At 47.5% G+C, this 70,442-nt stretch overlaps 1 protein-coding gene across 3 annotated transcripts; it reads left to right on the top strand.

Annotated features, from left to right (window-relative positions):
* The first annotated feature begins 11,276 nt into the window (after positions 1 to 11,276).
* PMEPA1 (prostate transmembrane protein, androgen induced 1) lies at positions 11,277 to 58,850 on the top strand. 3 transcript variants are annotated; one of them, XM_054173481.1, is made up of 5 exons: positions 11,277 to 11,389; positions 27,431 to 27,469; positions 51,126 to 51,280; positions 57,841 to 57,894; positions 57,997 to 58,850. In XM_054173481.1, exons 1-5 carry the CDS (start codon positions 11,287 to 11,289, stop codon positions 58,540 to 58,542), a joined length of 897 nt encoding a protein of 298 aa, XP_054029456.1. In that variant the 5' UTR covers positions 11,277 to 11,286; the 3' UTR covers positions 58,543 to 58,850. The 3 variants fall into 3 exon arrangements, with proteins under 3 accessions (XP_054029456.1, XP_054029455.1, XP_054029457.1); XM_054173480.1 differs by having other exon boundaries at positions 57,994 to 58,850; XM_054173482.1 differs by lacking the exon at positions 27,431 to 27,469 and having other exon boundaries at positions 57,994 to 58,850.
* The last annotated feature ends 11,592 nt before the right edge of the window (positions 58,851 to 70,442 follow it).

Here is a 70,442-nt window from a genome sequence, read left to right as displayed (position 1 = left end):
TGGGATGGGTTGCAGCTCTGTGAACGTGTTATTCCTTGTACTTCTCCTGTGCTAAGGTCAGCTGTGGTGTGTCACACTGAGTTTTGCACAGCCTCTGAGCCTTGAACTGAGGTTTCCACTTGATAAGCCTAAGTTTCTGACACCAAAAGCCTTGGCTGGAAACTTGCTTATGTCTACATAGCTTGCAGCAGGCAAATGTCATAAAATAATCATAATGGCACAGTACTTGAGAGAAGCCCTTGATTTCTACTGTGGTGGATCTGGAAATTCACCCCTAGCCATCCTCAGCAACATCTGTCCCCTGTGTCAGAAGACCATGGATCAAGAGCAGAATTTTGGCCCTTTTGCTCTGAGAAGCAACTATTAATTTCTTCAGTTTGTGCACATTATTAGTTTTTGAACAAAAGAGCATGATACAGCTCTATACACCAGTTGGAAGCAACATGGTTTGTGTCATGAATACCAATATGCATTTGACAGTATCCTATAAATTCAACATGTTTTGAAGAGCATTAACAAGAGTTGTAGGAACCATACTTAAATTCTTCCCATACTTTCCCCCCCCTGTTTTTTCCCCCAATTAAAAGAAAAGGAAGCTAGAAAGAGTCTGTATTTGTATCCAAAACAAATATGGCTTGGGTCACGGCAAGACTTCTGCACGCCGTGCTAGACCTGCGTCTACAGCACATTCATTGATTTTTGTCTCCATGAATCACCCTAAAGCTATAGGCAACAAAAGCTGAAGCTATGTAGATGTGATTTCTAGTTCATTTGTTGTTCATTAGAAAGATTTTCTCTCTCTTATTTGCGGCACCCCTGCTGCTGCGTGTTCATTAGGAGAATGGAATGTATTCCAAATATTTCGTAGCTCTGGCAGGGCAGATGGTGGAAAGTAATTTTCCAAACACTTCTGGAAAAGGGGGGATAAAACACACCCAAATAACCCCAAGTCACCCTCTGCAGAGCAGAAGAATTTGATATTTCTGAGTGCAGACGTGCCGTACACTTTCTGTCTCTCTGGTTGTACAGTGCTGTGTGCTGGAGTGGTGGGAAGTGTGTATGAATGGGAATGTATCACATTACATGTGGGATGTTAGCAAGGCTGGGATTTTTTTTCACAGGAAACTGCATTTGCAAAGAGCATACAGCAACATGCAGTACCCTAAAAGATGTGTGTGAAGGAGTGAGCAAGATTCATTTCCCTAAATCTTTTGGGTAACCCAATGCCTAAGGGAATCCCAAGGAGGGAGGACAGAGCCTGGGCCACACTCCAGTTTATCAGTCTAGCCCTGCACAGAGACCTGAGTCAAACTGGAAGATATTCAGACACCCTCTCCCCATCCCCTGCCCTTCACCAGTGAGGGCAGAAGGATGTCCATGTGCTCAGACAATGGTGGAGGAAGCAGCTCTGGCTGCGTTTCCCTTCTGCTCCCTGGGGAGTCGGGGGAGCACACAAGCCAGGGCCAGATTTAGCTCTTGGATCCACATGAAACACCTCTGTGCCGACTGCTCCCTTCCTTCGTGCTCAGCCTCTTGTCACGGGAGTGGAAGTCGCACACACAGGCACAAGGGGAACAGAAAAGCCGAGTCAATATGCAGCAGGCAGAGCGGGGAACACAATGTGGGCGAAACAAAGAGCAGGGCTGTATTTTCTGCCTTTCCGGTGGCATTCATTTCTCACGCTTGGTCCTGGTTTCCTCTTTTCATGAGCCTCTTGACCTGCAGATCCCTCTCCTCTACAGCCAGACCCCAAAGCCCCATGACTGGATCCTTATGCCTCTTCAGATCAAAACAGCAAAACACTCTGAATACAGAGCCTGAACTGTGTGTTTGCATCGAGGCTTTAAGCTCCTTGGTGCTGGCACCCAGGGTTCCTATTTGTTTTCCAGCTTCTGAGGACAGCAATGGTTCTCTCTAAATCAATACAAACAAACCAAGAGAGGCTTGAGACAGCACAGCAGAGCTTATCCAAGCACTGCTGCCCCATGATTGTGTGCTCTGGCCTGTGGAAGGTGCTTCCAGCACTGCTTTGGGCTATCAGCTCAGCCCAGCACCCCCAAAATCTCACACACAGAATCCTGGCAGGACAAAAAACTTTCTCAAAGAAGGGCATCAATTGCCTGTGCTGTGCCACTGGGACAGCCATCTTTGGAGAGAGGTATAAAACCCCATCAGAATTTCAAAGGCCACTATCAGTGATAGATGCCCAAGCTCCCCCTTTCTCCAGGCACTCCAGCATGGCAGAGTGCATAGATGCAGGTAAAGGTGTTGAGGCCTCTTGTGTGATTAATTTCCTTAGCCGTGGTTTCAGATGGAGATGTATGAACACACAGTTCCCAAGCAGATATTTGAAAAGGCACCAAGAACAGGGGCATCTGCTGAGCAGGAGGCAGGAGACCCCTCTGAGCTTTCACTCAGCTTTCAGGCAATTCTATCCTGTGGCATCCGACCTTTCCACAGGCTCAGCAAAGCGTTAGCACAGTAGTGCCATGCACATTGTGCAGCAGCTTTGCAGAAGCAGAGTTGTGAAACATGTGCCTTCTGTAGCTGCCATGACCTTAAAACCCATTGCTCAGTCACCCAGCAGAAAAAAATCAAGAGAATTCCTTCCGGACAGCCAAGTGCTGGCGTCCTTTGGGAGCTGGCTTTTCCTCTTCAGCTAGCCAGAACTTCCGCCAGCCAGAACTGTTTCACCACTCTGTGTCAGCAGAGATTCTGATTTGTCTGTGCTACATCTCACACTTAAATCTGCATTTTTTTCCACACCCTGACCAAGTTGGAAACTCTTCTCCATCACCAATGACCAGTAGCCTTCAGAGATGAGCAGTACCTGTAACTGATTCATCAAGACTCCTGTTAATCTGGTTTTGCTTAGCTGTCACAGTATCTTTGATTCCCAGTTAATATGGTCTGGAGTCAGGCTTCCTTTCGGTAACTTAGAGCGTAGCCTTACATATGAGTAAAAAATGTATCACAATCATATTTTTAATTAAATGTGTATGATAATACTAAAAGGAGAGAGGAGGAGGAAGGGAGGGAACCCAGATTAAGTTTTTAATTGTTTTAATAGTGATATTTGTTTCAGTGAGAATAGGCATATTGGTTTCCTTGGAAACATTGGCGATGTATTAGCTGTATAAAATCTAGCATAAAAGATTTGCAAAAGTGAAGCCTTTAGGTTCTGACTGGTATTATAACTATTTTCATTTGCATTTTCCAAATCAGAATCACATGTGGCCCCCCCAGTCCCCAATAGGTGTTGTGTTTTCTTTTACGATTTAGAATTAATAATGTCACAGATTATCAGAATCATTAGAGTCTAAAACTGTGATAACAACGAAAAACCTTCAACAATTCACTATCCCTGATTCATACGATTTAATTAGATGTGCCTGTAAGTTCTCTTTGTGCCAAACAGTGCAGGCTCAGGCACTCTATGTGATCTGAGAAAGTACCAAAAAAAAATTTGCTTTTTAAACGTTCCAATAAAACTAGAGATTATTGGTAACGGAGCAGCAGGTTATGTTTTACATGCATCCCATGTTCGGGTATTTTGCTGTAGTACACAGCACTGATACCTGGATATACAATACGCAACATACAGTGCACTTGAGCCAGCTTCAAGTTCAGAGAATCACTGAAGCTGCTGCTAACAGTTTGGCCTCACACAAAGTCTTAGATGCCTTTGTTTTTCCAGGAGTGTGTCTAGGAAAACACAGTACCCCAGAGAGCCTCGTCCCCACAGACAGCTCCTCAGTTTGGGGTTTCAACACCCCAAGGCATCATGGAAGTCAAATGCACATTTTAAGGTTGTTCGCATCTGAAGTGAAAATGTTTTCTTTTCATTCTTTTTGAATCAGACTCTCTAATTATCGATTTTGTCTTTCGTGTTAGAAAATAAAACCTTGTGAGGGAGGATTCAGCTCTCTGCAGTTGAGTGGGATTGAAGCAACCAATATTAATATCTGTGATTCACCTCTGAGCCCCAACTGTGATGATATAGTGCATCTGGGGATCAAATACTGCAGAAACTCTCTCTTTTAAACAAAAAAAAAAAGGGGGGGGGGGAGGTGGGGGGGGGGGGTAGGGGGAGGGACTGCAGATAAAGTACCAGATGTAGGATCTTGGACTATCAGAGGAGAGAATGGATGGCTTGGTTTTAGCATGTAAGACTAATCAGTTGAAATCATTTCAGCAGCTGAGTAAATAGACTTGCAGAAAAGGCATTTATGGGAGCATTTGTGTTCCAGGATCCTCCCTCTTTCCTTGTCCTCCTGTTTGTTTTTCTGTCTCTTTGGTGTTGAAGCTTCCTAGTTAACAGGTTTATTAGGTAGTGATGACGATGTCAAATGCGCAGCTAGGCAATCCACATGGCCCCTCCACTGCACCGCAGCAGTACAGACTGAGCAAATGGAGTGCAAGTTCAACAGCCTGTTCATGAACAATGGGCCTCTCTGCAGCAGCGGGACCGTTTCAGCTGCGTGCTTGGCTCACCGCCACCCACAGCCATGGCCACTCCAGCACAGGCTCAGCCTCTACCACACACACACACGCATCTTGTCGCCTTTTGCTCCTGCCCTGGTTAATTCCTGTAAGAAGGGCCCAGCTCCCTGGCCACGTGTCTCCCGGCAAGCAGCGTGGGCCCATGCCAGACGACGCTGCTGATGGCTGGGTTTTGAGCTGTCGTGGAGGGGCACTCTGAGGGTATAAGATCACTGAAGGACAAGAATTCAAGGGCATAGTCATGGCAGCGCAGCAGCCTCTGCAGGGCCAACTGCTGGAGTCCGTCCCCAAAACAGCCACCGACAGGAGTCCCTAGCAACGGACACGTGTGAGTTCATGGTCGGGCCGGGTCAGCCCTTCCCGCGGCAGGGCACGATCACAGCTGGACGGTCGCGGCGAGACGCTACTAGTGCCCGCTGCGTGCCACGGCCGGCGCCGGCTGCCTCCGTTAAACCGTGCGGAAAGTGCAAGATAGTACCGTGGGTGCTGCGACACGGGCTCCAGGCACACGAAGGCGTGACCCGCACCCCCTCCCCAGCACGCACGCCGCCGGGGTGACTGCCCCAGTGCTCCGGCCCGACCCCGCGGGTCCCTCCAGGGGCGCTCAGCGGGCGCGCGCCTCCCTGGCCTGGGCTCTTTAAGGCGCCGGCGCGGGACGGCGCAAGCTGCCCCTTTGTCACGGCCGCGGGTCACCGCGCGGTCACGGCCCCGCCCCGCCTGGATTGGAGCCCGCGTGGCCGGGCGCGCCCCCTCCTCCTTCCGCTGATTGGCTGTCTTGCGCACGGTGGCCTGCTCTCCCACTTCCGATTGGCTAAACGTGCCCATCATTTACATGCGAAAGGCGGGGCAATGTCTGTCCGTGACACCGGGTGCCGTCTGGGGCCGCCCCCACCGCCTCCGGAAGGAGTTAAAGAGGCAGATCCCCTACCGGCTGGGTGGGTTTGTTTTTGGGTGCTCGTGTGTTGGGCTCTGTGCCTTGGCTGGTTTCTCATGCAAGTCTCGAGGGGCATTACTGGGCAGTATCGGAGCGGCCGGTGGGGATGGGGCTGAACTCCTGCGTGTACCCCTGGGGTGTGTGTGTATCCTCTGGAGCGACCGCTTGAGCCCAGGAGGGAGCTTCAAGTGTTGTCCCGCGGCGTGCTGTGCCCCGTGAGACCCCTGGCACCAGCCGTGCACTCCTTGCTCTGCGGGCTGGGAGTCCGCTCATCCCCTGCAGCACGCCCTGGAAGGTGGTGGGAAGGCATGGGCCAGGGTGGGAGGTGCAGGACCGTGGTGGGGGGAATACACCAGTGGTACCTCAAACCTGAAGCAGTGAAAGCCCTGTGGGTACCCCCACCTTGCGTGAAGCTTGGGAGTAAGCTGAAGCTGTATCCTGTGCTGAACACTGAGTGGTGTTGCCAGACAGGTGCTCCTTCAGAGCCTCTAGTTCCCTCAAGGCTCTTGCCTAGAGCAGGTACATGGGCTCTGTGGTGCTATTCCCAAGCTGGGAATGGTGCTGGGCAGCAGTGGCTGCAGAACGATTACACTTGTGCCTAATGGGATAGGGAAAGCTTGGCTCCTGAGAGCTCCAACACATCTTTTGTGTCAAGGCAGAATAATCCAGATCATAGCCTGACTTCCTCTGAGCTTGCCTTTCATGCCAGAACCAAAAGAACCCAAATGCAGACCAACTGGGGTTTGGCAAATAGAAGTATGTTCCTGTGTACATGTGTGTGCAACCATGTAGGTGAGGGTGTGTGGGCATCATAAGGGCAATTCAATCCATGAACTGTTTGCAGTTGTCCCACTTCTAAACTGACCTACAGAAGGAGCCTGGCAGCACATCCACTGCAAGTGGCCCAGAGCTGGCTTTCAGAACTACTCAAGTGCCTCCTCAGATGAACCTGAAGTCTTTACATGTCAGCTCTCAGTCAGGCAGTTAAGGGTCATCTTTCTTTGCTTTCCAGAGCACCATTCCTCTCTCCAAAATGCCTCATTTCATCAAGAAAAGTAATGGATTATTTTATCTTCATGAATTTAGAACTCTTTCCTTAGCACTATTTTACATATGCCATCCTGTTTTTCCTAGCATAAGAAATGGAAATATTTTCAGCTGGGGAGCTGTGAAATCAGAAGGTGATTACTTTTTGTTAGTGAAGTATTTCCTACCAGTGCCTCTGATAAAATGTAAAGGCAGGGTGGAGTTTTTCTTTTGGTGACGACAGCTGGTGTTACATCAGGCCCCAAATGAGACAGAATGGGTTAAAATAACATTTTGGTGGCTTCACTAAAAATTGTATTACAGTGAGTCTTTAGCCTTCTTAGGTGGGAACGAAGCCTCCTAAATAGGATGCAACCCAGTGTTGTGCAGAGATGGAAGGAAACACTTGGGTGGCAGCTGCAAACTGCCTGAGCTGCTGACAGCAGCTCTTGCCCCAGTCATCATGCAGTGCCACAGCAGGAAGGAAGGAGGGTCCTGGCCTCACCTGGGGAGAAGGCAGGGAGCAGGTGGGCTGAGGAGGGGCTCCCAATGAGGGGGATGGTGGGCAGGGCAGGGTGTTTCTGCCTCTTTTGGGTGGAATGTTGTTTAAGGTAGATTATTGATGCTTAGCAAACAGGATGGAGCCTTGGAAGGAAAATACTTCTGCTGTTCCAAAGAAGGGCTTGTCCCCCAAAGATATTATTCATGGTATCTTGTACACTTTAAATTGTACTTGAGATGTAGCTGTACTGACTTTCAAAAGCAAACAAGCCCATAGCTAAAACTGGTAAGCGTCCGTGTTCCTGCCTGCCACTGTTGTCATGACAGAGATCCTGTTCTACATGTCAGGGAGAAAAATCGAGTTTCTGATACCAAATAGTTAAAAAAAATAAACTTAAATTAAGAGGTTAGCCACCAGAAAGTGGAAACCATGTCTGGAATTGTTAGAAATAAGGCTCACTTGAAAATAAATATAGAATTACTCACCATGGTAACTATTGCCCTATTGCGTTAGTGCATATCGATTTAACATTAATCCAAAGACTAATGCTGTGAAATATTTGGTCTCTTTCATGGACAACTGTTTAGTTAACAAAGCTTTGGGGAGCTGGGGAGCTTTTTGGATTGTTTTTCCTTAGATCTCCTCAACCTCTTTTGGAAGCAAATGATATGACACTTCAGGTTCCTCATGTCTCACACAGTTCTTTCTTTCCAATTACATTCTATGAATCCACCCCCCCCAGTGCTGCACTACAGCAATGTGGGGTCGCTCGGAGCTGTAGCTAATGCTGAAGTGTTGCAGTGGAGAGCAAAGCGAAAGATTTAAATGTGACTGCACAGGCAAACGCCCAACTTCTGGCCTGGCACTGAGTGACACTATAGTCCCAAACTAGCCAGAGCAGACTGATGTCTCCATGTCATTCAGTTTATCCAAGGACCACAGGTATTAATGAAGCTCCTGCATGTCCCTTTCCATGGCAGAAGAGCGTGAGGGCCAGTGAGCAGCCCCAGATTACTCTGAAATGTTGTGGCCAAACCAGGAAGTAAAGGGAGATCTTGTAGTGCCAGACACATCCTGCAGCCATCACAGCTGTCTCCAGGGAGAACATAAAAAGAAACTGAAAAAAACCTTATCAGTGACAGGAGCCAAAATCAACAAAAGTGTATTCTGGAAGTGCTCCACCAGCCAAGCCATAGTCAGTGCTGGTACCGAAGCAGCTCTGACAAATGGGCTGGAGGGTGGACAGTGTTATTACAAAGAACAGGATGAAGCATTTATGTTAGCTGATGTACTTTTAATTTTTACAAGCCCATCTGGGATGACTTTAATTATTTGTTCTTAATCATGGTGGAAAAATGCTGATTGTTCTTAAAGCCACGTGAGTCGTTCGGATGAAACTGGGACGGTGGTAAACAGTGCATTTTTAAACCGGCATCAACTTGCAAACAGTTATTTTTCTTTCTTTCTTTTTTTTAAAGGAAGGTCAGAAAGATGTGTGAACTTGCAGCAGCCTGCATCTGAAACTGGAGCCTTTATCCACCAAAGCTTTGCCAACTTGTAAAAACTCCCCCTGGAAGAAGCTGGCTGATTCATGGGATGAGGACAGAAGATCTTCCCCCCCCAACAGAGCCAGCTCTTCCACAGCTCAGCTGTGACCCAGGCACTGGGTCCTCTCAGCTGGGGCTTGCCCAGACATCAGGGCTGGTTAGTGCTCTTGCAAGACTCATCAGTGTTCATGCCCAGCATATCTTGCCTGTGCTGCCCTATCTGCTGTTGCTTGGCCTGGAGGTGATGCTGTGCTTGGTTGTGATAGGCAAAGCTGTGCTTATGGCAGCTGAGGACTCTAGAACCTGCCAGGCAAGGAACTGACCTCCCACAGAAGAATATTACTTAGAGCTACGCTTACTTGCTTATGACCATGTAAGGATGTACCGTGTCTGCATCTTAAAATACAAGAACTGTGAATCAAACACAAACTATGGCCACATCCACACAGCCCAGGAACTTGGAGGGCTTGGCAGCAGTGGCAGGGCTGTTGCTGGTGGGTATCTCAAACAACATGACGCATGTATTTATGGCCGTGCTATGTACTTTAAGCGCAAAATACTGTTAGTTGCAGGCTAGTAGGCTCCACTTAGCTTACAGCCACCTCTCTGGACAGTCAAAGCCAAGGCCCAATGGAAAACGATCTCTAATATTTATCTACCAAGTGTTTTAACAAGGAAAAAAAGTCTATTTCCAACTAAATAATAATAAAGGTTGGTTGACTGATAAAGCTATTTAAACTGCCATTTATCTTCAGAATTCTGACCATGTGTGTGCCTTGCTTTAACTTTTGAGCTGTCCTTTCTTGGGCTCCTGTGTTCCTGTCATGGGTTAACACTGTTTCACATTTTCATGAGCATTTCTAGACATTTGCCTGGCACAAAAAACACTGAGACTCCAGAACCAACCTGAAGGAACTCGCCCAAAGGCTGGTAAAGGTTACTTTTCCTGCCTTACTGATGAGGCTTGGAAGAAAACTTAAAACTAGCATTGGGAATGCTTCATTTTGGCTTCTAGTGTAGCCTTTCTTCAGGCCATTGTCCCTCCTGTCCCAGGCCTGCACACTAACCCCCCCACCCCAATGCTACCTCCGTCACTCACATGATAATTCATGTCTGCTTAGCACAGGGAAACACAAACTTCTCAAAGCTCATTTCTATCCAAGCTGCAAGATCCTCTTCCGTGTTTCCTTTGGATTAGTAATTGTTGGGAGTTACCATCTGTCAAGTGGCACAGAGTAAAAGATTAAACAACCTGGTGATTCCTTCTTCCTTCTCGTCAGGCATTTTCACAGGACTGGATGGGGCTGCAGGAGTAAAGCCCAGGCATGTATTTAAGGTTAGGTTGTAAGCAGTCATGTAGAAATAAATGCCATTTTGTGGGGGAAATAAAGGTTAAACCCTATCGGTGTGTGCCGTCATGCCTGACCTGACGCTCAACGCTATCTGTCTGGTGTGATTTCTACAGCTTGCTGCAAGATGTGGGTCGGTTGCCTGTGCCCTTCCCATGTGATCTTCCTGGCCACATCTTGTGGGGAGCACAGCTGGAGACTCTTCACTTTCGAATCCTAAATAAGAGCTATAAGAATTATGGGAAAAGCCTCTTTCTGGCACACTGAGCACCCGGGGAAGAAGATGATTTTTACCTTTTTACCTGTCTGGAAGTGAAGGGCTTTCTGTGTCTCTGAACTCTGTGGACGCAAGCAGCATTGGTAGCATCACCTCTGGAGCTAATGGCAGATTTGCATCCAGTTCAGCCACGGCCAAATCGGCACTTACAGGTTTCCCCTCGCTACGTTTCTTTCTCAGTCTTTCCCATGTGGATTCGGGGGACTGTCTGTGCGAGGCAAGCCCAGAAGCGCTGCGGTAGCAGGGGCCGAGGAGGGTCTCAGCAGTAAGACGATTGTGGCTTGGAATGGCCTCTGCGGGCCCGGCTGCAGCGGAGTTTCCCGCAGTGTGCCCAAATCTTGGTGCTTTCGGCACCGACGTGCAGAATGACCGCGGGGTCCCGCGGCCGCTGCTGGGGGCTGGGTGCGGTGTCTGACACCCTTCCAGGCGACCCTCCGTTACCTGCCGTCTCTCCCCGCCGGTACCCGCGGCAAAGGCCGCTCCGTACGGCGACGGTCCCCGGGAGAAAGGGGGGCGGGGGGCGGGAGGGGGCAGCGGCCTGCGCGAGCCGGCGCGCAGCCCGCGCGGGGCAGCCCGGGGCGCGCGCTCCCGACGAGCCCCCGCCTTCGCCCCCCCTCGCTCCCGCTCCCGTTCCCGTTGGCGGCGGCGGCGCGGGGGAAAGGGCAGTCCCCGTCTGGCGCTGACGTCACGGAGCCCGCCCGCGGCTGGCGGCGGCGCGCGGCCGCGTCCCCGTGGCCGTGAATGAGCGCGGGGGGCGGGAGCGGGAGCGGGCGGGCCGCGCTCCCACCGCGCTCCCACCGCGCCGCGCCCCACAAAAGTGCGGGGCTGCCGCGGCCTGAACCAGCCCAGCCGCGTCCCGGGACGGACGGGGGGGTGGGGGCACGAAGCAGCCGCCGAGCCGAGCCGCTGCGGGGGGCGCTGCGCCGTGCCGGGCCGTGCCGGGCCGTGGTTTTATTTCCAATTTTTGATCGCAGCTGCATTTCCCTCCGCCCGCCCCCCCTCGCCCCCCCACCCCCCTCCCTGCGCCGAGGAGGAGCCCCGGCTTTATGTGGTGCTGCCCGGAGAGCTCTCGGCGGCGGCCGTGAAGTTCTTTGTGTCGCCGTCGCCTTTTTTTTTTTTTTTTAATTGTTTTTTTTTTTTTTTTTTAAATGTATAACTTAATGGGTCTGAACAGCACGGCCGCAGCTATTCAGCCCAATGTGTCCTGCACATGCAACTGCAAAAGGTCTTTGTTCCAGAGCATGGAGATCAGTAAGTACTTGTCCTGGTGCTGCCGCGGGGCCGGCCCCGACTTCCCCGGGTGCGGGTGCGAGGGTGCGGGGGGGCGCACGGTGTCCTCGCCGCGGGCACGGAACTTTCCGAGGGGGCTCCCCGGCAGCGCCGGGACCCTTCGCCGCGATGCGTTTTCTCTCAGTGATTATTTAATTTTTGTTGCCTTCCGTGCGAGCTCTGAGCTCTTATCTGTTGCTGTTGGGGTGTCTAGTGCGGGTGTGACACGGCGTGACAGTGTGCGGGCCGGGGGCGGGCGAGACCCGGCGGGACGGGCCGGCAGAGCGACCCCGCACTCAGCCTCCCCGGGCTGCCTGCGGAGCCGGCTGCTCCCGCGTCTCCTCTCCGCGCCTCGCCCTCTCAGCAGCAGCGTGTGAAATCCCAGCCCTTCCTCATCTTGGCTCCATCACCACCCGCATCTCGCCCCTTCCCCCGCGGCTGAGCCCCGGCGATGCTCCCGCTGCTGCAGCCGCCTCTGCCCCCGCGTCTTTCCCTCTGGCGCGGGGGGTGATGCTGGGGATCCCGGCCCTCAGTTTCCTCCGAGGATCTCCGCTAGCCCCGGTGTGAATCACCTTCCTCTCGGTACTGCAAGGGGGTGAGCACTGCGTTCCGGAGCCCCGGGTAGGGCTTATATTTTGGAACCTGTTCCCCCCGCCTCCAGCCCCTGGGGGCTCTTCGTTAGGAAGGGGTATTTGCCTCTTAATATTTTTTCAACCCTGGCAGAGTAGCAGTGAGTACAGTGCCTGACCTAAATACCCACTACTTTTCTGTTTGCTCTTGCCTTCTTGGAAGTGAAGCCTATGGAGGGGAAGAAAGAATATTGCTGCTGAGGAAAGAGAAATGAGTTGGTTTCTCTGGCAATTTAAAGCAAATGGTATTTTCTGTAAAGAGAACGTTTTGGGTTGGCTGTCGGATTGTACCCCGCTTAACACCTGGTTCTGTGCCGTGAAGTCTAAACCCTGCACAGACTAATGCAAAATGGCCCAAAACGAAAACTTGGGAAAGAGTCTTGATTTTGCATACATTGCTGGCACTGTGACGGGGCAGAGTCGTGCTCGGTGCGTGCAGGGGAAAGTCAGCTGAGCTGTGTCTGTTCCTGCCTAGTGCAGGATTTGCCCCGTTACCTCCAGTGGGGCTGCAGAGCCGCATGTTAGAGCCAGCATCTGTCCCTTGGTATTTTGGGTGGCTTTTGTCCAGTGTCATCTGCCTTTGCCTTCTCCAGTTTCATCGTTGTTTAATTCAGGTGTCTTGAGTCCTGGGGAAGGTCTGTAGGCATTTGTATGCTGGGTACTAAAATGTGTTCATTCTGAATTTTAGCATAAACCATACCCTTTGTACTGTATGCACATTTAATCTTGATTTAATCTCATTCGTGTTCAGACAAAACTAAGCTGGATTTGCCTGATTTTATTAACACTACCGGTACTGAATAGGCCATTATTCTTTCCTGACTTTAACAGGCCAGGCTAGATGTGCATACCAATGGCAATGTATAAATAATGGAGATACAGTTCTTTTTTGTGTCAGCCAGTTGGGGAACATGAACTGTGTCCCACAGAACTGCAAGGATGAGAGACTTGACTTTGTCTGATCAAGGCTCATGGTTATGATAAAAGTTGTGAATTAAAACGTGTAATGTCTTTTGAAGAAAAAGCTTCTCTTCCAGTCTAACTCTTGGCGTGAGCTTTTGTTGGAACAGCTTGGGCTTTTAATTTAATTCTTTGACTTTTTAGAAATAGCACATTTTGTAATTTGTTTCTCCATTTTTTCCAGTGTACAAAAGGCTTGGTAGGAGGCAGGTGCCGGTTGTGGATGGGGGATGTGAGAGGCTGGGGACAGTGCAGTATGCTGGAAGACACCTTGCCTGGATGTGGATGGGTGTTGCAGGAGCCTCGTGCCTCATGTTTTACAGCTCCAGAAGTCCTTCCCCTGGCTTCTCCTACCCTGCGTCAGCCACTCAGCTCTGAGGGTCCTGACACTCAGACGCTGAATTCCATTTAGCTCCTGGCAGGCTTGGATTGAGCTCCCAGGATGCTTCTTGCCCATATTTCAGTTTCAAATAGGTTTCTTTATCACCAGTGTTACTTATTTATTTCCTGCCGATGGCAGGTGGCATTAACTCACCTCTGTGCTTCACCTCTGCGCTGCACAGGAGGGCTTTGGTTGCACTGCAGGGGCTGTTACCCGATCGCTTCCTCCACCTGGGTTCACTGGAAAGGACAGAGCTGAGCCTCCCTGAGACAAATTCATTATACAGCTTTTTCCCCCCCACTCCAATCTCTTGATTTTATTTGTCTAATACGACTTTGAGGGAACCTCAGAGCAGCTTCCACCAGATGCTATTTAATTTTCTAGCCAAAGGTTACCATGCAGGAATGCTCCAGGAAAGTGGCATAACTGTAAACTCTTTTAATTTAACCCTCTAATTAGGTTAACTGTACAACCGATCCCCAAAAATAGTTCTTTGCAGGCTTTATTCCGTGTAGCAGGCTGCAGCGCTGCGGTGGAGGGAGCAGCTGGTTTCTGTGTGTGGCGCTCCCAGATTAGGATTATAAAAGGGCTTTTTGGGGGCGGGGGAGCGGAGTCTCGTCCGCTGCCGGGGCTGTAGTGCCAATATGCCGGGTGGCTTTAAGCAGCCAGACGTCTGCGGCAGTGGTCTCTAATCGCTTCGGCTGGGTGAAGGAGGTCAGGGGTGATTGTCGTGGTGGAAGAGTCTGTAAATAACTAATTATTTGGCGCAGGGAACGAGGCGGTGTGCCTGCCTCCCTGCTGCCTTCCCCGCTCGCTCACTCGTCACGGGCAGCTCGGCTCCTGCTGACCGGGTCCGTGTGACCTGCCAGCTCCTGCCTGCTCTGGACAATGGCACAGAGGCCTCACACCTGTGCCAGGGCTGCTTCTCACCCTACGGGGACGTCTCCCAGAGGGTCTGAGTGCCAGGCTGTGAATCCTGCCTCCACAGGCACCCGGGCATCCCTGTGAGAGCATGTCCTCAGGCACGAGGTGTGAGGGCAGGTCTCTCTCTGGGCTGGGTGGCTCTTGTCAGAGGCTTCTCTCATGCAGTAATGTTAGCCAAAGCATTTGGGAGTTGAAGAGGTATTGTTACATCTCCCTGAGGAGGTGAAGCTGTTCCCCTGGCTTGGCAGCATTGCTGTGACACTGGTGCCAGAGCAGTGTGCCCAGGCAGCAGTGGACTGGAGCGAGCAAGCCATGAGAGCAGGTTTCTGTCCAGGCAAGGACTTCTAGGTTTTCACATTCTTTGGTTTAACACCAAACCAAATGCCGGTGGCTCAACCAGGGCTCATGTCTCCTTTCCACTTGAAACAGCTTTTTTAGCAAATGCATTTCTTTCCTGACACTGTGTCAACTTCTTTCCTGATACGGTGTCAGTGGCAAGAGTGGCTTCATAACCATGTACTTCTTTTTTCCACCTGCAGTTTTCCTATAGCAGGTAGGGACGCAGAGGGAAGCCAGAGCTGCTACCTGTGTTTCATCAAGCTAGAGAGTGTTTGCACAGAGTGTGTTCAGTTTGTGGTATCTCTGTTTGACTGCAGCCAGCTCAGGGGGTTCCCCATGTCTGGCTCTGGTCGTGTGTCTGCAAGAAGTGCTGCTTTTTGCTGAGATCAGCATCCCAAGGTACAGTCCAGGAGGATGAAGCATGGATGGCTTTTACTTAGGATGGCCTAAGAAATGTCTGTGTGTATCTGTGGATGTGTCCAGGGACCCTGACTGTCTGCTGTTCCAGGTCTGTGGTGGTCCCAGCTGTTTCCCACCTTTCATATGCAGCACAGAAGGGAGAATCTTAATTCCCTGAGCCTGGAGAGCACAGGGGTCTTAAAATTACAGTTTTATTTTGTGCCCTCAGGTGGTGATTATAATCTTAGTGTTTTATAATCATTGTTGAATGGGACAATGAAAAGACATAGAGAAGGAAATAGAGGGAAAATAGTCAAACTTTGTGCTTTTTTTCCTCTAGGTGAACACCTGGATTGTGTTGTGCTGTGCTGCACAGTGGGACTGGCACACACGGCACCAGAGGTGATCCTATGTAATTGGAGGTGTTCATATGTAATGCAGAATGGAAACAACATGGCTAATTCTTCCTTTTTACTCAGTGTCAGGGTATATTCAGAGAAGAGTGTTTGACATAGTTTGTCCTGTTACCTTCTGCCATGAAGGCATCCTCAACCCCCTGAATGAGACCTTGGTTTGCCTTTGTTTTATGTATGTTTTCAAATTCTAGGTGTGACAGTATTGGTGCTGAAGGAGAGTGTGGTAAACAGCAACCATATTCCTTTCCTTAAGGCCAGGAGTTCTCAAAGTAGGGTCTGGGATCACCTCTAAATTTTCACAATACTGAGTTAGCTGCTTCCTTTGCAGATGGAGAGAAGAGCACCTACAAATGTATGTTCTTACTTTCATTTGCTGTTGCTCACCAAATATACTAACGTTTTTCTATTTCCCAGGCTGAGAGTTGGTGGCTAGCTAAATCCAGTTTTAGAATGAATTTGTGAACCCAAATTATAAATGGATAGACATGAGGAAACCCTTCCAAGGGAAGTCCCAAAGTAGTGGTGTCGCTAATAAGACATTAATTACAATCTAGCTGCTTTCCTGAGTAACTCATTGCGCAGTCATGTCTGTTGGTCTTGTGTCAGAATTAGCTGAAAAAGGTCATTTATTTGAAATGGTAAAAACTCACTACCAGTTAGCTTCCTGGAAGGAGATCCTACATGTGGTGTATGGTTTGTCTTACCAGATCCCTCAGGTTAGTTCCCTGATATATGGTGCATCTGTTGTTGGCATGTCTCATCAAAGTAATAAAGCCTGGCTGGAATGCTCATGAGGAGAGAGGTACAAGGGCCACTTTGCTGCAATTAAGTGGAAACTTGGTTCACACCATGAGCACACTCCCAGACATCCATAAAGCACAGGAATCATTAACATTGATGGGGATGTTTTATGCAGTGTTCTTCCTGTCTGTGTGGCTGAATTGCTGGATGATTATTTTACAGTTATTTTGGGTGGCAGAAGGTAGGTCACTTGGGCAGATCCCAGGTGAGGAAACACCTCAGAGACCTGTCGTGGCTGTGAGCAGCATGGCTGAGTCTGGCCCCGGAGAGAACAGGGAGGATTTCGGTACAAGGCCTCTTTCTGTGAGAGCAACATCCGACCCATCCATCTTTTGGACCTGATTATGTGGGCAGCTTCCTTGGTGCTCTGGATGTAGTCATGGTCTTGGAGCTCTTTAAAGAGCAGTGCACAAGCAGAGGATGTAGTGGAATGGTGTGAAAGCAGCACTGGCATTTGCACAGGAACAGCTACCTGAGCTGTTGGCAATTTGATGCCTGCAAGATGGGAACACATCTGCACCTCAGTGAGCTGATGAGTTTTCAATACCTGAACAAGTAGCAGGGCACTGTCGATGTGTGCATACAGGCAACACGTTTGTGACAGTTAACAGAATCAGTAAAACAAGAAAGTAGCGGAAAATGAAGTGGTTAATGAAGTTGTTAGTAACCGGAGGAGTTGTGAAGTTTGGGCTTTTTGTTTGTGGTTTGGGGTTTTTATTGTTATTATTATTTATTTTTAATTTTTTTTTTAAAGCAGATACATTTCAGCTGCAGGAGTTTATCATCCAAATCAGAGGATTTGGGGAGCTATTGGGAGTAAAGAGAGCTTTGATGATTTGGCAAGGAATACAGCTTCTAAGGCAGCACTTTGATCTGCATTTTAAATGCTTCTTTGTAATGACAGTTTCACAATTTCTTTCCTCATTTTAAGTCAGTTTTGCTGAGGTATGTTTTGAGAGAAAATAGTAACAGCACACATTATTCTTGCTGGCTTCAGTGCCAGCTAGAACTTGTAGTTCATCCCAGATCTTTTGGCTACTATGGTAAATTTATGATTACACCAAAAAGGAAATTAGTAGAGATGTTAAATATTATCAAAGCTTTGCAAATCTTTTGAAATATCTCCAGTGTGAAACCTAAACTTGCATCAGCATTTCTGCTGTGGTATGTTGCACAGTATTTATCTAAGCATCCACCTCATATTACGAGTTCCAGCTTTAGGGTTTTTTTTCTGTTGGTGGGTTTTTTTGGTCTTCTAAAGAACACATGCATCCTTTTAGTCTAAAGATCTTGATTCTAATGACTCAAGCTTTCTAAAAGCAACCTGGTGTTGTTTCAGTGGTGCTATTGGGAGTATTTTCTTCCCCTTCTATCTACAGAACATCCTCAGATAAACTCTCATTGGCTGGAGGAGGTGATTGTCACCTATGTGAAACAAGAGAGCTTGTTGCATGAATGTATGTAGTATGGCTAGAGTAGGAAAGAGGGTAGGAACTCGGAATGTTTATTAAGGTTTTCATTTAAATCTTGTGTAGCATCTTTCCTCCTTATAGCCTGTTTGGGGTAGCATTTATACCTTCCTCAGAAAACGTGCAGCCTGAAGGGTGAGGACTAGTAAGCAAGTTTTCCCAAACGGATTGAGAGCTATGTACTAGCTCTTCTGCTGCTGTTTTTGGCCTTGCCTGAGCCATGACTCTAAGCTCTACCAAGCTGTCAGCTCTCTGCTTGTGGACCAAGTTCTGGTGGCATGTAGAAGAGGGCACACATTTAATTTACAAGCCAAATTAGCTTATGAAGTTGTATCTTCAGTTACATGTAAAAGGTAGCATCCCTGGAAGGCCATAAACAAATAGCATCGTGTATACATTTATTAAACTTACATCCTTTTCCAAACTGTCAGTGACTTTGTTCAGTTGGACGTTCTCCCTGGCATTCTCTGGTGCAGGATGCTGATCTGGAGCATGTAAGGCTGTGTGGCTGTCGCACTCGGAGATGCTACAAGCAGTGAGTGCGCTGGTGTGTATTCCAGGGTCGCACTGGCACCAATTTCACCACCACCTTCAGATACAATTTTTCACTACATATAGCAAGGTAGCATCACTAAGGTTGTAATCAGTATCTCATTTGTCTCCAAGTAGTCACACTTCCAGTTTCTCATTGATGGAAGACCAGGTTTATGCTCCATCTGGAAGAGGGTGTGTTTTGTCTGTGTGCTGTATGTTAGTGTTATCACAGGCTGTGGTGTTGCGTAGAGATACCTTGCACATCATTTGAAACTTGCCTCATGAGTTGTCAGTGTTGGTGGATGTCCACAGTGCTTTCAAGGGGTTCACACATTTGTCTTTGGTGTATTCAGTTTTGCACAGATCTTTAATAAAATGCCTGAGACTGGCTAATTTTTTTGCTTGCAGTATCCATTCAGAAGTGTACATTTCGAAAGGCGAGTGCTTTCCCACGTGGCAGTTCTCTGATTGTTCATGAGACCCTGCTTGTGCCCGCAGTGCTGAGGAGTTGTGCCTGTGATGGTTTGCTGGCCTGAGGTTTGTGCACTTTAGCACAGGTGCAGAAGGATTGCCCACATCTGCGAGCTTGGCCCAAGCAACCCAGCAAAGCAGAATTGAGCCTTGGAGAATGAAAGCTGGTTAACCCCCAGGCTTGGAATGTACCAAGATTGAAGAGATACTTGTGCAAAAATCAATGCTACTTTTCAAGAATATAGGCAGCACACAGTTTGGGGATTTTTTTTTTTCCCATCTCTTCATTCTGGCCAATATTCAAAGTAGCTGGTTTGTTACTCTAAACCCTTACAAATGATTGTCAGTAATAATTCTGTAAAACTATGAATCAACTCTGCATGACTTTGTGCAAATAGACTGAGTAATTTCTTTGTTCTTTTCTTCTTACTTTGTAATTGGAGTCTGTGAGAGCCCAAAGGTTTGGTCTTGTGGAAAGCATGATTCATTTATTGGTGTCTGTGCTGACTAGTTATCTTTCAGTAATTCCAGAGTGCTGCTACAAGCCAAGAGTGATTCATACATGGCTAAGTGCACAAACAAATGGGGTCATGGCCATCTGCAGAAACTTTTCTAATCTATTTATGGTATCGGAGAAAGAAGTGGGTGTATTAAGGATGATGGAATAGGTGTCAGTTACATTAGTGAATATAACTGGTTAAATAACACTAACCATTACTCAAACCCACATCTGCTCATTGCCAAAGATCACGACGGTGTGTCCCATTTAAGTGTTAACTTAGGGCTGATAGGAGAGATGTATTGAGTGTCTATCTTGCCTCCTAAGGAGCTCACCATTGTAACCACTATGGTAGACTCTTTTACCTTCCATGGGATTTAGCTGTTCACTTGCACTATGATTATTTGTAGCAGCAAAGTTTGGCTCTTTGCTGTTGCTGACCTCAGTCATTTTATGTTTCATATGCAGAATTTGGCCTAATGCTTAATTAACTTGCCATTGATGATCAGAGGTAGGGTTTCTCATTTGCACACCAGACAGAATGGTTGGGTAACATCTTAGTAGAAGCAGTGGTGACCAGGTGAGTCAGTTTTCCTTCCAAGTGCATCTTGAACGCTTTAAAATCTCAGACAGGAGATGACTTGCATCTTACGAGGTAGTCTTCCTCTACTTCTATCCCATTTCACTACTTGTAGGAATAAATTTTCCCCTATGTTACTCTGATAACACACCAGCCCTGGCTGTAGCCATGTCAGTTAACTTTGTCCAGATTTTAGTCTTTAGCTTTGGGGGAGGCAGTTTGCTCCTGCCGTGCTGGCAAGTGGTGGAGGCAGGCCCCAGGTCTGGTGCTTAGGTGCCCGAGTAGATTGTGGGAAGGAGGAAGTTTGAGACTAGCAACAGAAAATAACAGGGGCAAGAAGTGCCCCTGAGGTGTATGGATGAGGACTCCCTCCAGGCCACTTACTGCCAGTGCCTGTCTGCATGTCAGTCTTGCATGCTGCAGCTGGTTTTGCACCTGAGATAATGTATATAGAATACATAGAATAAACCAGGTTGGAAGAGACCTTCAAGATCACCGCGTCCAACCCATCAACCAATCAAACACCACCCAAACAACTAACCCACGGCACCAAGCACCCCATCAAGTCTCCTCCTGAAATCCAGTAGGATTTTGTACTTGCAGAGCAGACAGTGGTCTCACAGTGCTTCGGAAACATCCCATGTCCACAGTATAGATGAGTGATACTGTGGAGGTGAGCTGGAGGCACAACGGGACCAGTGCCATGAGGTTTGGAAGTGGCTGTGACCCTGTCTCCCTGAGCCCTGGGCACTCCTGTGGTCACTGCTTGGGTGTGTTTGATTTCAAAGGACTTGACTGGAGCACAGGGCTCATGGACTCAGATTTCTGTAAATTGAATGTAAGCATCAGTGCTGGGCAAAAGTGTGGAAGAATTTGGTAACGTTGTCCTTTTACTGATGTTTGGAACACTGTGACCATTTGTGCTGCACCCTTGCTGCATGTGCTCTTGTGAAGGGAGATGAGGCCCTGGCTGACACACCACGTATGCTGTGGAGGGGGAAGTGACCCAGACTTTTGCCCAAAGGACTGATGAACCTCTCCTGATGTCTGAACAGCTTTCTTCTTCTGCCCTTGCTTTATTTAAGTCAACAGATTGTGTAAGCCACATGCTAGATTTACCTGCAGGGCAAGTGGGAAGGAAGCAGTGCCATTTGGATGCATTCCCAAAAGACGTCTAACCACTGAGTGTTAAGATTAACATTTCCAAGCCCGAGTCTCTAAACTGTCCTCCTGAATCTGCTCTCTGCCTCCTCTATCCATGTGCCATGCACCCATGGCTTCAGCTGCTGAGGAATCCCAGGGAAGCTTGAAAAAACTAAAGGTCCCCCCTAAAGTGAAGTTGTGCTGCACCCTCCCATGCTGTTTCCTTCAGTGCTGAAGGCACAGGCTGGCTGTTGGAGTCACAGGCATGAAACTCAGAGCATGGCAGCTTAAATGACCTAGAGCTGGGCTTGTTCTTGGTGCATGCTCTAACCTCAGAACCAGGCTGGATTTCCATGTGCTCTTTAGAAGAATCAGTCCACCAAGGTCTGGTTCCTCAAGAGTCAGAGAACATCAGTGTCCTCTGGCCTGACGTGGGCTGCAAAGGCATCACCAAAGGCAGATGTCTTGGCTACTTTACTGCTCCTGGAGGAGCAGGGTTTGCTCTTTCCATGCTTTTTTTCATTCTTTCCACCATTATTCCATCTTATCAAGGGTGGTTTCTCATCTTCAGTAACTTAGAGGACCATATGCAGGTTAGTCTCATTAGCACTGAGCTCTGGAAGTACCTTTGCCTGTCAGGTGCTGCCTTTAGGACAGTTAAGGAGCACCATGATTTATGGACACTTGCTTCACACCATTCAGAGTGAAAATTATCTTAAATTGCAATAACTTCCCATATAATGAACACAAATATCACTTTTACTTGTTACACTTAAATTACTGCAAAGGGACCTTGCTTGAACTGTCTCCCTGTCCAGCATGTGCAGATGCACACACGAGGTGTGTAGCACTTAATGCTGCTGATCACTGGTGTGTAACACAAAGGAATGTTTTCTGTTTCTCTGGTGTGACTTTTTTGTGGCACTGTATACAAATGGCCCTTTTTCAGCTGTTGCTGTGGTGCAGGTGATGGTTGTCTGTCTGACTGTGTGCCAGAGGTGGGCTCAAGAACAGGGAGAAGGAGCAGAGGTCTGAGCAAGGCACGGAGCAAACTATCGGGTTACAAACATATTCTGTCTTGCTGATAGCTTTTAATCCTCATCAGCCTCATGGGTTTTCTTGATAAATACTTCTCAACATCCACTGACTTGCCATCCAGGCCTGAATTGTAAGGAACAATAAATGTAATGGACAGCCTCAACTTAATAGATTCACTATGAGCTTTTTATTAGTGCAGCTCTTTTTTTTTTCTTCTTCTTTTTGAGAGGGGAAAAATGAAGAAAACAGCAAAAAGATGACTGCATTTAATTAAGTTCAGAAAGTAGCTGTTTCAAATGCGAGGGAAGCATGCCTGAGTGGGCTCAGTTCAGCTAATGTGGTTATGCAGGGAGGGAGGGGTCCATCCTGCTGTGCCACCAGCAGAGTTCTGGCTGGTCTTGAGGGGGTTAACAGCTGCATGCTGATGCTCAGTTATTTCTCTTTTGACCTGACCGTGGGGTTTTGCTGCTCTTCAGACCACAAGTGCACTCCAGTCACAGCAGGCTCATGGGCCTGGAGATGCTTTTCATCCTCTCCCTTCCGTGTGCTCGGGAAGGGATCATGCTGTATCTTGCAGCCATGTGTCTTCCTTGGTTACGCATCTAGGGATTTGCAGACCCACGTTAAGCATCTATTAAATTAAGCAAAATAGCCTTTAGAAAGCTACATTTCAAGTGGAAGAATTGCTTTATGTAACATAGGGATATGTGAAGGGACCTAAATACAAGCTTAAATTGGCTGTTACGAAAATAGGTATAATTGGGTTTTTGCACAGTGATTTTACAGCTTCTGAGTTTAATGTCCTGATGAAATCCTGCATCCAGTCCATGTGCAGCTAAGGAGATGGGGAGGTTGAGGAGCCAGAGCAATAAGACTTGTTCTAGGAACAGCCTTGCCCTAATTTGCAATGTTGGACATAGCTGTCATTTGCTGAGGCTCTGCTTTTGAAAGGCAGGTGGGCTGCAGGTTCCTCTCCCCCATGTTCTCCCTTTGGTCTCTCCCTGCAGCACACGTTGTCAGGGATGGGCAGAGGAAGGGGCAGCTCTTACTACAGTTGTAACTACTTGCGGATGAAAAATGCAGAACTCTTACAGCTGTGCTCTCCTAACTGTGCACATGCCAAGAGCTGCAGCTTTGTTTTCCAGCCTGATCGATGCAGTTAGTTTAAGTCGTTGGGTAATTTAGTAGCTGGAGGCACTTCTGTGGGTTTGGCATGAGAGTGACTGCTTTGCTTCCCAGCCTGGGAAGGCTGGAGGGGCTTCCAAGGCTTCCCCGGTCGAGGCTGGGGCCAGGTGATGCTGTAGGCTGTCACCCAGCCCTTCTGGGACTGGGACCCTGAGGAAGTGGAGTGTATCACATTTGACCTTGCATCCTCATATTAATCCAGATAGTCTTTCCTGATTCTATATTTAGAGCCTTTCCATTCTTCAGTCTGGAGAGACAGACTCTCTTGGGTAAAGATTGACCCATCCTCCTTTGCAAAGCTGCTTCCCCAAGTAGAAAGCGAGGCTCCTCTACATCTTGTTGGCAGGAATTGAAACATTTTTTATTTGGTGTGTCTTCAGCCAGTTAGGACTTGGAGCTGGTTTTCTTACTAAATGTTTTGCAAGAATGTAAAAACTCTGTTGGTTTCCTAAGAGTGTCTTAACCAACACATGGGATGAAAGCCTGGCACTGTGAAGCAGGGCAGAAAAAGCTGAGATAGGATTTGCTGTTTCTTTGAAACTATCCTTTTTTATTGTCCAAACAGCATTTCAAAGAAAATCTCTGCTCTCTTCTCCATCTTCTTCCACATTCTAATTCTATATAATCACTTTTCTTTCTCAAAAAGAATAGGGCGTGATTTTATTTTATTTTTTTCTCAGAAGCAAGGGATAAATTCCAGATGTTGCTGGGATACACTTTTTTGCCTCTGTTTAATGTTTAGTGGCTTTCAGAAAATAGGCTGTGAGAGTTGGGGCTGATGGTTTTTATTCCAGGAAGAACCATCTACAACAGACCCCATCTGCCCATGGGGGAGAGTATCTTGGGTGTGACTGGTGCAGTTAGGAGGTTTCCTGTCTGTCCTTCCTTGCAGAAAGGCAGTGAGGGCTGAGGCTGGCCTGAGTGCTTCTTTGGGGTCTTTGTCCTTGGTCCTTTGAGATATTCACCTTCCCCTTCTTACCTCACTGCTGAGTGAGAAACACTGTACGGGGGTCCAGTCCCCTGCCCGTGTGGAATGGGAACAGGCACTTCTGCTCTAAACTGACCATGTGGGGTTTGGGGGGGGGAGTAGCTCTGATCTGCAGGCGTTGCTGGCTGAGGGCTGCCACATCCCATGTAGGGCATCCAGTTTAGCTGGACTCTGCTGGCCATGATGCTGGCAAGACAAGCCTTCTCGGTGCTGGTGTTGCAGCCTGGCAAAGAGCATCTATGTGCCCTGCACCACAGTGTGAGGCCAGATCCAGGAGCTGGGCTCTGGGGATGGGCAGTCCTCATCTCTCCTTCCACAGCAAAGACTTGGCTTTGCAGTGCATGCTGTGCTTCCACCTGCTTTTGGAGCCTTCTTGCAAACTAAACCAAAAATCATTTTCCAGCATGTGTTGCGTACAGGCGTCATGAGACAAATGTGACAGCTCCATTCCCTGTTTCATGTTTTCACCTGTTTAGACTAAGTACATCTTTGTTTTCTTGGCAGCCTATTTGGTTGCACAAACAGTGTAAGACAAAACCACTAGCAGGTGTTGGTCCAGCCAGTATAATTACTGGTTCCTTGCTGCCACTGCTGGTAGGCAGACAGCGTGAGCCACCCTTCACATGGAGTCGTCTGGCAGGACTGAGGCTGCAGAAGGGCTCCGGGCACTGATCCACAGGGAATATGCACCGGCTGTTCAGCCACTCCTGTATCCTACTGCCGATTGCATGTAAAAAAAGTTATGTATATGTGGAGGAAGGGAGGAGAGCTGAGTGTGGCTCTGGTCAAGCTTAAAGCAAATTCTCAGTTTGCATTTGTAAAGTTGGCAAAATGAACGGCTAAGCGGAAAGGCCAAGTGTGAGCACGTGAGAGCCAGCGGAGAAGCTGCGTCCTACAATCCCACCTGACTCCAGAGGGTTCAGGCTCACTTCTCCCACATATTGCAGGCCACTGCCAAAACATCTTGGGTGACACATCCTGTGCTGGAGCAATGTGCCCGTGTATGCACAGGGTGTCACATCTGGGCTGTGTGCAGTGCCCAACACTGGCAGGGCACTGCCTGTGCTGTGGAGCAGGGCTTGGGGGAAAGCTGCTGCTTTCTACCCTTCTGGAAATTTAAACTGAGAACAACTGATCCTGAGATGAACAGCTGCAGGCATGAGGGCTCTCTGTCTCAACCTCTGACTTTCCTTTGGACTCCCACATTTTTAAGGCCTCCTGAGCCTTTTTTGCCTCCAGATTTCCTCAGGTTCTACTTTCCCTCTGGCCTCCCATGGCTTTTCGGCTTCCACTTTTTGCCAGGCTGTGTCTTTCTCTGTGTCAGCCTCATACCCCTGTTGCGGCCTCCACTCTTTTTTTCAGCCTTCTACCCTTTTCGGGGCTCTGTGCAGTATGCTGGATGCAGAGAAGCAAGGAGGAGGTCACAGTCTGCTGCCACACTGATGCTGGCTCAGCAGAATTCCTTTCTTCCCATCACAGTCCCTGCTGGTGTCACTTCCAGCAGGACACTTGGTGGGACATGCGTAGGGAGGCACTCAGCTACCCATGTGAATGAGGGTGACACCACATGCTTGCATGCTCACTTTTGAATGCCTCCTGCACATGAAGCATTGATTTTTCCATACACCTGAACTCACTCCTCTAAATCATCCTGACTTAAAATCAGCAAGCTGACTCTCAGCCTGTTGGAAAAGACCTTTAAAATTTAGTCCAACAAGTAGCCCAGAACAGCCAAGTCTACCACTAAAGTATGTCCCTGAACACCACATCTACACAACTTCTAAATAGCTCTGGGGATGGGGACTCCACCATTTCCCTGGGCAGCCTGTTCCAGAGCTTGACAACCCTTTCAGGAAGAAGTTTCTTCTAATGTCCAATCTAAACCTCCCCTGGCACCACTTGAGGCTGTTTCTTCTTGTTCTGTTGCTTTTTAGTGAGAGAAGAGACCAACCCCAACTTCTCTGTAGAGAGTAAGAAGGTCTTCTCTCAGCCTTCTTTTCTTCAGCCTAAACAACCCTAGTTCCCTCAGCTGCTTCACATAGGACTCATCATACAGTCCCTTCACCAGCTTCATTGCCCTTCTTTGGACACACTCCAGCAAGTCTCTGGCCCTTAATCTTTTCCTAGGGTGAAATAACTGCTTATCTCTGTCATATCAGGTGCAAGGAAAGTAACTTTTTAAGCTTTATTTGGGAGGAATGATGTGTTAATATAAGCTCTTGAGCCTCCCTGCTCTACCTGCAGCTGTGGCATTGGGAGTGGAGGGAAGAGCAAGTGGTGTGAGTGCCTGATGTGCAGGAGCCTTGGCTTGGTGTGTCTGGTGGCCAGGAGCCTTCCTGCTCTTGGGTTAAAGGCCACTTTTATAGGCCAGTAGGACTCATTTGGCAACAGATTGTTACAGGTGCTAATTAGCACCAATTAACCATTATCAGTGTCAGACAGTTCTTATTTCCTCCGGGAAATCCCCTGTGGTTCTGCAGGGTGCCTGCCCATTTGGCCATGTCTGCAGTCTATCAAGCACTGAGGTTGTGCTGGTGTGGTCAGAGGGATCCAGGTCCCATCAGTTTTGCAGATAGTGATGCACTGCTCACTGATGGATCAAAGAAAGGTCACCAGTTGTCTTTATTCCAAACTTGTTTGTTGCATTGTTCCTGGGCATTGCGTCTGGGATTTTGGACAAGATTTCTGTCCCTTTCCCTGGGAGTGGGGTATAGGGAAACCCTGACCTTTTACTAAGGCTTAGCAGCATATGGGGCTCAGCTACATGTGCTTCCAGAGAAGACAGTAGATGACAACTAGGCCAACAGCACCTTGAAGTGCACTGTGCTGCCCAGGGCCACAGACAGCAGTCTGGCACTATTGGGTGTGATGGGAAGGTCTCTGGGGTGGGTTCAGTGATTCCAAAAACTTTATGAACCTTGTAAGGCTTTGGCATGTGATTGGGTAAGCTGGCTATGAGTGCTGGAGGAGACCAGTCCTGGGGAAGCCAGTGCAGTGACATGGCTGGAGAGGAATGGGATCTCACGTAGCAACTTCTGGTGTGGGAAAAGCATGTGGGGTCATTACTGGGAGTGGTGAGACCCATCTTGTAGTGCTTTTGGTACTCCTGGCTACTGTGGAGGTGGTAGGCTTGGGTGCAGATACCAATCATGGTTGGCTATGGGGGAGCTCGTAAAGAGTGAGTCCCCAAGAGGGGAGCTGGGGTGCGTCGGAGGTGGCTCCCATCACTGACGGATGCTTTCTGTTTTTCTTTCAAATGTCTCCAGGCACTGAATGTTTAGGTCGCACCTTTCCAGGTAAACTGGGTAAGTGAAGTATTTCAAGAGTTGCCAAGATCTAATTATGAAGGCTGATTGCATGATTGCAGCTGCTGTACTGTAAACACCCCAGTTACTCGCTTGACAAAATGGGTGGTACATTACACTGCCCTGAAAGAGGCAGGCACCTGCTCTTTGGGGTACAGGGAGGGGGATGCAGCCGTGTCTTCAGAGGCTGATTATGCAAACCTGGAGTTTTTTGTCTGTCAATAGCTTGCTGCACTTTGGTAATCCTGGATGGGCATTTTTTCTTTCGCTGTTCAGTATAGAAACTTCTTCAAAAGCTGAGTGTCTTTTTAAGCACAAGTACTCTTCCGTTTGCTCCTGTTCTGGCAAACTAAGGAGCAGCATTACACTGAGGGGAAAAAAACAGTCACTGTGTTTTGTGAGAGTAGTTTGACAACTTGAGTCTTTTGAAGTCATGATGTTGGACTTCTATTAAGTGTGGTGGGAGGTGCCTGTGTTCAGGGCAGACAAAACCAGGCATTGGGAGCCCTGTTGAACCAGGCTTGCTGGCTTTGAGCTGAATCTGTTTGCAAAAGAGCATTTTCTCATTTAAAAAAAGTTGTAGCATTTATGGCTCACTGTCTGTTTAGAACTGAGATTATTAGAGTCCCTTAAAAGGAAACTATCTTTGCTGAAATGGCATGTCCCAGGCCTGCTGGGGAAGAACCAGTGTTAAGTGGTCAATAAATTATTTTAATAAATGGTTCATTAATTATTATAGAGCCTAGGAAATCACTGGGGCTTATGACCTTGGCTATAACCATGCTTAGATCTTTAATGTGCTTATAATACCTATAAATTACTCCTTAAGCTTTTATCAAGCATGTATTAGTAAAAGTCATAATCTAAAACAAACCAAAAAAGAAGTATTTCAGTTACTTTGTTTTGAGTCTGATGGCACAGTTTAGTGGCACAGGGACATAGTCCTTGCTTATAAAGAAAAAAGTTTTGAGATCCCACCAGTCCCTGCCCCTGCAGTGTTGATTGCGGTGTACACCGCAGGAAGGGGAAGCACAGGAGCACAAGGCCAGGAGCAGCCAGTACACACAGGGCAGACACAGCCCTGGTGCTGAGACACTGCCCAGTCCGTAGGGAAATTGTCCTGCAGCAGTCAGTGATTTCTTTATATTTGTTTTCTGTTAATGCTTTATATGACAGATCTCAGCAGCCAAGCTGGGCAGGCAGAAGGAGCCCCAGTGTCTCGCTGCTCTGAGCAGCGTAGCTCAGGGAGTTTGCATTCTAGTAAAAGGTGTTTGCTGTTTTCTTGGCCTGTGAGTGAGGAAAGTGTGAGCAGCAGTGTCTTCTTGCTGTGCTGCTCTTCCTGCTTTCCCTAGTCTTCCTTGTCCCGTTTTGCATGTATGTTTGTGTCTTGTGAGGGAGGCAAAGATGCAAGTGAAGAGATGTTGTTTTCTTAGAAAATCAAGTAAGTTGGTTTGGGTTTGGGTTTTTTTTCTGCTGTTCCCTGCAACCTCCAGCTGCTTGCTCCTTTGCCACACTCCTGTACTCTTTAGGATTTTTTGGTCTTACTAGATAGATAGTATTTGGAGTGTGGTGTAGGACACTCCGGTGATCTTGCTGGTAGTTTAATTTGTGTGCTCAGCAAGGAGCTGTGTTTGCAGACATCAGTGCGTGCCCAGAAAGTCTCCCTGGGCCTCCGAAAGCTGCGATCTGCCAGACATGGCTGCCTCTGTTGGATGCGTTTTTGCTTTGCCTTTGTTGTCTGGGTCCTTGTCTGCAGCTCCAGCCTGGGCCAGTATTGCCAGACATGGCCATTTGCACCACCCGCTTTCTCCTGGAGTGCCCTGGTGCTGTCTGTAGAGCTGGCCCCCCAGAGAGATGCCCATGTCCATCACCATGCTGCCTGGGCTAAAGTCCTGCACACAATGGGTCAAAACACAAACCCTGGGCAAAAAGCACCACCCAAGACTTACTCAAGGGAGGTATAGCTTTTGCTGTGGTTTTGAGGGGTTTTAAGCTGTTCCGGCATCATCCTGATAATTCCTTGATGTCTGGTGTCAATGCCAGACTCTGGAAGTTTTGTGTATGACTTGTGGGTCTCTTGCCTGCTGAGTGGGGATCAGTTGAGCTGAGCAGCAGCCTCTGCCCAGAGCTGTGCATTGGGACACGGTCAGGTGCTGCTGTTTGTCCCGTGGGGAGCAAAAAGAGGTGCTGCAATTTCTGCTGGCTTTTCTATCAGCTCTCCTGCTTCTCAGAGGGGGTGGCTGGGAATGGATATGGAGGGTGAAGAGGAGATGCCCTCATCAAGGAGGGTTTCTAATTTAGGAGGAGGTGTGGTCTATGAGCTCTTTAAAAATCAAAGGGCAGGGTGGAGGGTCCACACAAAACAACATTCACAAGGCAAAATATGTAACTAGAATAAAAAGTGTGGTCTGTGGATAAGAGGTTTGGGTGAATTCTGTCTGAGTGGACAGACAGACCTCCCCTGTTCCCAGAAGCTCTGCATTCACTGCAACCATGTCCTGTGAAAATGCCCATGTACACTGTTCTTTATTGCTGTGGGTTTGGGAATTTTGTTACATTAGTCTAAATGGGTTTGTTTCCATAGCTGCATTCTGCTGATACAATCCCAGTGCAGGATCTCTGTCTCCCTGTGCATGCATGCCAAAAATAAATCGCATGCACTTGTTAGAAGACGAGCTGCTGCCATGACAGGTGCCTAGCTGTGAGGAAGTCTGGGCTGGACCTTGCTTAGACTGCAGGTACATAGCATATGGCATCTAAACCCAGTGCCACCACGCAGCGTCCTGCTGAACTCGCTGCTCTGCAGGCAGCAGTGGTGCCTTGGTAGCCCTAGGGACCTGGAGAAGGAATTGATGCAGGAGGGATGATGTTTTGGAAATGTGGTAGGAAGTGATGGAGGCAGGGGGAGAAGAAACATCCTGTCCCTCACCTTTTCAGGTAGAAAGATGTGGATGTGGTAGAGTGTGTTGGTGAAGGATTGGCATCAGGTGGTTACCAGGGTAATAAAACTCCTTTTGCTCTGAATTCAGTTTATTCACCATCAGCATTTCACCTCTCATCAGAAGGGAGTGGGGTTTTAATGGTTATATAAACTGTTTCAGCTGCTGGGGCTGGTTTTCATTGGTTCAAGTGTAACTCTGAATGTCCAGCTGTAGGGTGGTAGGAGGCTGGAGGGTTTTCTGCCAGCTAGTGGAGGTGGCTACTATTTGCAGGTCTTGTGTGAGTTCTGCTAATGCCCAGGGAGGTGGTGCACCAGTGCCACCACCTCTGTGCATGAAACCCTGTTTTCACAATCTCTCCAGCTGGGTTGGAGCATGTCTTCTGGCATAAAACTCAGTTTCTAAGAGGTAGTTAACTTTCCTTCAGGAAGACTGAAACTAATGATTTTTGTTTTGCCAAAAGTTCTGATCTGCAGGTCAGTGTGTTTCAGTGTGGGACCAGCCGTCCTCTGCAGGGATTGCCTGGGGCAGGTTCTGCTGCCGCTGTCTGTGGTAGCATGGCCAAGGCATAGCCGAGGGCAGGGCAAGGGCCAGGGCCAGGATGTGGGAGTACCCTGGGAAAAACCTCGTTCCAAGGGTCAGCTGGCCTGGAACACTTCCCCTTGATGCTCTGCCAGGGATGTCCTTAAACCCCTTCTGCTCGCTCTCCTTTAATGCATCTTTTTAAAGTACTGGGTAACAGTGTTTGCTTTCTGGCAGAGATGAAGGAGGGCTTTTAATAGGTCTTTCATTTTCTCTTTGCACAGCTCCCTGGCAGTAACCTGCTGTTAGCTCCAGCACTTATTTAGGGTATTTGTATTTTTATATACGGGGACCTACAGCAGTGAGAAGGCAAGGGACTTGTCCAGGGTCACACAAGAAATTTATGGTAGCATTGGGTCTTGACTTCAGGTTTTTTGAATGTTGAGCTGATCTTTGGGTTTGGTGGAGAGAGACCCCTTGGTGGTGGTCTGTCCCCTTTTAACTGCAACAGACAGGGAGAACAGAAAATAAAGGCTTTGTGGAAGGATCATAGTTTTTTGCACTCTACTGTTGGGGGTCTGCACAGAGCTGGAATTGCAGGATGGTTGGATTTGGGAGTGTGAGGATGGTATATGTGACATACACGAAGGTAATGGGAAGCTCAAGGCCAGTCAAACTGGAATCTGATGATCGCTTTCATCTCCACTGGGTCTAGCAGCACTGGGATCTGGGAGCTACCCTGAAAGCTGCTGCCAGACCCTGTGCTGGCGAGAAGGGTGGGCTTGTGCACGGCCCCCTTCCCTCCCTCAGCACTCTGGTTTGTTTTGGGGGCGATGCTGTTGGTCACTGCAGCTGGGGTTTGCATCACTGCTCCCGTCCCGCAGCGCCTGTGTGCCTGCCTTGTCTGAGACAGCCCCGGTGTGCTGGCAGCACAATACTTGCCTTCACTCCCCGTCAGACTGGAGGTCTAGACACTCTCCCTGCCTTTTGTTGTCAGGGTCACAGGTTAGGGAGCGTTCCCAGCTCCTTTTCCCTCCGCTGGTCAGGAATCCTCCCCAGAATTGGACGCGGCGCTGGGGACTGCAGCGGGGACCCCTCCGGAGGGAGTCACCCTGCTACCCAAACATACTGAGATTTAAAATTATTTGGCAGCTCCCAAAAAGAAATGTGCTTTTGAAATGCAGCCGGGATCACCCCCACTCCAGTTCTTGGAGGCACAGATGCTCAGCTGACACCAGCTAAATAGAAACCTTTTAGCCCTTGCCAGTAAGTCTGGAGCAGACTGCCAAAAAGCATCGAGGACCAAGATACAAAATGAAGTTGGGCCTGAGCAAAGTACTTAAAAATGAAGGATGGAACTGATGTGCTCTGTCTTCTGATTTTTAGCACGAGGTGCTTCAGCCTTGAGGTTTTGCTAAAATACAATGGAAGAATTGTAAAGGTTTTCAGCAGATACAAAGCAAGTGAGTCCCCTAGCTAAAAAGGAAAGTTTTTTTCTCCTTAATGCAGACCTTTTTGAGATGAAGCATTTGGGATTACCCCTGACTTTAAATCAGAGATGAGTTTTGCTGAAGAAGACTTTTTAAATGGCTCTCAGACATATTCAGAGATGGGACCTGAACCCTGGGTGTGCATCTTTGTGTCCCTCCCTTTCCAGGTCACCTTAGCTGCCTGAGTGCTCTAGCAGCCTTGTCCTTCACCCAGCCTGATGGCGCTTTGTGCTGCTGTTCAGGAGAGCAGCCCCGTGCCAGGAGGGTGAGGAGAAGGTGGGAATGGTTTAATAAATTGGTAGCAAATTCCTTCCATTTTTCATTTTTTTCCTTTTTTTTTTTTTATTCTCCCCTCTCTTACTGGCAAGAAGACATAACAAAAAATTGGCAAGTTCATACTTTTTATTATTGAATTAAAATCCATTAAATAATAACAGTGAGCCAAAACCTGAAATTGCTCTTAGGCAGTACTCTTGGTGAAGTGAAATGCTTCTGGATCTGGCTTGCTTCTTCATTTTGTGCCTATGTGCATGTGTATTATGTGTGAAGAATGAGTCTATGAAGCTCAAATAGAGGTTTTAAATAGAAATAACTCTGGCAGCTCTTTCTTCGTGAATCCAGGGCTATTATGTGTCTGGCTCTCACCAACATGAATTGCAGAGGAAGTTCATGTAAACTCCATGGCTGATTTGACAGCTGCCCAGCCGTGGTGGGTAGGAAGCCTGGACACTGTTGAGCAGCAGTGATGACATTTTTTCTTTTGGTTTCTGTGTCTGGTGATTTACCTCTTTGCAGAGAGTGAGGAGCTACCAAGGGAGCCTGCTGCCCAACTGCAGCTGGTGCTGGTGTGGGGATGAGCATGAGCTGTTGGGCATTGCCCTGCTGGAGTTTGGTGCTTCTTTGGCCTTACTCAGGGGTAGTGATTTCAGAGTCACCAAAAGCTGTGACAGGACATGCAGGATGTCTGCAGCTGAGTGTTCACCAGGGACCTTGTTTTACCCTCATGGCAAAACCTACAATTTAGGGTTACATCAAGCCTTGAACTTCTTCCCTAAAGCTTTATTGATAGTCTTGGATATTTCCACTCTCAGGTGATTGTCATTGACTTGTGCTGCCTGGGGAACGTGGGCCATCTTGCTGGTGATGGTGGGGGTCATGTTGGCTGGGCAGTGTGTCAGCCCACATGCTTCTCTCCAGGGACAGCAGAACTTCTGTGGAGCTCTGTTCTGTGCACCTGTGGAGGGGCTGTGCTGCAGACCCTGGTGGGTTGGGTAGTGCCAGGCCCCTCCAGCACCACGTCTGCAGCCCACGGGGACAAACGTGCACTTTTTACCTCTGCAGAAATCCTAGAGCAGTGTGGGGAGCAAAGTGTACCTGTACACACTGTGGCACTGTGACTGGTTTGGAGTTAATTGCCCTATGAACCCACAATGTATGGAATGATACTGCTTGTAGGGGGCATGGGGGGAGGCAATGTTAAGTTAAAGTCTCTGTAAGGGAAGAAAAGCATCCAGCCCCATTCTTTACTGCTTACTTTAGTAATTTCTTCCAGATAACCTACACATCTGTGTCAGTGCAAATTAAAGCAGAAACTCTGTCTAATGAACAGTTGTAGCCCTTGGGCTATTGTGGAATGAGCAGTGAAGTTGGAAACAGTCTTATTAAAATAATAATTAAGAAACAAGGGTGGGGAGACGGAGGGAGGTGTGAATGAGGGGGTGGTGGGATGCTGTACAGTGAGGAGCAGCCTGGGTTTGAACTCTGTGGGGTAACTTCTCAGCATGTCTCCCCCTATAGAAGTGCCTGTGTGGTGTGGTTGGACCCAGGATCGGGCACACCCCAGTCCCCCTCCCTTGCCAGGCGCATCTGGTTGTGCCATGTCACAACACAAGTCTTTAAAAGCCTGTCTGATGTTGGGCGGCTGCAGGTAGGGTAACTGTAGAGGCATTTGCTCCGCTGTGGGCAGCATTAGCCATCCTGTTAAGCCAGATCAGCTGTTTTGCATGCCTCTTTTTTTGTTGTTTTTTTTTGAGATTTTGGTTCTCCAAAGCTCAGGCAGGGAGGAGAATGTTTCTTGTCTTACAATGGACTATATATGTGGTTCTGTGTTTTTAGAAAGCTTTTCTTTCTCTGAGGAAAAACGACAGCAACCAACCAACAAAAAGACCACAACCCAAAACACAAGAAGCCACCCCATGCTGTGCACACCCACATAGTTTGCTTTAACTTTTCTTTCTCTCTTGCTCTCCTGAGGACAGTGACTGCCCAGGCTGAACTGTGTCAGTGGTGGAGACTGGCCGGTTTGCCTCATGTGACAGCACTTATCCTTTTGCTTTTAAGTAAATTAAAATTGTAAAGAATAATCCCTTTCAGCGTTAACCCTTGGAGTTAGAATGGTGTCTCTCCACAGGTCGTCATTTTGTATCAATAAATCAATCGGTACTTGCAGCTGGCATTTTCCAACTTAATACTGCTCCTGTTTAGAAATGCATGTGCTGCAGAAAGCCAGTGACATCTCAGATTAACAAAACACATTTTAAAACAAGCAAAAGCCATAAAACCCCCAAGAAAACAACCCTGCCAAACAAATCTCACCAGAATGATACATTGGAATGATTCTTAGTGGGATTTATATCTATGAGCTGGGGGGGGTTTGTGGTTGTTAGTTTGGTTTGTTTTTTTTGCTTTTGAAATGGTTGTGAACCAGAGTGATTACTTAACATTTTCATTTTAACTCCATCTGACAAATCGTTTTAGATGGAGAAAGCAATACTGCATCTTTAAATGGCTACTCTGTCAGCGCATCTTGCAGGGCTTTAAATGCCCTTTGTTATCGCAGTCTAGACAGGACGCAGGCGGAATATTTGATATGTTATAAGGCAAAGATTTGACAAGGTTGAATTAATTTACTGGCTTATTTAAAACCGATTTTCAGAACATTTTTCCTTACAAACTTGTCTTTCTTTATCCTTTTCTTCCCCCCCCCTCCCCCCCAACCCGAAGTTAGTACAGTATGTTTCAACTGTTTAGACTGGGAGAGGAGACATTAGCTTACTGCAGCCTGCAGTACTTTAATTGCCCTTTTTATGACTGTCTAGACATCATGCAGATGCATGTTTGTGGTGAGAAGACATTTCCCCCTCTGGTTATACGATAGTCTGAAACCTTTACATTGCCTATCTCCTTACCCCCTCTGTCTTGGAATGCGCTTACTCCTCCAGCTCTGAAAATCACTTTTTCCTCTGTTTCATTTGTTGAAGGACTATTCAGTCCCCCCCCACTTTTTTTTTTTTTTTTTTTTTTCATTTTTTTCCCTTTCGTGCTGATATGCAAATCCCAATGCTTTCGGGGAGGGGAGTAAAGGTATGTGGAGCAAATGGCTTTTGGAACCTCCCGGCCAGGACTGGCTGTACGACCCGCGGCCGAGGGGTTGGCTTTGTGCAGGTTCTGCCTGTACCTGCATCTCTGCGAGTGCGGCAGTAGGTGGGTATGGCCGTGTTTGTTTGGGTTCCCCATCAGAGCACAGCCTTGCAGGCCAGGTTTAAGAATGAAAGTATCGGCGAGGTTTGAATGGGTTCGGAGTTTTAGATATGTAAATGGATGCATTAATTAACCCCGTTGCTATAGCTACTGCTTTATTGTTAAATGCAGTGAAAAGGGGACAGGCAGTGTCCATGGATTATCCTCCCCTCTGCTCTTCCCCCCTTCCTCGTACTCCGCCCCGGTGCGGGGGCAGCTGCCGCTCCCCGAGCGGCCCCGCCGAGCGGCCCCGGCCGCGGGCAGGTGCCCGCCCGGGCGGCTGGAAAGGCCGGGCTCGAAATCGCTGCCGTGAGGAAAAGGGGCGGCCGGGGGGGCGCCTCCTCGCCCCCGCGGCCTCTTCTCTCCAGCCGCCCCGAAAACCCATTGTCGGGGCTGACCTCGGGGGTCGGCTCGACTCCGCCGCCCCATGTCATCAATCTGCCATCTGGGGACGGGACGGGGGTGCTGGGGACAATAGGGCGGGCAGGAGGGAGGCAGATGTGCCAGGGGATGGGAATTGGGATGGGGAGGCTGGGCTCGTTCCACCGGGTGAAGGGAGGCCACGGGAACCCAGCCCCTTTCTCCAAAACCCATCGTTGCTGGGCTGTACATGGACAGCAGCTTCTCTTTGTGCATCCTTAAAAACTCACACAGGCAAAACGCTGCAACAGAACTTGGACTTGCCAGCATATCTGCTGTGGGAGTTAAACCCTTTCTCAGGCTGTTGCTGCAGCTGAGGTGGAAGTAAATTTACTACCTTTGATTTTGTCAGATTTGGGGCGGTTTTGCTCACCTCCTCCATTCGCTCTGCTGTGTGTGTATATAAATATAACATTTTATTTCACATCTCTGTGTGAGAGTGTGCACATGCGATCGCTCCCATCTGGTGGTGTTCAGGCCGGCTCAAGAAATGATCTTGTAGTGACCAAGTGCAGTGTGCCTGCCTGGGCATCTGCATGCATTTTGTATATTTTGCTCCTGCAATGCTTTATTATGTCTGTAACTTAAGACTGTTCCATGGGAGTGACTTACCTTGTGAAGGGTCACTCCTTTTGTAAGCAAAGCTGCAAAATTATATAGATGAGAGGAGGCAGAGAAGGAAGAGGTGTGCTGCATGGCCCTAGACAGGGCTGAGGAAATCCGGTCACAGTTCCAGCCCTGTCATGACCTCTGTGGCTTTGGCCAACTTGCTCAATCTGTGTTTCAACACCCGTCTGCGAGCCGTGTGTTGGGGCAGCCCCTCTGGCCCCGCTGCCCTGGGGCACATGTCCTAGAGCCCACAGGGGAGCTGCAGCACTGTGGCCTTGGGACAAGGGCATGATGAGATCCTGGTGCCACTCCTGAACTCTGATGGGCTCCTCAGGGCTGCATCAGTCTGATGTGCCAGGCAGGCATCGGGGGTGCCCTGCTGACTGACACAGGAAAAATGCCTGAGGAACAGAGGATCTCCAGCCATAGCATAGAGTATTCCATGGCTGCATCCTAAGCCAGGCACTGGATGTGTGTTGATGTGTGTTGTGCTTGTGACAGGGAGGCATGGGTGTTGCTGCTTGTCCCTGTGGCCCTGCTTGAACACTGGTCTCACAGGACTTACTTTCTGGGCACCGTGCTGGGGGTCGGGTGCTGGCACTGGGGCACCTGAGCTGCAGCTGCAGCCAAGCACGAATAGTGTTCCCAGGAAAAACTGGAAATGGAAACTTTCTAAACATGGTTGGGATAGAGCAAAGTTAACAGGGAGGAAATCAGGGAAAGAGACAGAGTAAAATGTATGGGCAGCATCCAGCCCAGAGAGGCTGTGGTCTGTGCTGATGACAGCCATACACCTCCATCTCTGCACCCCTGTGTTGTCACCATTGGCTGTTTTGTGGTGGGGTGTCCCACACAAAGCAGCACAGCATGTGCTATCTCCCCATTTTGCAGGTGATGAGAATGCTTTGCTGCTGCCTTCCTTTCCATGTGTGCAACAAATGCAGCATATTGGATCCTCGTGACTTGCTGAATTAAAGTTGCCTTGTTTTGGTGGGCCTGGTGACTAATTAAATGCTGCATATTCCTTAGTGTCTCCACAGCAGCAGGAGGAGGGAGCAGGCCACGGCACTGCTGGCAGCTGTCAGTGGTGTGCCCTGGGTGACGTGATGCAGGCGGCTGTGGCCAATGGTGAAGCTGCAGGTGCTCATCAGTGCAAGGCAGCTCCATTGCAGTGGGAGATGGGGCTCAGACAAAGCTGGAATCAGAAACCCAATCCCTGTAATTGCTGTTAGCTTTCTTGAGAGGTGGCAAAGCCCTCCCTGGATGGAGCACTTGCTCTTGTTGGAGCGTCCACAACTGACAATTTGTCTGTTGAAACAGATGTGGGCAGTGACAAACATCTATTTCTATAACTAGAAACAAATTTGGTAATTGCCTCTTTCAACAGGACTTGCTCAAGCAGGAAATGAAATTCCTAAATGGCAGTTAGCAAAAGTATTTATAGCTAAGTTCATAAATGAGATGTGCTTTCCTTTGTCATGAGTTTCTGCTGGGTGGAAGGAAAAAAAGCCTGTGTGGTAGCAAGCCACATATTGATCAGGACTGTTTCCAGGGTATATGAAAACACTTATTTATTAATGTGTTTATTTTTACTAGCCGTAGAAATACCCCTGACAAACAAAGCCTCTTGGGTCTTTCAGGGGCAGCTGGCAGGGTTTGATCTACATTGTGTACTCTGTTTTTTTCACTCCTTTTTTGGTAGTTGGGTGGGTTTTTTTGGTATGTTTCACGCTGCTTACGGCTGCAAATGGTGAGCTCTTGTTCTGTGTCCCTCTCTGGATGCTTGTGTTGAAGGGGGTGGGTGACATTCTGCTTTTGCCCCTGCCCCGGACATCATCCAGGCCTGATGCCGTTGTCCTGGTTTTTGGGGAGCAGGGGATGTGCTGGTTGTTCCCAGCTTGGTGGGGCCATGAGCCTCGCTCAGCATTGTCTCGTGAGCAAGCAAATTTACCTGTCTTTTAAGTGCAAAGTCAAAATTATTCTTTTAATCCAGTTTAGCTGTCCTCACCTTTGGGAGGAACTTCAAAAGCAATGTACTCCTTTCAGCCGTCTGAGTAGGCTGGGATCAGGCTTACTGTGCAAAATACCTTGTCTCAAAATCCTGGAAGAGGGGAGGGTGAGAGAAGTATCAACAGTATCACAGTACATGAGAGGTTGGAAGGGACCTTCAGAGATCATTGGGTCCAACCCTCCTGCCAAAGCAGGATCACCCAGGGTAGTCTGCACAGGAATGCATCCAGACAGGTTTTGAATGTGTCCAGAGGAGACTCCACAACCTCCCTGGGCAGCCTGTTCCAGTGCTCCATCACCCTCATTGCAAAGAAGTTTCTCCTCATGTTGAGGTGAAAACTTCTGTGTTCAAGTTGTACCTATTGCTTCTTGTCTTACTACTGTGCACCACCAAAAAGAGATTGGCCCCCTCCACTTGACACCCACCCCTCAGATATTTATACACATTCATGAGATTCCCCTCTGAGTCTTCTCCTCTCGAGACTGAACAGCCCCAGGTTTCTCTCTTCATAGGGCAGCTGTTCAAGTCCCCTAATCATCCTCGTGGCTCTCTGTTGGATTCTCTCCAGCAGGTCCCTGTCTCTCTTGAACTGGGGAGCCCAAAACTAGACACATTATTCCAGGTGTAGTCTCACCAGGGCAGAGCAGGCACGGAAATGAAGGGAAGGGGTTGGTATATGCAAGCTTTTAGAGTCCGAGTGTCTCAAAGAACCTCACTGTTCCCAGTGCTCCAAGGGAGATGGTTAATGCCTTTAGAATTTTCTCTAAACAAGTCTAGCTGACAGGTCTGTGCTCAGAGCTGGGAGGTGTCCTAGCTGAAGGAGCTGCTGACCCCATCTCTCATGTTTGCAGTTTCCATGTAAAAGTGGAGTGCTACAGTGCTGATCCTGCATTTCTGGTTCCCAAGTGCAGGCCATGCTCCACAGCTGCCACCATGGCCATGCTAGCTCCTCTTTTGAAAACAGGTCCAGTGGTGTGATCGGGACAGTTACTGTATTCTAAGGACTAAAGTATTTTCTGAGGCCCAACCAGTCTGATACTTCTGTGGCAGAAATGGGGCCATTTCCTTTAAAACAAACAGAAATGAGGGCAGGGGGTACCATATTTTGCCCATGACACAGAGGATGTGATACTTGATTACTTGGGGTGACAAATGAAGAGCATGAACTGTTACATGCAGTTATGGTCCAAGGACTGATGCTATGAACATGACTTCTAGGAGCCATTCACCCATCTTCCGCAGTGTTTGTTCTCTAACAGGCTCCTTTTCTGGGTCCTGCTTTGCTCTCTACCCTCCTGTCCTGCACTCAGCCTGCTATCACTGGCTCACACAACACTATTTCTGCTTGCTGCATCAGAACCAGCCATAGTGAATCTGGAAATGCAATTTATCTGTGAACTGTGCTGCTGATCCATGCATCAGAACCAAACCCAATGGGCTCTTCCCAGCTGTCCTTCCTGCTTCTTCTCCTTTTGATGCCTTGGTATTGCTGCTGCAGCTCCAACTTCAACATCTGCTGAGTGCCAGCAGAGGCAATATTGAGGTCATATTCTGTATCTATCTCAAATACCCCTGGTGCTGCTTTGTAAACAAATAGAATTGTTGACAATCCTGTGGGCCCTTCATATGTGGCTTTATGGAGGTTGTATTTAGGAGAGAAATGTAGCAGATGCTCATACACAAATGTTGCAGTAATGACTTTGGTCTGATTGTTTCTAAGATGACCTAACAGATGAGCAGCAGAGGGTGAGTAATCTGCCATCTGAAGTTCTTTGTTCTTTCATCCCTTCTTCCTCATCCACAGTTTCTGAGAGGGAGAACATTGGTCTCTCTAACAAGTGGAGCTTGGCATCGGGTGGATGAAATGGCCTCTAAACCAGGAGCAGTGTTTGGTGCTGCACCCTCTCTGGCAGCCTTGGATTCCAGCTGTTGCCTGAAGCTGTTTTGGTTCTTCCTTAAATTAGAGCCGTTCAAATGTAGTGTTTAGCATAATGGGCATGTCCCTTTCCCAAGGAGGGCTGGGAAGGATGCTCCAGGGCAGAGCTGCTTGCACTGGCCTGTGTTGTGCCAGGGTATTTTCTTCCATGCTACATATACAATCAGGGGAGGGTGAGGGGCTGAGGGCAGACATAGTCCCAGTGCTGACCCTGCTGCCTTTCCTGTGGGATGCTTGAGTCCAAGCCACTTCTGCTGCTCACCAAGGAGTTACGAGTTTATTCTCCACTGAAGTTAAAGCTTGGACTGGTGACTAGATTCAGACTGCTCTTCTCAAGTTCACATTCTTTAGCCTTGAGTAGAAAAAAAAATAAATGAGGTCCACTCTTTGGCCACACTGCTAACCCACATCCTTTTACAAAGACTTTGATGAGCATCTGGCATCATGACCACACTTTGGCTGGACTTGATTCTTCTGATTTTAATGCTCAGGTCCTTCCAGGGAGCTACATGCTGTGCCAAAGTGTGACCAAATTTTGCTGTAACATCCATCACTGTCTCTCCGAAAGTGTTCACAGCTGGCAGGTACAAATGCAAGCTTTGGGGCAGGCAGGGCTGCGAACTGAACATGAGGACTGGGTAGACCTCAGGCTAGCTCTGTGGACCCTGCTTTAGTCCAAACCTACTGCAGACCAGTTCAGTAGTGTCAGCTCTGACCTTAATGGTTCTTTGCTTGCAAAAGACAGCATGCCAGCATGTGCAAGGCAAGGCAGTACAGGGTGTCCTCAGTTCTCATTTTCCACAAGTGATTAGGACTTGTTTTGTGTCCTATTTGTTGGGGCACGCAAGGTAGCGGAAGGCTCTCAGCTGTTCATGGCAAGGACTGTCCTTGTGTGTCTCCTTGTTCTTGCCAGTGCCTCTGGGCACAGCTGGAGCTGTGGTGCTCTGAAGTGTCAGTGAAGACTGGGGAGAGGAGCCAGTTGACAAGTAGCTGACATAGTGGATAAGGGTGTCTCTCCTCCTCCTCTTACAACCTACTGGTGCCCAAGCCCCTGGCCTTGCTGCTGCCTTCGGCCAGAGATGTGGGTGCTGAGAAGGGCTGAAAATCAGACCCATCACTTCTAGTTTAGGACAGTGTCTCTGCCTAGCCATTGGCAATAAGTTTCGTGAGAAGGCGACAGCCCAGGTCTGTTGGAGGAGATGCTGGGTCACGTCCTCCTTCTGCCTGTCAAAACCCCTGAGTGTGCAGGGGAGCAGACAGGGACCTCTGGGCAGGCAGCTGAGAAGGATGTTAATGAAGCAGCCCAGGTTTTGGGTCCTGACTAACATTTACTGGTGCTGGAAGAGGAGAATCTTGATCTGCCCCTATTCCAAGACTTGTTTTCCATTTGCTCTCTGAGGAGCTTTATGGGGAATGCCTTTAAAGTTACTGGCCTGAAGCTGTTCTTGGCTCAAATCCTTAAGCATCCCTGCTTGGTCTTCTACAAAGCTTGCAAGTGCAGAATTCAAGGAATCACAGAGAGGGAGGAAGGTTTCATGGATGCTCTTCAGCTTCAAGCTTTGAATTATTGCATTTCTCCCCACCACATTTCCACACATGCTCAGTTAAGAAGTAGCTGTACCCTTACTGATGCCTTTTCCATGTTACTTTATGTAACTGGAGTTCTACCATCAAGGGCTACAAGGAACCTGTTCAAACGTAAGATGCCCATGGGTGGGGGTGGATGAAAAGATGAGAAAATTGGGAGGAGAGGGAACTGCAGTCAGGGCTGTGCACATCTCTGTTGCGTCTTTCTCTGAGTCATGCAACTGGGGCAGCTCTGTGGATATTGGAGGTGATAATGGAAAATTGGGGATGAAAGTGCTCACTGCAGAGTGGAGAACACTTTTCATTAATTCAGCTGGTTAATTTTGCTGTCTGGAAAGGCTCTCTGTATATATGTCTGTGTCTCTGTAGAGACCTTCCTTTCTGGGGTGTGTGTATGGAGGAAGTGTATTGTAGCCAGTTGAACTTACTCTAAATCCTCAAGGATTACGGAAGAAGCCAGGACATGTGGTGTGACATTACAGTGCCACCATGTTTAGCTGGTGGTAGGCAGCAATTCCTTTACAGACTTCATAAACTTCAGGATCAGACGTGGCCCAACTTACACTGGTTCCCTGGGGCTGTGCTGAAGCCTGGTGCCTCTCACTGGGCACTGTTATGGGACAGTCCCCACTGAGCTGTGCCACTCCATGTCATTGTGGGCTCTCGGCTGGAATCTGTTGAATCACGGTGCTGAGTCACCCACGTGAGCCAGACTCCATAAATAACCACAGGCGCTCCGTGAAGTGGCTGTGCATGCATGGAGTGGAAAGTGCTGCTTCACAGTTGGAGCAAGGGCTCCAAAGGCAGAACACAGGATACTTCTCTTAGCTTTGCCATCTCTAAGAATCTCCTAACTCTGTGCACAGTGTCAATAGGTACCCTGCTGCCACCCCACAAGGAGACGTGTTTCGCCCAAGAGCTGGTTGCTGGCAGAGGGCTTGGGTGCCCTGTGCTGTGGGTTTCCCATTCATGCCAGTAGAGTTGTGCCCAGTAATTGCACCCTGTGCCAGTGAACTCTTTGGCTTCATTCCTGTGCCAAGGGCCATGTTGCTTCTGCAGTCCCAGCAGGGACCAGTTTCCTCGACAAGGCTGAGTCAGAGCTGGGTCTTGTTCCTGGGCTGAGTGACGCGGAAAAAAACTTTGACCCTCTGCGGTAGATGGGCTGGGAGCCTGGGCTCACCACTTGGCAGCTGATATAGGTGCCTGGGGTCAGGGTGAGCAATCATCTGCCTCACCGTGCTGCATCTTCCATGCCAAGTTTTGCTCCAGCTGCTTGTCCTCTTTGATTTTCTAGGGACTTTAATTGCACCTTTGCCCAGCACTCCCGCTTCCATCTCTGTGTGCTGACTTCATCCATAGGCTATGGCTCTGCCACCTGAGTGGGGAGGAAGGCTGAGGTGTGCCCACAGCTGTGGGCAATGCCTTGCTCTAAAACCTTGTGTAGGCACCTGCAGGCCCTGCTGGGGTGGTCAGGAGCTCTACAGGGGCAGGATGGGGCCAGGATGCTCAAGCTACCTGCCATTAGAAGTCATCCTTCACCTGTGTCTTCTGAAGGCTGCAGAGATGCTGACCAGAATACAAGACCAAACCACATATCCTTGTAGGTCAGCAGTAAAGTTGGAGAAGTCTCAATCTGTTTATGCCCATTTTAGTGAGTCATGTTGGGCAGCAGGAGGAATCTCTGTACAAAACCAATCCCATTCAGTCCTGGTGTAAAAAATGTTCTGTTTGAGAAACAAAAGACCAGAGGTAGGCGGCAGGGTTCCTGAACTCTTGCACTAAGTGCTTACAGGATATTTCTCTAGGAACACAAGTGACATTTAATTTAAAATAGTCCCTTTGTATGATGGAAAGTGGCCAGTCTGGAAATGTCCATTGCACTGGATTGCAGGGTAGTGTCCCAGAGTAGATAAAGACTCTTATCTTGGATTGCAGGTGTTTGTGGTGGGTCTTCAACAAGACGGTCCTTGCACTGTGATGGGCTAAAACCTGAGGGCAAGTCAAACACCACTACCTGCCCAGTGAGGAGCCTGGCTTATGGGAGCTGTGTGGGCAGCAATGGTGATTCAGGGGGGAAGTGCTGTTGCCACAGTTCTCTGAAACAGCAAAATCTGCATTGTTCTCTGCCACTTTTTAGTCTCCCTGACTCTTACTCACTTCCTTTTGGATTTTTCTGCTACATCAGTTTCTCGATAGGGCCAAACCACTGGAGTTAAGTTTTCATTTAAAATCCACTTTTTTTGTCTTTTCTGTGACCTGTGCTATTGCCTCATAGTGGCAGGGCTGTGACCAACAGTCCCAAAGCCTGATAAAGGCTTTACCTGCCTCTTTTATCATCTCTCCTCATTGTCAGGCACACAGAGCAACCTCAGATCACAGTTTTAGATGTATTTTCCCAAAGAATGCTGATAGAATGAATGATAATGGGGCTCTGATGCTGAGGGACCATCACAGGAGCATCCAGAACCAGAGGTGCATATCCCATCCCTTCTGGGTAAAAATTAACTGATGGCTTATTAACTTTGAACAGCGGGGCTTGCTGGAGTGAAGCAGGGCATGGGGTTGCCTGATGCTGGGCTGGTGTCCACCAGAAGAAGAAATCAGCAGCAGGAGATTTTTCTCCACACCCTTAAGAGCATATTTTTGATAGTCTGTATGAGCTTGTGATTGGACTTAATGTGCTTGAACTGTCCCAGCAATCTGTTTCAAGTCAGAACTAAGGGATTTTTAGTGATAAAAATACCCAGAGGAAGTGAAAGCGAACACAGGGAGAGCAAAGTATTCTGCAGGGGATTCTCTGCTTGCTTTAATTTTGTCTCAGCAAACCAGACTTGGCTTTTAGCAGGGTGCACCACAGCATTTATGATGACTGGTGTGTTTTCCTTTTTACACTTTTTTGTCCTTAGGAATTGTAGCTAGTGCAGCTACATTTATTCAGCTTAGCCATTGTCTCCTGAGTAATTTAGCTTTTCATCACTTCTCACACGGTATGTGTGCTGACGGTGCTCACGCAGTATGTGTGAGAAGTTGTATAGAAATTGTAACTGATGCTTAAAGATACCTGGTTTGACCTCAGATGTGTATAATACTGACTGAAAGCTAAGATCACCTTGGCTGAGACCCTCTCTGGAGGCTGTTGTGTCCACCTGTAGATGATAGCTGGAGTACCTGTCGCTACTGTGGCAAAATGCAGGTGTGTTTGGGTTTTTTTTCCTCTTTGTACTTGCCAGCACTTTGGACCATTTGTCTTCAGCAGTGATACACTGTGTGTAAGAAGAGCATTAATAAAGTTTATAGAAGCATTTTATGAACTGTAGTATAGCTGTAAAAAGTAAGGGAATGCATTTAAAGTGTATCATAGCCTCAGCTCCCCTGTGGCTGGTGTGTGTGCAGAGGCTCAGTGCTCCCAGGGTCACCACTGACTCATAGCTCTCCCTCTGCACAAAAATGTTAGTGGCTTTTAGACTTGTGAGTGCTGAGCATTTTGTCCACAGTCACTTGAGGAGGCTCTGGGATGAAGCTTTTTGCAGCCACTTCTGTTCAGCTCTGACCGTGGTCTTCAGTGTGGTTGGACACCCTGACAGCCGTGCCAGTGAGGTGCTACAGTGTTGGCACCAGCTGCCAGCCAGCTGCTATTTTCATACATTTCAGACACTGTAGAGCTTGGTGGCTGGGCAGCAGCCTGGGCAGCAAGGGCATGTGCTGCCTTCCTGCAGGAAGCCCTCTGAGCAGGAGAGCAGACACAGCCTGTGCTATTGCCAGGGTCCGCAGGCTTTGGGAAGGTCTCCTGTCATCCATATAATGCCGTTGTCTACTGTGAAACTCCTCTTCAAGGGCACACGTGGTTTAAAGTGGCAAGCGAGTAAGGAACTTGAAGGATGGGATGTGACAAGTGATTTCACTTGATCACGAACATCCAGTTTCAGGATTGTGAGAATCTGGGGGGGAAAATGCTTAGTTGCAAAACAGTTGCACGCATGCTGACCAACTCCCAGAGCTGCAGCGTCTAGACAGAAAATACAGCAAAGCAGGTCGTGTCACTTAAATGTGATGTCTGAACCTGTTAGTTTGAAATGTATTCTGGAATAAAAATTATGCAAAATTAAATGAGTGTGACCTTACTTTGCATTTGGAGGCTGAGTATGCCCATCTTGTACAGCCTAGTGCATTTATAACACTTCCCTTGGGGAAAATTACAGAGAGAAATGGGATGAGGTCTTTTCTAATTGAAAAGTGACAATGATTAGGAAGCCAAATACAAAATGTGTTGAGGTTGTTGGTTGCTTTTTCTTGTTTTGTTGTGTGTGTGTGTTTTTAAGAATACCAGCAGAATTATAAATTATGTGCTTTGCAGTTTGGCTTGTTTTTCATTCCCCAAAGGCTTTCTATTAGCATAGCAGCTGAATTACGCTTGTATAATAATGTATTAACTCAAAGTTTAGGGGTTGTTAATGATCTTTCTTCATTAGTTTGACTGAACTGCTTGGATAAAAATCTTATTGAGTATATCCAGCGTTCCAGTGTGGTGGTGGTGGTTGTTTTGTTTGGTTTTTTTCCCCTTCTGCAAATTGAAGCCCATGAAGACAAGTTAAAACAGAGGGAGAGCTGGCAGAAACTTTGGTGCCTCAAGTGGGTACGGATTTCTTGAAAAGTGGAAAGCACAAATTGAGTGTGTGGGATGTTTTCTTGGTTTGGTTTGATTCTTGTCTTTTTTTGTTGGTTTTTTTTTTTCTTTCCTTACCCCTCTCCCCCCACCCCAGGCCAGATTTGGCAACACGAACATCTTTGGGATTAAAGCTCATTCATTTCAAAGTACCTGATATGTTTTCTGCTAGGCCCTGGGAGGCTGTGCTGCTCCCCATGGGCTGTGCTAAGGGTAGAGCAAAACTCAGAGCCTTCTGCTCTTCCCTGAGCTACTGCTGATGGAGAGAGCAGAGGTTCCTGGTTGGTTTGGTCTCCTCATGTGTACCTGCACCACCTGGAGGTGATATTGGGGCAGATAGTTTGGGGTGTTTTTTTGTATACAGTACATAAACGTTTGAGCCCTTGTCAGTGTTGTTGGACATGGCTGGGTGTGCTCTGCTGCAGTGAGTGAGCTCTTTGCTTCCCCATGCTAATGATGGAGATCAGAGAAGAGTAAGACCATTGGCATGAACTGACCAAAGTCCAAACACGAGGAGCTGATCAGGTTTCAGCATTGAGACACATTTCATCCAACCTGTTTACAGAATGTTAATTTGCAGATGAGTTGTTCCCCCTCCTCCCACAAAGCGAGGTACTAAAATTACTCTTCTGTTGATAACAGCAGTGCAATTGGCGTGGTGTAAGACTAGATTGTATATTGAAATACCCCAGTTTAGAGTTTGAACACTGCCTGTACCTCCTGGCCTCACCCTGTGGTCCTTGAGGGGGTCCAGCCTGTGCAGATGACCGACTCCATGAGAAAATGGGAGAGAGAGAGGTGGGCTGGTAGGAGCACCCCTAGTGGAAAGCATTGCCCCCGTCGTTCTGGTAGTCATCCTGTGCCTTACTATTGCACCTCTTGACAGCTGTGGTGTAACACCTGAATTACACGAATCCCAGAACCACACTAAACAGTGTTGAAGGCTGGATAGGGATGGATTACACCAATGTGTTATCCCAGATCAATGTCTATAAATATCTGAGGGGTGGGTCTCAAGTGGAGGGGGCAAGTCTCTTTTCAGTTGTGCACAGTAATAAGACAGGAAACAATGGGTACAAACTTGAACATAAAAGGTTTCACCTCAATATGGGGAGAAACTTCTTTACAGTGAGGGTGATGGTGCACTGGAACAGGTTGCCCATAGAGGTTGTGGAGTCTCCTTCCCTGGAGACTCAAAACCCACCTCAATGCATTCCTATGCAGCCTGCCCTAAATCATTCTGCTTTTGGCCGGGAGGGTTGAACTAAATGATCTCTGGAGGTCCTCTTCCAACCGCTAACATTCTGTGATTCTGTGGCAGAATTCCCACCCTTTCTGCTGCTAAGCCTCTGCTCATTATATGTCTGCATGTGTGTACAGGAAGCTTGGCTTAGGTCTTTTGTAAATGACATACCCGGTGTTTTCCTTCCTAGGAAGGAATTAGGGCAGCACTTCCCGATGGGCAGAACTTCACCTGTGTCACCAAAGTACTGTGAGTTTAGTAAGGTTTGGTTCCTTTAAGGCACCTCTCATCCTAGGAAAGGATCTTTCCCTTACAACTACCTTGGTCTTGTTTTTCTTCAGAAATACAATTGCTTTTAATGAAAAAGAAATTTTTCCATCACTGATCTCATTTATACTTTGTCTTGTGTTTTCTTACTGTGGCCAAAGCATATGCTGCATTTTGAGGCTAAATTGACTCATTTTCCTAAAATCCTTGTTGGGTTTTTTTTTGGTCTTGTTTTCTTGTTGTTTTTTGGTTTTTTTCTTCTTTCTTTTCTGTTGTGTAATGAATTCCACAAAAAGCAGCCTCTGCAATCAAGTCTTGTGGCTGCTCCCCAGCCTGCGGGCTCTGCTGTCCATGTGTAGGTGAGCAGAGGGGCTCTGGGTCGGTGGCCCCCTGCGGTCTGGCTTTTTGTGTGTGACCTAGAGAGCACCCAGGGGAGCTGTGTGGAGATGCTCATTGTGCCTTGTTTTTTTAAATGATTTTGCATCAACCTCTTTTCCTAACCTTTCACTTTTGGTGTGTTTGTGTGGCTGATTGATTTGGTTTGTCTTTAGAAGAAATGAACTCCTATTTCAGCCCATTCCTCCAGCACAGAGCACCCATGGCAACCCTTGGGTCTGGTCACCTGTCATTCTGTTGGCTGATACGTTGAGGTTGGCTGCTATGTTGTTAGGATGATGTTTTTCTCCAGGCTCTTCCCCTCACAGTGGCATTTGGGCACCTTGCTGGGCTTGCTGTGAAAGCTCCCCTTAAGAAGATGCTGTTAGCTAAAAGGCATTTTTAAGGCAAAACTCCTTTGCAATGTTTAGCTTTTAATCCCTCTCTTCCCACCCCACATGTCATCTTCTGGTTATGGGGTGCTGGAATTATATGAGCTCCAATGAACTCATGCACCTAACTTTAGGGCTCCTGCTTTCAAAGTATAATTCTGCTTTTTGAAGGTGGTGGGCAGAGCTGGTTAAGCATTTTGGGCAGTGGCAGAAATAGCTGCTGTTTAGCAGAATGAGCTCCGAGGTAACTGGCAGCACTCACCACCTGGACTGTTTTCTTGACATTTATTTGCTTTTACTGGCACTTAAATGCCACCTGCTAGGACAAAACTTTCCATTAAAAAGGTAAAATTAAATTTGCCTGACTCAGCAGAAGCCACCTCAGCTGGTGTGAGTGGTGTGATGCTGCCCTGCGAGGCGTGATGGGTCTTCCTCTGTATCTACAGATACATACCTGTGGGTCTGTAGAGGTAAAATACAGATGGCACCATCCCTGATAGCTTAGGGCACAGCTTTCCAAAACTGCATTTTATAGCTCTCCCTGCTGAGAAGCAAACAAAGGTTAAATCCACAGAACTACAGAATTTTGCTGGTCTAGCCCCTCCTTTATGAGCACTTGAGCTGCTGCTGCCTGGCTCTGGGCATGGCAAGTCCTGGGCACTGCTGGCTTGAGGGGGCTTGTGGGGAGCAACCGACTGGCTCAGGATGGCATCTGCTCTCTGGATGGCAGTGCATGGAAATAATGACCCCAGTGCTACATTTGCCTCCAGTACTCACTTTTCCTTAGCTTCAGAGAGGTGTGAGGAATTATTTCCTTAGGAAATTTTAGGAGTGCCTTCTGCCTCCTGCCAAGTGTCTCCAGAGTTAACCAGCCAGTCTGTTGTTTGCTTGTTCTTGTTTGTTTGGAGGATTTTTGGCAGTTTTCCTTTATGCCAGTTCAAGCCATTCAAGCTGCCACTGTCAGCTGGCTGAACCCTGAGACGAGGAGTGTCTGGAGCTCTGGGATGTGACCCTCATGGGCAGCTCCATCATGCCCATCTGGCACCTCCACAGAAAGCAGGAGGTCTCCCTGCCTGTGCCCTGTGATGGGGTGGACTGGCATTGGGAGAGGGGGGGCTGCCAGCACCAGTGCTGTGTTGTGCCACGCCATGGGCTCCCTGTGCTACTGTCTAACCCCTGTGACAAAGGGGACATGCCTGGTTCAGGAGACTGTCAAGGAGGACTTTAGACTGGCCCTTCCTGGGGCAAGGAGTGGTGGTAATGGGAAGAGAATTGCAGAAGTTCAGTTTGCCTTTAGCTAAATCGCTTCATTAGGGTGAATTGTGCTGGTTAATGTTTCTGTGGCCCAAAGCTGCTGGTTTTGTGTGGTGGGGGCATCCAGCACACGGTGGCCGGGAGGGCTTTGGGAGGTCCTGTCTGCATGGCAGCTTGGAAACACTCTGCTTTGCAGACTGTCATTAAAGATCCCTCCTAGAGGCTCTTCTGTGGCACTGAAAAAGTGAATTAATGAGTTTTTTATTAAGTAGCAGAGCTCAAAGCATGCAGAACCCGTGTAGGCACGTGAGAGCTTTTCAGAGGAAGGAGACAGTGATGACTCTGGCATCTCAGCCACTTTACTTGGTCTTCTGCTCAACTGCATGCTGCTGCTTCTGGTGGCCTAAAGCCTGTCTGTCTCTCTTGCAGCGGAGCTGGAGTTTGTACAGATAATCATAATCGTGGTGGTGATGATGGTGATGGTGGTGGTGATCACATGTCTGCTGAACCACTACAAGCTCTCTGCACGATCCTTCATCAGCCGGCACAGCCAGGGGAGGCGGCGAGACGAGAACCTCTCATCAGTAAGTCACACCCTGCTCTCCCGGCCCACGTCCTCCTGTGCTGTTTGCCAAATGATGTGACACTGGGGAAATGTGTGAGCCAAAGGCATTTGTTTAGGCTGTGCTTGTGCATGAAGAGACACCCTCCAGGTTGAGTCTTGACCTCATTTTCTGCCTCTCAGTTACAGGGAGAGAGAGGCTTTTAGGGATACCTGTGGCTCTTAAGGGCGTTGTGTGTTGCAATGTATGGACAGCCATTGCCTCTGCTTTTGCCTGAATTTGTTATTTGGGCTTGACATCAGTAAAGTAACTGCACAAGGCTGTTCTTGGTATGTCCTGTTTCTGAAACCACTGTGTGCCCTCAGCTCCTTGGGGTGCTTATACTGTGCATTTAACAGCCCCAGACTATTGAGTCCTAGGTAGCTCCAGCTGGACAGTCTCAAATGACTGGATAAAAACTTCTTGTCTGCCTTGAGGAGATTGGGAAATCCTGAAAGACTTCCTCCAGTTTTCACCAGTGGTGCAGCCATTGCTGTGGTGGAGGGGTCAGCAAACCAGCCAGATGAACAGAAATCTTTCCAAGGGGATGCTCAATAGGTTCCCTGTGTAATCCAGGCTCCCTGCTTCATAAAAGCCCAAGGAGAAACATGTTAATTGTACCTCTGACAGGAACTGTAGGGCAAGCCTCTGCAGCCTCGAGGCAGATGTTGGTTTATGCAGTTTTCTCAAATGCAGCAGCTCAGAGGGACTCACAAGATCCTATAGAGAAAAGGCATCACATTTTCTTGGAGGGTGAGCATGTACTATTCACAGCTGCCTACATGGCTCTCTCTCCAGTGCAGGCATGTCTGGCATTGATTCTTTTTATTTTTTTTAACATTCACCCTGAAGGATTTGAAGCTCTTTAAAACTATAGGGCTTCCTCAAGGTCACTGCTTCAAGCCTTCTCTGCAGGTTTCCAGGGCAGGCTGAGCACACTGGTGCTGCCTTGTGGTGGTCTGTGTGGGTCTTGTATCAAATTCCTGCTCACTGCAGGAAAAAAGATCAAATACTGGGATTGCTTTCTCCCCCCAGAACCCCCCTTTTTTTTTTTCCTTCTGTTTTCTCTCTCTCTCTTTTTTTTTTTTTCCTGGGCATCTTTTGTGAAGTAAGCCTTCAGTTAAGTGCTGTAGAAGGCTGTGCAGCAGGCAGATGCCCAGGGCACAGCTGTCCCTCTGCTCCATAGCTGCTCTTTTTGTCATGTTGCTCATAGCTGACAAAAGTCCCATATTGGACACTCAGTGCCAAAGTGAGGAAGACACCCATTGGGAAGGAAGCTCTGTCCATCCCAAGCTCAATTAAAGCCCCCCTTGTTTTGTGGGCTGTGGAGCGCAGCTCCAGAGGGCACAACGGTGAGCTCAGTCTGTTGGTGCTGTGCAGTAAGATCCAAGTGCTGGAATGCCTGATCTGTGTTCAACCAGGCAGAGCGAGGGTGGTGATCACTCCAGCACCTGCCTGCTATAGGGAGCAGAGCTAACCCACACACACAGATCCCTGCTCCTTCTGGACTCACAGAAATCTTACATCTCATCTTACCACCCCATCGAGATGGGATTCCAGCAGTAGCAGAATGTGGGCACCCAAGCACATGAATTATTGAAAAAAGCAGAAAGGTTGCTTTCTCCTTTTCAGATATTTGACTCTTTTATGTTTTACTTTAACAATACCAAAATGTTTCCATTTACATTTTCAAAGCAAGTATCAGATCAAACCTTTTTCATTTTGATATACAGATGTCTGTTTTCTTAAATGGCTTGGATTTTATTTTCTTTAAGAAGCAAGACTAACGTGGAAAGAGAGGAGAAAATCAATGGAGATTGAACAAAAATTTCAGGTTGACTGTTTAAGAGAGGATGCCCTTTTCTCCTTTTTCAAAGGTGGTTTTTTTTTCTGTTTCAAATTATACCAGGCAAAAATTTCCTCAGCAAACCAGCTCTGTTATGTAGTCAGCCTTCAGACACATCAGTGATTAAATGGCTTTTCAGCAAAGGTTTATCTCTGCACCTCTGCCACACTCAGTGAGGATGCAGAATCTTCCACACCTTTCTCAGAGCTAAGGAGAGAAATGTGAATATGCCATTTTGGCTTTGGTTTGGTTTTTTGCACTCTTTATAATCCTTCCCCCTCTCCCTGCCCCTGTCAATGTAGCGGTGATAGAGTGGCAGCCAAGCTTCCCTGTGGCCTGAGCGCCCTCCTGATGGGACAGGGAAGCCCATCCTGTGCTAAGCAGGAAGCTCGTTAGAAGGGGATCAATCATAATAAAGATCTTAGAGGTATCTCCTCGGGCATTCAGCACAGGCTGTCGTCTTGTAGAAACCAGCTCCAGCCTAAACAAGCGCCAAGGGCTGGCAGGCAGAGGCTGTGCTGAACTGGATACCGGTTCACGTAGTCCATTAAACTTGCAGTGAACTGGCATTGGGCTTTTTAAATCCCAAACTTCATTTTGGTGTCGTGACCACAGATGGGCACTGGGGCTGCACGCACGCTTTTCATCTTTTGAAATATTAAAGTAGTTCATCCCATGGTCAGGATGCTGCTAGGGCTGCCTGAATTGTCCTTTTTTTGCTGTAGCTCGAAAATCACAAGTGAAGGAGAAATTGATTTCCCTAAAGATACTTTAATGCTCTTCTTGCTATAGAGGAAATTTTGTATTAGGTCATGTGTTTCTCCATCACTGGTCTCGCTGTACTTTATCTGTCTCCTTGTAACAATATTTAGGAAAGAGTGGCCTTGAGCACAAGCCCTATGAGGAGAGGCTGAGGGAGCTGGGATAGTTTAGCCTGGAGAAGAGGAGGCTCAGGGGTGACCTCATTGCCCTCTACAACTACCTGAAAGGTGGTTGTAGCCAGGAAGGGGTTGGTCTTTTCTCCCAGGCAACCAGCACCAGAACAAGAGGACACAGTCTCAAGCTGCACCAGGGGAAGTTTAGGCTGGAGGTGAGGAGAAAGTTCTTCACCGAGAGAGTCATTCGTCATTGGAATGGGCTGCCCAGGGAGGTGGTGGAGTCACCATCCCTGGAGGTGTTCAAGAGGGGATTGGACATGGCACTTGGTGCCATGGTCTAGTCATGAGGTCTGTGGTGACAGGTTGGACTCGATGATCTTTGAGGTCTCTTCCAACCTTAGTGATACTGTGATAACTAAAACTAAAAACTGTACTTAATCTGTCTCCTTATGACAATATCTAGGAAAACTAAAATGAAAACCTTTTTTTGCAGTAAGAATGACACTGTCCCTGCCCCTTTGGAACCCCCGAAAAGTGGTTTAAATTTGATTGCCAAGCACGCCTTTGTCCCCCAGAATGGAAAATACAAGCCCTCCTGAAGGCTCAGAGACTTAATCTGCACCCTGCAGCTTTACAGAGCAAATTCTCTGATGGTGCTAAAACAAGCACTTCTATAGAAGCTGAAGGCTCATCTCTAAAAAGAAATTAAAAAGTAATTTTAGGTTCAGCAGCGAGTCCTGGAATGCTTGTGGAGGCTTTTGCAGCCGTATTGCTCATCAGACAGCAGAGTCTCAGCTTTTGTTTCAGAAAACTAGAGCTTTCTAGACTCTGCCACTGTTGAGATGAATTCAATATTCTGAAAACCAGAGGTAAGCGAGGAGAGCCCCAAAGTGAGGATTTACAGCAGGGATGCTCCATCGTAGGGCAGTGCGGTTTGTCTCGGCTCAGTGGGGCTGTGTAGCCATCCCATGGCTGAAGTGAGAAGTCTGGAAGTGTGTGTTATGTATCTGAGGCTTTGCCCTCCTCTGACTGCTGATGTCCAGCAATTTTAATCCCGCTGTTGAGTTCTGGGGAGAGAGTAGCCTTTGCCCAGATGGGCTTCACAGTGATGTCAATGAGCAGTGAGTGTGCTATTTCTACTAGTTTGCTACTCTTGCCTCCATGTGTTGCCTGGAGCATCATTTCTGGACCTCATCTGTACAAACAGATGAGTCAATGTCTGAGCCAGAGATTTCTTCTAAACAGCTGGGTGCAGACTTTGGGTGAGGTGGTCCTTAGGAATAGGGCATGTTCTGGGTTGAGCAGCTCCCATAAGAGGGGGGTGTGTGTCCTCCCTGCCACAGTGGGAAGCCCCAGCTGAGCACAGCCATGTCTCACGTGCTGGGAATTGCTGGGATACAGCCACCCTCGTGGGAGCCAGCTGACATCACTCCCAGGAAAGGGGGAAGCAGATGGGATATTGCCATGGCACTGCCCACTGCCAAGTTAAATATAAAACATCTAGCAGAAGGCAGCGGGGTACTCGCTGCTCAGGAAGTCTGCCACGGGGGCATGGCAAAGTAAATACAATTTTCAGAGTGCTTCCTGCTCCTGCCCACTGCTTCAGCATCCTTTGGGATGAGGTGGAGGGCTGGTACTATGTGTGGCAGCACTGGAAACCCTCCCTGTTCCCTTTGGTGTCAGTGCCATGGCTGAACAGGGGATTAGAGGTGAGGGTTTAAGCTGTGACAGATACAGTTCCTCTGGGGTATATTGGCTGCTGTGGGAATTTGCCTGCAGACTATCCCTGCAGGCAAGAAGTACGTGTAAGATGGACCAGAGCAAGCAGTTGATGCCTGTGTGAACAGCTGCATATTGAAGTCTCAAGTCTGTATGGAACCTGGTGTTGTGCAGCACACTCCTCACCCAGCACTTTGATTAGCAGTAGCTGGAGGGATGCTGGCATTACAGCACTTAACCTCTGCTCCAAGGAGATGCTCCCTAAAAAACCGAGAAGTGGGAAGAATCTGGGCTGTCTCATTTCCATACAAATCACTGTTTTCTTTGCACTGGCAACAGGACTGCCTTGAGGTTTATGTGTAGAGCTGATCTTCACAAACAGGAACCTCATGGAATTCTCTCTATATCTGATACCATGTGTGATACCACAAGAGAAAATATATTCCAAAGTTGGGGGAAAATGAAGGAGGAAAAGAGAGGAGAGGGAATATAATAGGTGGCTGTTTTGGAGATGTAAAATGCTGTGTTTGAAGCAGTTGGATTCATGTCTTGGGATGCCCCAGTGCTGAGGGTTTTACTGTGGGACTTGGGCTGGTTCTGCCCAAGGAGGCACTCCCAGGCTGTTGGCTTTTGAAGATGCTTCCGAGAGTATCATCATCCTTCTACTGGGAGAGCTGCAAAGTTATGCAGCAATGTTTTTCCTTGCATGCCACAGGCTGGGATGAAGCCAGATGGGCTTCACAGCTGGGTAAGGTCCAGGGAGCATCAGCAGGGAGAATCCTTTCTGGCTTTATCAGTGAAGATGTCTGTGGTGCTGTGGTACCATTGCAGCTTTTACAGGCTTTCATGGGGACACCAGGCTGCCCAGGCTGTCACAAGGTTATTAAAGAGGGAGGGTTTGTGGCTTGCTTCTCTGGTCAGCCCTGCTGTGTAGGCTGGGCCTGAGGATGGACCTTGGATGAGACACCCTAAAGGGAAAAAGAAACACCCTTGGCATTTACTTATTTTTTTTTTTTTAACTGGTGGTAAATACTTCTGCCTGTGCCAGAACTGGAGATTCACCTGCAGGGAACTGACAAGTGCCAGCTATTCCAGGTTATAATGAAGAGCCTTCTGGCTTGTTTTCCCCCAGCCCTGCCTGGGAGGAATGCTGCTCAGTTCCATGTGAATATTAGCAATGTTTAAATATTTCAGTTCTTAAGGCAGAAGTGTCTAGGGTGACAGCAAATGGGAAGAACCTTTATTTGTTTTGATTACAACTTGTAAACTAATCTCATGGTTTGGGGGAAACTGGCTTGTGGCTTTCTCCTGCCTGGGGTTGTTGACACCTGGGTTGCGATTGCAGGATCGGGGTGACCCCTTGCAACGTAAGGAAACCTCTAGAACACAGTTCTCCAGGCTGCTTAAGCCAAGAACCATTTCTGCTTTTGGAGAAGAAATACTGTGGAACCATCTTGTTGCTACAGATTTATGGTGGTGTGTTGTTGTTGTTGGTTGTTGTTTTTTTAGCTAGATCAAAATTAGGCTTAACATTTGGTTATTCACTTGTTATCTTTGTTTTCCCATGCTTTCCTTGATAGTGTGCATCAGAATGTGGGTGTCAGGTTTTGCTTTTTAAAAAAAAAGCTTGTCATTATTTCATGGAGCATTTTCTGATGTCTTGTGAATCACCCACAGCTCATGGATCACAAATTGAAAAATACTCCTTTGGCATGTTTGAACCATGCTGGGTGGGGGTGGGTGGGTGGGTGGGAGGGAGGAAGTCTGCAGAGCGTTGTTTGCTGGTGTCGTTCTCATCATTCATTCTGCAAATGATCTATTCAGTATAAATGGAGGTGAAAATGGAGGGAAACTCTAACCAGAAGTGTTGTTTTCAGTGGTAATACACTAATGCCCTTAGCGTGCACCCCCCTGATACCCAGCATATATGATGGCAGCTAATACCTCTGCTAGAGCTGGCTGCAGCTGGGGCAGGGACGTGCAGCCACAGCACCTTACCTGGGCTCTGGTGCGGAATGAAGCCTGGCACAAGCCGTTTGCACAAGGAGCTTATCACTGCTGGCAGTCACTCACTCTGCCCTCTCTTCTTTCCCATGCAGGAGGGAAGCCTGTGGCCTTCGGAAAGCACGGTGTCAGGGAATGGAATAACAGAGGTGAGGGTGACGTGGGCATGGGTGCTGTGACCTTTGCTGCTGAGCGGGGTGCAGGTCTCACACCTCTCGCCCTCTTTTCTCTTTTTCTCTCCCTTTCAGCAGCAAATCTACACCCCGAGACCCAGCGACCGCCTGGCAGTGCCATCCTTTCTGCAGAGGGACCGCTTTAACAGATTCCAGCCCACCTACCCCTACATGCAGCACGAGATCGACCTGCCGCCCACCATCTCGCTGTCGGACGGCGAGGAGCCCCCCCCATACCAGGGACCCTGCACGCTGCAGCTGCGAGACCCCGAGCAGCAAATGGAGCTCAACAGAGAGTCAGTCCGGGCGCCCCCCAACAGAACCATCTTCGACAGTGACTTGATAGATAACTCAGTGTATGGGGGGCCGTGCCCCCCCAGCAGTAACTCTGGCATCAGCGCGACCTGTTACGGGAGCAATGGTAGGATGGAGGGACCGCCACCGACATACAGCGAGGTGATAGGGCACTACCCCGGGTCGACGTTTTACCAGCACCAGCAGAACAACAACGGGTTGCCCTCCATCTTGGAGGGCAGCAGACTCCATCATTCACAAATCAATGGCCTTGAGAGCACAACCATGTGGAACAAAGAGAAAGAGAAACAAAAAGGGCATCCCTTTTAAAAAAAAAATATAAAAGAAAAGGAGAAAAAGAAAAAAAAAGGCAAGAAAAGCAAATGAAACACTCTGCACTTCTCGTTAAAAGAAAAAGGAGAGAGAGAGAGAGAGTTGAGGAAGATGAGCAAAGAGAAAAAACAAAACCCACAAAAAAGCCCTTCCCCATCTCTCCATGTATAAATATTTACTTGTTATGTCTGGTCTGAATGCACAAGCCTACCAAGCTTGCAAAAACATTTCTTTATGGAGCTGTGTCTAGACGTTTAAAAAGGAAAACAAACAAACGAAAAATCAACTGTAGTCCTTTTTTTCATTTGTTTTTGGGGGTTTGGTTTTTTTTTGGGGGGGGGAGGGTTGTGTTTTTTTGTTTGTTTGTTGTTGTTTCTAGTTGAGCTGTGTGTGAATGCTCTTTTTTTTTTTGTTGTTGGTTTGTTTTGGGGGTGTTTGGTTTTGGTTTTTTTTTTTTGGTTGTTCGTTCGTTCGCTGATTTCACTTCTCTTTAAAGACAAAAATATTTGCACAAAAAAAAACAAACAAAAAAAAAACAAAAACAAAAACCCAACATTTTGTTGAAAGATCTGCAATATAAAATATATAAATATATATTAAAAAAGAAAGAAGAAAAAAAAAACAAAAAAAAAAAACAAAAAAAAAAAAAAGAAGAAAAAAAGAAGAAATAAGAGAAAAGTGTATGTGTAAGGAGCCAGGAGTATTTTTGTATTTAGAAGAGGCCTATTCAGAAAAAAAAAAAATTTAAAAAAAAAAATAGGAAAAAAAAAGAGGGGGGGGGGGGAAAAAAATAGAGGAAAAGAAATAAGAGAGAGAAAAAAAAAAAAGAAGAAGAAAAAAAAAATCGTTTTCTGAACCAGAAGAAACAAAAAAAAAAGGCAATTTTTTTTTTGAGTGCCAACTCAAAAACAGTGTGTTACATTGTAAAAAAAAAAAAAAAAAAAACAAAACAAAAACCAGCAAAAAAAAAAAGGGAAAAAAAAAAAAGAGCAAAAAAAAAAACCACAAAAAAAAATTTCAAAAGCAGGGGTTTAGAGTTATTTATATAAATGTTGAAATTTTTGCACTATTTTTTAATATAAATATGTCAGTGCTTGTGTTGGTCAAAGCCTCTATCATGTCTACCATGAACCTGTTAAGGGATATATGTCAAAGTGAAGAACAAAGTAGCTGGAAGGGGGTGGAAGATGGCTGATGCCAGCCCTGGGAGGAGCGGTGAGCGAGACTGCATCTTATGCAAATCCTTAATTTCCAGAGTCCCCGTGCGTGGCCGCTGACAGTCGTGGCTTTAATACATTCCCTACAAAGCAAGAGGAGTTGGTGTGTGTCTGTGTGTCATCTGGTAGGATTATTGGAGTAAAGAAAGGTAAAATAAAAGCTCCCTGCTTCCCAGAGTCAGCAATGACTGAAGCAGGCAAAAATTACTTGATTTATTAGTTTTTTTTTGGACAACCTCTTAAGTTTTTGGAGGGGGGTGGGTGGTGGGGATCAGAATAAACTTCTGTGTCTGAAGGAACAAAGTGGTTTTTGGTTTTTTGTTTTGGTTTTTTCCTTTCAATGTTTAACTGAAGGGCCCTGTTTGGAGCTAAAGTGGTGATTGTAGAAGTTAATGCGAGTTGATGGTGACGTGCCCGCCGGCTGCCTTTTAGCTAGGGTTTAAATATCTCATGGGAAGTATGAGCTGAACGGTGTGGTGGTGGTGGTGAAAGTCTCTCTCGTTTTGTATTAGCCTCCCAAACCTCTCTTTGGGATAAGCAGGCGCAGCCATGTCTCGCAGCTCTGCCATCCCTGGGGCTGCCTCTGGTCATCCCTATTTTTTACTTTATTATCCTAGCTAAAGAGGTGTCAGATACAGCAGATGGCAATGAATCTGCTCCTGTGATGTATGAATTAAGGCTAAGGAAATACGCTTAATGCTTTAGAAGCAAACCCTTCCTTTACCTCTTCTGAAGATGTCCTCATCTGCAGCAGCACAGTCCCACCTGCCCTCCCGCCTGCCGGGTGTTGTGTGTCTTTTAATTTATCTTGCTTTTGGAAGCATTTTGTCTTACTATGCTATTGTTTACATTTTTGTATGGTGTGTAGGTGTCTGGTAGGTGTTTCACCCTCGTGGTGAAGGTGTACGTGACGGAGCGAGCGAGTGGGAAACCTGAGGGCGAGAGAAAGCGCAAGGGCAAATCCCTGGCCCAGTCTCCTGGCCGGGAGAGCGTCGCTGGGGTGCGAGGAGGGGTCGGTGTGGGAACCACAGAGTGCAAAGCTTTTACAAGGAGGTGCGATTTCATTTTCTGCAGGATGCTATCTAGTAGAGTGACATAAATGAAAGATATAAAGGCAATAACTATTGTTTTTAAGCAACTTTTTCTATTACTTGAAAAAAAAAGAAAAAGACAACAACCCCACAACCAACCATGAGAACGGTTTTGAAGTTCTGACCATTTGAACACTATTTATATGTATTTTAAAGATGATGAATAGCTGAACTTGAAGTTTGAGCATTATTTTTTGCCTCTTTTTTTTTTTTTATTTCTACTATTATTATTTTTTTGCCTAGAAATAGTCCTGTACCTTCACAATATTTCAAGCTGCTTTTCCACAGCTCTTGAAACCTTCATAGCTTTACAGTTGTGTAACCTAAATTTTGATGACCTAAAAAAAAAAAAGAAGAAAAAAGCCACAAAAAAAACCCACCCAAACCCAAGTCTTGCAAAGGAATAAATCTAGTTTGTCATGAAAGGTACAAAACTGGTGAATTTCTACAAGGTTTTTGAAATGTATCTTTCCTTTATGTAACATGTCTATTTAGTGCCTTATTAAAGAAACAGTAACCCTCCCTTTTTAGAGAGGGGAAAACAAAATCATCGTTAGCATCACAAGTAACCAGCGTCTGGTCTCTTGCTCCTTTGGACCTTGCATCCGATTTTCCTTTCCCGTCTTTCCCAGCAGCTCTGCCTGCTCCTGGAGCAGCTCCCCGTGCCTGGCCACGCAGGCTGCTCCTGCTGCTCTTCTCCCACCATTTGTAAGGGAACTTGAACACGTTTATGCACATTGTCCTGCCCAGGGAGGTAGGAAATCAGTGGATATTGTAAATGAAATACCAACCAAAAGAGAAACCGAAGTACAATATCTACTGCCCTCTTGAGCCAAAATGTGTGAATAGTGGGGCTGGGGCTTTTTTTGGGGGGGTGGGAGGGGGTGCTCTGTGATCTGAACTAGTTTGTTTGCTATGAAAAACCTGGTTACCTCAGCAGGTTTTGGGTGGAATATGCATCACACATGTAAAACTGAGCAGTGAATAAGGAGGTGTTGTGGGGACTGGAGGTTGTTAAGTAATGGGATTGTCTTGTCATGTGGTGTCACCTGGCCACCAAACCCCCGGAGAGGTCAGGGAGGTGGGTAGGGGCTGGCAAGGCATGAAGGGGTAGTGGCAGAGGGTCTGAAAATGCAGTGCAATTAAACCCAACTCTTGTGCTTTGAAGTCCTTGAAATTTCAACTGATTTGTTGGGAGTTTTTTCCTGTTTTTCTTCTCTTTCCCCAATCTACTCCTAGTGTGAGCTTTCATTTATCAGGCATCACCCCAAGTATCTGCAGCTGAGTGATTGTTGCGTTCATGTGTCCAGTTTCATTTACCTCTTTCTCTAGTTTGGGGAATTTACTGAGTGTGAAATGAGGTGGCTCATCAACTGATGCCTTTCACTCCATGCCATGCACAAACACAAACCAAGCTCCCACCTTTCCCACTGCTGGTGCAGCTCCCTGGGGAGCAGCCACAGCTTCAGTGCAGGGTAGCTCTGAGTCCCAGGCAGTGGGTGCCACTGAAGTCCACCTTTTGTCTTTCTTCTGTCCATCCCTCTGCTTTGCAGTCCCAAGAACTGTGTATTTAAGTGCAGATACCAGATCTGGGGCCCAGATCAACTCCAAGTTCGGAATGGGTGTTTAGAAATAATGGTCTGTTCTTTTTTTATTATTGTTGTTCTTGTTGTTGTTGTTATTACTATTTAATGTTACTTTTTGCCTCGGGGTCCATTTCTTCCCAATTCCCACATCCCATATTGCCACCAAGGCAGAGATTTTGCTTTGCACACCCTTGCTGATGTCTCTACTTGTTTCCTTCTGGCCTTCATGCAGCTCGAGAGAGAACTGCACTAGAAGCTGGGCTGTGGTCCTGCTCCGTAGGAGTCTCTAGCAACTTGCAGCTGCCAGCAGAGAGATTCAGGCCCCTTACAAATGATTTATTTCTAAGCAAATGCAGAAAAAGCAAGGCATTGATAATGCTTAGCAACCTCTTGTCCTAGCCTGCCTTTTTGCTCGGAGTTTTAAGAGTCATGTTAGCTTTAAAAGGGGTTGTTAATCTTCCAGAGTTTCTTAGCTTACAGTACAGCAAACAGCATCCTTAAAGTGCCCCCAGATCTTACTGGCCGGCAACGGGAACGTGGCTTTGTTGATCAGGATGGTGAGGAGGGATGGGTTTCATTTGGGGCTGACACTGGTAAAACTCATGTTCCCTTCACAAGCCTCGATGTCACCAGTTTGAAGATTCAGCTTTACTAATCTAGTGTGTTGTTTCCATAAGCATTATGAAGTTCATTCTGTCTTAAGTGGGGGTGTAAGGATATCCAATTGCTTTCTGGAGAATCAGCCTTTTGTACACGTGTCAAACTCTACAATTGCACTAACTGCTATATTAAAAAATAACTAAAAGCCCAACATTTTTACTAAGAACTGGGAGAAGACTGCACCCAGATGTATGGCATTAACAGTGCTAGGTGAGAACAGAATGAATTTTTAATCTCTTCTGTCTCTGGATCGCTCAGAGATTTTCTATGTGCAACACAGAGCTACGAAAAAAGTTTTCCAGAAACCGCTACCAATTTTTGCTGTACTATAGAAGCTCGTGAAGGACAACATTAAAGTCCTAATTTGCCTGCCTTATAGACACATTTCATTGTATTAATACTTTTCTTAAACTTCCAGTTGCATTGCTTTGGCTTTGGAGTTTGTTATAGGCAGTCCTGTATCCTGAGTTCTGTTCGAGGTTTAAACTTATGTAAACTATTGACAGCACATGCAATGCAGTACTTATCAATATTTTGCTGTTTTAGTATAAATATGTACTCTGATGCCAATTTACAAAACTCTGTTGTAAACGCTTATTGTGTAACGGTAACCAATAGTGGCAATTATATGGCATTCTAAAAGCTGCAATACTTATACAATAAATTTTACAATACTTTGGAAAATTTGCCTTCACCTTTTTGCTTTGTTACCCTTCCCCCCCGCCCCCCAGCCCCCCCCCCAAAAAAATAACTAAAAATCAATAAATCAGAGTTTGCCAACACAATGTAATTGCAAAAGCGCTTCCTGTTTTCAAACAAAATAATCATATTCTCGGGTTTTGATATGTGTGTGTGTTTGGGTTTCCCCCCCCCCCCCCCCCCCTTCCTTGTTAAGTAGCCTTCTGAACAACAGGCCAACCTCTGTACTGCCATGACGTGTTTTTTGCCCCTGTGAAGCTGTAGCTGGTTCCCGGTGTATTTGCATGCTCGGTCCGTGTGTGCCTGTACAACTTTGTTTTCTCTTCGAGTAGATCAGGTGTTGCAGCTTTAACCCCAGAAGAAGCATTCCTGGTTTGCACAGATATGTCCAACTCTTGCGATCCTGCCTCTCAGCCGAGAACATCACTGCTGGTCAGAAGGTCTTAACTTGAATAAGCGTCAATCGACAAGAACTGTGTAGATTGACTCCAACCCTAAGCACAGATCATTTGTGTGACTTTCTTTTCCTTTCTGCGACTGTGGTCAAATTGCAGTGATCACATTAAAATGATTGAAAACTGATCCGTTTGCAGGGGGTTTTCTTTTTGTGTTTCTGAAGGGTGCCCTGAGGATTCACCCAAAGGTTCTCTCTTGGGACTAAGGAATGTGCGGTAGTTAATCTCTGGGCTTCACCTGAAGGCTGTCAGCTCTGCCTAAGCCCTTGGTCTCCCCAGTCCTCTCTAGCTGACTGCAAACTACCATTTTAAGGTGGCAGCAGTTTTGAAGGTAGGCCCCCAGCTTTTACAAGCAGCCCCTCCAGCTCATTTGGATAGCCGAGTGAGGGGCACTTGGCTTTAACCTGGGGTAGCCATGAGCATAAGGAGCTCCTGTGGACTTCAGTGAGACATCTGGATGCTCTGCCTAGCCAGTTAACTTGCAACACAGATCCAAGCTGATGGCCAGTTGGGAAAATACCACTAGTCATGACTGAAAACCTCCTAATTGAAGCCCAGGAAGGAGAACCCCAAATCCAGCCCTCTGGCTGTGATCCTGGAACTGTGCCAGTCACCTCACAGCTGCAGTTCACTTTGGTGTCCTCTGTGCATTGCTGCTGGAAAGACAACCTGGGACAACACTGTACTGGAAAGCAGCTGCCCTGGCTCTGAACACTAATTTGCAGTTGCCTGCTTTCAAAGCCCTGCTGTTGCCTGCCTCATCAGCAGGGCCTTCCTGGCTTCAGGGAATGCCCACTAGTAACTGACCATGGGCTCTGATGGGAAAATACCCTGTCAAGTCCAGTTAGACTCTGCTTAAACAGTCAACCAGAGCAGGTTACCCAGGAACATGTCCAAGCAACTTTGGAATCTGTTCAGAGAGGAAGAATACACACCATCTCTGGCCAACCTGCTCCAGTGCTCCAGCACTTTCAAAGGAAGGAAGCTTTTCCTGTGTTCTACTTTGTGTCCATTGTCCTATCACTGGACGTCAGTGAAAAGAGTCTGGCCCCATCCTCTTGACCCCTGCCCTTTAGATACTGATCAGCATTGAGAAGATCCACAGCCCCAGGTCTCTCAGCCTTTCCTTGTTAGAAAGAATCCCAGTCCTGTCTCTCATGCAAAGAAGCACCAAAGTGCTCCATGACTGAAAAGGGGCAATGCCCCTGCCTCACCTTTGGGACCACAAGTATCCAAGCGGGAAAGATCCAGCTTGCTCCCAGTGGGGCAGAAGGCAAGGTTTCATTTGGATCACTGTCTGGAAATGACATTATTCATTTTCAGATTCACAGCTGAAACCAACATCTTCCCACAGAAAATGGGAACTCAGCTGAAACCACATTTTCCAAAAGGGATTTTTTTTTTTTAGGTGAAATTAATTTAAAAAAGAAAAAGAAAAGGCAAAAAAAGCAAGTTCAAGCAGTGCAGTGCGTGGGAATGGGCAGGGAAATATTGTTACTAAGCTACCTTTCCACAGCTAATGAGGTGGTGTGGGGACACTGCAGCACAGCTGATTGGCAAAAGATTATTTTTAACCCTTTTTTAATTTTTTTTTTCCCTTTTGGCAACTCAGTGGAAGAAACAATTTTGTGACTTTTGGAAGCCACAAATGGCACAGCCTTAGATTTTAAGCAGATTTCTGTGCTGCAAATTGAATAGGACTTAAGCTTTTACCTCGTGCTGCCAGCATTGTGACTCTTGCAGTGCTTTTGGTCCTCCCTCACTGCACTCACTGGAAAGTGCAAATTCCAGCTTCAAAGTGTCTGAACTTCACAGCAGCAGGGCTTTTCCCCCCATTTTTTGTCTCTGTATTTTATTTGCTTGTCCTAATCCAAACTCTTCTCCTCTGTCTGCAGTCAGCCTCCTTGGGGGCCTGCTGCCCCTGGCAGGTGAGCCATTCCTTGAGTGGTCTCAATGGCAGCTCGCTGCCTGCACCTGCATTTAATCCAGTTTGTGCCTGGAGGGCTCAAAACAAACCTCCCTTCAAGGCGTGTTCAGCTCCCATCCTGGTGCTCAGGAATGGTGCCCAGCAGTAATTCCCTCCCAGTAAAGATAGAGGGGATAGCTTGGGGTTCTTTGAGGTGGAGAAAGTGTGATACCTGGAGTCAGCCTCCTTCTCTTTAACCTGCTCAGGCTGCTTTTCCTTTTGGCTCATTTATTGGAGGTTTTTTTCCCTCCATGCTGCTGGCCTCAAAGCCCCTGCACAGGTGCCTGATCGCTGGGACAGGGGGAAGCCTTGACCAGGGGCAGAAACTCCCGAGTAAGGCAGATGGGAATGCAAGTTCTCCCTCACGGTGAGTGTTGCAGTGAGATTTATTAAGAAAGCAACCTGCTCCCACAGGAATCTATATTGGTCACTGTCCTGACTGTCATGGGAATTTACTCCAGACACTTGCTGTGATCCCTCTTTTTTTTTCTCTTATAAAGAAAGGGTCTAGAAATTCCCACTACTTTTATGTAAACCAGGACTGTGTAACAGTTTGAGTAACCAAAAACTGGACAGGAGAAAAGGGGAAATAATCCCTGCCCTATGTTCCTAGACACAATCAGGCTACAAAAGCTCTGCATAAGATTCATTTCATTTAAGGTCTGCTGGGGTCAAACCTGCTTCACCCTTGAACTCTCCCCTTCTCAGGAGCCCTGCAGACAGCTCACCCTTCCCCTTCATACCCAGTGTGGGAAGACCCATGGGTTTTGCTGGGTGAGTGGGCAGGCAGAGACAGGCAGGGCAGGTGGCCCAGCTGGGGATTTGACCTGCTATTAGCCCAGGATACAAATCCCAGGGAGGATGGAGGCTGCCTATGGGAGTTTCTCTGCTCTTCTGTTGAATAGGAGCTAAATAACCACACTTTGCAGCTTCCTGAGATGGGACTGAGGTTTGGTTCAGTGATGCCTCAGGTTTCTGAAGCTGCCTGGATGATGTGAAGGAAAGACAAATCCTCTGAACCAGCAGCCACTTCAGTGCTTACTCTTTTTGAGGTGAGATTGAGGTTTGTGGCATTTTTGTTAGGGTCTCCCACACTGAGCTTTGGGGTATCCTGGAGCTGCATGCTGCAGGAACTGTAGGTGTACTTTTTCTTCCTCTATGTATGAAAGCTCATTGATCATCTTGGCTCTGGGGCCTCCTGCCTGGCTGCCTTTCCCACTGGGGAAACATGACCTGCTGCTCCCTGCATGAGCAGGATTTGCTGCCTGTTGGAAAACATCCCTCATCTGCTAGGTGGCAGTGCCCAGCAGCTTGGGTTGGTGGCTGCACTCTTCCCCAGCTTCCTCCCTGGTGCTGCATATGGAGAACCTCTTGTCGGGTAAGATTAAAAGGTGAATAAACAAAATTTAGAGCTCTGGCTGGCCAGACTGATGGCTCTGGGCTAGGCAGGGGAGAGGTGTACTTGGAGTGGGATTTGCAATGCAGAAATGTGGGAGAGTGTTGACTGCTGGTCAGGATTCATTAGTTGTCAGCTCTTGGTGGGTGTTCATTCCCTGCCTTGTGCAGTCCTGACTCTCAGCTCAACTGCACATGGTTGCCTTGAGATTGATTGTTAGCAGCAGCAATAAATCACACTCACAGCAGCCAGTGGTGATTTTTGGATGCCAGTCAAAATGCAGCTCCTTGGAGTATTTATCTCTTGCAAAGGCAGGGAACCTGGACATTGAACAATTAGATCAGTGTGGGTCTGTGAAGTTGCATTTGATTAAGAGAGTAACTCTGAAGTACAAAGCTATTACTTTTGTATTGATATGCATTGCAAATAAGCAGCCTGGTTTAAAAAAAAAATAAAGAAGCAAGACACTTAAGTATAAAGCACCTCTGCTGTATCACTCACCAGGCACTGTGCTGCACTGAGGCAGGGGGCTTCACACCAGGCTCCCACCTTCTCTTTTCTGCTGTGCCCTCATTATTGTCAAGGTATAAATGGAGAGAAAAAGGTGGCTTTTGCTACATTGGAAGCTTGCAACAGAGGTAGTATCTTGTTTCCCAATACTTCAGAAGCCACTGGGCTACTTCAAAAGACCTTTAAGATGTATATACCTGCCCCAGGGAGAGGAGTGGCTGCACCATCCTGGGGACCACAGCAGCCCTGCTCACTCATCAGCAGGGCATAGCAGCAGCTGTAAGTCCCAGGTGGTCACTGTAGTGTCACAGGTGGATATTCTCAGTTTTTTATGCTGTCTTCCTTTTTTTTGTTACCAACAGAGGATGGGCTGCAGTCACAGCTCCTACTCTGATATTGCAGCATTGAGTTAGAATCTTCTGTGCCAGATGCAGTCAGCTGCCTCTTTGTAAGAGCTGTTTTATATTGGGTTTGGACTTGGGGTTATTAAAGATGGGTAAGAATTAAGCATCCAAAACACTTTAGGAGCTCTGAAGTAGTCTTGCAAGTATGCAGTCATGCAAGCCCAACCCCTTTAGGGTGCTTCTTGGTGTTTTGAGTAGTATGTGCAGGCCTAAGGTAGTCAGCAGAGCTGGTGTGAGCACAAAGAGGGAGCTGGATTCGATTTTAACTCTGAGTGGACATCAATGGCTTCTTGGGTGAGATGCTGAGCTGTAAGCACAATGTACTAGACCAGCACAGTGCACACAGATTTAATTTTTTTTCTTTTCCTTGAATCTTAAATCAAGGCTTGGCAAGGTTCAGATGAGCAGAACCAGGTTAAAAAACAAATAATGCAAACCCCTGATGGGCCTCACTGCTTTCTTTTCCTCATCTCTATTTTTCTTTTCTGAGAGTTGCTGTTTCCCTCTGCTCTGCTGATTTTTCTGTTCCAAGGAAAGCTTGAGTTTCCCCAAGAGCCTGGCCCTGGTGCTCTCCTCCCTACTCCCAGTGCAGCCTTCCCATGAGTATGGAGGAGCTGGAACTAAATAAAAGATGTGGAGAGGAAAAAGGGAAAGGGGACTGTGGGGGGGTGAGTGAATCTGTTTGTTTTCCCTCTGATCTCTGAGCCTTGTTATGTTTTATTGTTTTGCAAACAGGAGGTCTGGAAAGCTTCCTTCCCTCCTGTGCCAGTGGAAGGTCAGCTGGGTGTATAATTCCTGCATTTGAAAGAAAAAACACTAAATATGACTAGATTTGGAGTAGTGTTGTAGGAATGGCATGAGACTGGATCACTCTTTACCCTCCCCAGGCCACATTTTACTGTAAGTGCCCAAATAAACTATTTATGTAAATAACTTCTGCAGATCTGCACAGTGCATGCACTTGCACCATGCTGCTGAGAGTTGAGCTCTGATGAGTAACCTGTGGCAGAAGAGCAACTTTTATTGTGGAAATCCCCTATGGAAGGTGATGCAGGCAGGTGCTTTGCATGCAAGGGATCTGGAGGAAGGTGGGGCACCATCAGCTCTTAATGTGCACGTAAGGATGTGGTCGCTGTTACCTATAGCCTGGCAGTGCTTCAAAGGAAACTTCTGGTTTCAGGTGTGTGGTGTTTGAGAAGCTGTAGTAACAGAGAACAAAGGGACAGTATCGAGGAATGTAATCCAGACTGCATGGTGTAGAAATCACAGTATGAAGCAAAGGAAATAGCCTAAAAGATTTGTTCAAGCTTACTCAATTCTTCCAGTTTGTCAGCTGATGCCCAACTCCTTCATGAGGTTTCTGCCCTTAATCGAAGTCTTCTCCAACTGAGTCACCAGCAAATGTAACTTGATATGAGTAATTGCTGGAACCAAAACTGAATTTGGAAAAGAGGCTTTGTCTTCTCTCTTAAAGTTTTGGTTTATGGGAAGAGGCACTGGTTTAGCTTTCCCATTCTGGCTTGCAGTGCCATGTGTGGGTAAAAGTGGAGCCATGAGTTGCTGCTTCTGTGTGTGCTGCCTGTGCTTGAGGGGTTCTGACACCCCAGGAGTCTAGCCCCATTACTTATTTTCTGTATTGGTCTTCAGCTCCCAGGCTGACTTTAGGACTTGGACAAATGGCACAAATGTCATCCAGAACAGGAGCATGTTGCTTTCAATGAAATACTGCAGCAATTCACAGAACCTCCCCAGACCTTCTGGGACCACTTCATGCTGTCTTCCATCTCCATGTTCTGTCCTCTCTGTTTATGGGTTCTTGTTAACTCAGGACTTCTGGCTTGAGAAATAGGGCTCAGCTGCAGAAATAGCCCAGTCCCTCAGCATCCTTCAGTCCTGCCATGCATCTCAACATC

This window comes from Dryobates pubescens, chromosome 26 (genome assembly GCF_014839835.1).
Source record: "Dryobates pubescens isolate bDryPub1 chromosome 26, bDryPub1.pri, whole genome shotgun sequence".
NCBI lineage: Eukaryota > Metazoa > Chordata > Aves > Piciformes > Picidae > Dryobates > Dryobates pubescens.
Note: the sequence above shows the minus strand (reverse complement) of the source record. Positions and strands in the feature narration are given on the sequence as shown.

Coding starts and splice junctions, on each gene's coding strand:
- PMEPA1 (XM_054173480.1), top strand. CDS start 11,287: ATGTATAACTTAATGGGTCTGAACAGCACGGCCGCAGCTATTCAGCCC. Junction 11,390..27,430: donor GTTCCAGAGCATGGAGATCA/GTAAGTACTTGT, acceptor AAATGTCTCCAG/GCACTGAATGTTTAGGTCGC. Junction 27,470..51,125: donor CACCTTTCCAGGTAAACTGG/GTAAGTGAAGTA, acceptor TCTCTCTTGCAG/CGGAGCTGGAGTTTGTACAG.